At 41.8% G+C, this 72,089-nt stretch overlaps 1 protein-coding gene across 2 annotated transcripts; it reads right to left on the bottom strand.

Moving 5' to 3' along the window:
* Positions 1–33,555: 33,555 nt before the first annotated feature.
* On the bottom strand, positions 33,556–46,374 carry LOC147437844 (glyceraldehyde-3-phosphate dehydrogenase, cytosolic-like). Of its 2 annotated transcripts, none has more exons than XM_086487282.1 (12): positions 46,300–46,374; positions 46,188–46,223; positions 45,645–45,745; positions 45,087–45,202; positions 44,752–44,851; positions 44,403–44,549; positions 43,755–43,815; positions 39,581–39,678; positions 39,341–39,483; positions 36,986–37,069; positions 36,820–36,909; positions 33,556–33,724 (listed from the first exon to the last, which is right to left on the bottom strand). In XM_086487282.1, exons 1-12 carry the CDS (start codon positions 46,301–46,303, stop codon positions 33,604–33,606), a joined length of 1,101 nt encoding a protein of 366 aa, XP_086343408.1. In that variant the 5' UTR covers positions 46,304–46,374; the 3' UTR covers positions 33,556–33,603. The 2 variants fall into 2 exon arrangements, with proteins under 2 accessions (XP_086343408.1, XP_086343409.1); XM_086487283.1 differs by lacking the exon at positions 33,556–33,724 and adding an exon at positions 35,939–36,449.
* Between the last annotated feature and the right edge of the window lie 25,715 nt (positions 46,375–72,089).

The following is a 72,089-nucleotide window of genomic DNA, read 5'->3' as shown; positions in this document are numbered from 1 at the left end:
ACAAAAAGGCATAGATATTGCTAAAGCTCTATTGAAGGATGCAAGACTAAAGAATAAAGATAGGTTTGATAAAAGACATAGGCTTCAATCAAAGCCTAGTGAAGAGGGTGATTGGGTCCTAATTACGACAGTAGCCTTGACAACCAACACACCACACAAAGAAAACTTGCAAAAAGATGCTTTGGTCCCTATGTTGTCAAACATGTGCATGGAAATGCTACATATATTTTGAGGGAGCTCGATGGAGCAGAGCTTAAAATTCCCATAGCGGGCAAAAGAATCAAGATGTTCAAGAGGAGACATGATAATGATCCTTTTGATTCACAACAACATGACAATGAAGAACCTAATGACATGGCTACAGATGAGGATGAAGAAGCAGAGGATGATTTTCCAAATTTTGCAAAAGATGAAAATGACATCCAAATATTTGTGGATCTTAATGAAGATTAAACCTATATAGGGAAAATGTTGGCACATGCCGGAGGATGTGCAGGTTCAGAGGGGGTGGATGTCGTGCCGTGGCACGTACATAGTGTGAAATAAAACCATTCACCTCACTTTTGACACTTCTTGATGCATGGAAAGAAAAACAATAATGTACATACCATGATATATGCTAAAATGGCTACTGCGGTCGCTATCATGTACATACCTATCCGGGGAATCGTGGCCCTGGATGTGGCTCATTTGCGCGCTTTTTCACTTGATAAGATGCTAAATTGGTTTGAAAATGTACATAGTCCAAGTGTTTCATGATGGCATACTCATCTCGCCTACAAAGACTGATGCGGGCAAAAACTGCCAAAAATAGCAGCTAACAGGCATCGTTGCAGAATTGCATGGAAAGTGACCCAAAATGGTATATGAATGAAAAATCATACTTATCTATGCTTTTTATTTTTATGTCAGTGATCCCAAAAATTTAGGGATTTTCCTGACTACGTTTGGGATTCTTGCATCAAAAATGATATTTTTTGGGTAAAAAATGAGCTGAAAATGGCCTAGTTTTGGTCCAAAGTGGCAAAATGGCCCAAAAAATGACACATCAGCTCATATTGATGTGGGGAAGAGAGAGAAGGGGGATTTTTACAGAAAAAACCAGCAATTTTTCTCTACTGTGTAATTGCTTCCATGGTTGCCCAATCTATGTGTGCTACAGTCCCGCCTCTTCGCAATCTTGTATCTAAGCTTGTGAGGGAGTGAATTAGGGTTTCCCCTTATCAAAATGGTGTGTGGGCTTCAATTAAGACGCTCTTAAATCTCTGCAAACTCACCGTGAAGGTTGAAGCTTGTGTATTCATTTCAATTGTTTGATCATACGACTATGCAATTGGGGGCGAGGCTACATGATACCACGAAAGAGGTTTGGGTTTTGATTGAGATTTTTTCTTGTATGAGCATCCAGGTTTCATGGCTGAAACTTTGGTGTTTTTAAATGGTCTTTTTAAGTGAAATTGTATGTGGTTTGGTGATCCTCTCATCGTAATCTCGACTATACGAAAACAAGCAATTTCCAAGCACGATAGGAAAGAGGGTTTGTGACTTTGCTGTCACGAACGCTCTTAGATTTTCTGTCACCCTTAGAAAGAGGGTTGCTGATTCTCCACAAATGATTTTTCACAAAGTTTTTGTGACTCTCATCACGAACTCTCACAGCCAGAGGTTTTGAACCTTCCCAGCTAGACCGCACACATCCCTACAGCGCGCCAGCGAGGAGCGTGTGGAAAATCGCCAGCAGCTCTAATAGATGACGTGGTAGGCGGCCACAATGTGGAGTCCGTGTCCGCGGCCGCAAGGCCTGATTTTTTGAGTTTAGAGGAAGGGAGAAATAGAGACCTCGCTATTGCCTCCCCCTCTCCAATGCATAATAGGGCAGGGTCCCACGGTAGGCGAACACTGGAGCAAGAGAGAGAGTGGAGAGAGAAAGGAGTACAAAGCCGGCCAAAGGGCCTATCCCGCCACAAGGTGGGTCAAGTGACAGAGAGAAAGAAAGAGGCCAGTGAAGTGGACCAAAGAGGGAGAGTTCAAGGAGGGCAAGTGCAAGTCTAGCCGGGCGGCCGAGTTAGGCGGACAATGGACAAATGGGTGCACCATGCAAGAGTTACCAAAGATAAACTATGCCAAGTGATAGCCATGCAATGGTAATTTCTAAAGGAAGCTCCAGTTAAGTTGTACAAGCAAGATGGCTCATGTTTTCTTCATTCTTGTCCTTAGCTAAGCTTGCCTTATAAAAGGAAAAGGGAGTGATTTTTCAAGGTCATTTTTGCTAGAGGTTGTGATTGAAGGTTGCAAGCCTGTGTAGTGCAAAGCTTGCCATTGGAGTTGCATATTCTACTGTACTAGCCCCTATGCAATAATACCAAGTGTTAGCACCTACATCTTGTGTTGGTTCTCCCCATCCCCCTTTTTTTCCCTTGCTCCTTGTGTATTTGCCGGTGTTTGGAGAGGGTTTGGGTGCAGTTTGAAGGGTGTCACTAGCAGGGTAAAATTGGGGTGTTTTGTGAGTCGAAAAGGGTGAGTTGAGCAGTGTGGGTGTGTTTATGTTGAAGGGTGTTTCTTGCAATGTGAGAGGTGGTAGTTCGGTGTGCTACAGTGGGATTGTTAGTGCAAATTAGCCAATTTGAAGGTGTTATTTGAGAGGTTAGGGGTGCTGTGGAATCCGTGGGCTATAGAGAGGCAAACATTTGGTGTGCTAGGTGTGTTCCCTATTCCCCCTCTCTTTCTTCTGGTGCCCCCACTGAGAAGAAGCTAGTTGCTCGTCGGTGTTGATCAAAGACAATTATTTCCATCAAGGAGAGATGGTAGCACATAGTTATGGACGATTTTTCACCGAAGAAGAAGATCCGAAAGAGTGGATGGCCGATTTTGAGCTGTATATGCTATCACTGCATATGCCAAATGAAGATAGCAAAATGCAAACGATTCAATTGTTGATGCGAGGAAAAGCAAAGACATGGTTCTATGCCTTGGAAGGAGAGCCAAGACTTATGTGGCCGGCGTTGCAGGCCCTCTTTCTACAAGATTTTTGAAAAGAGGTATGTCCTGTCGATTTGGATGCAAGATTGAAAAATTTGAAGCATGACGTGAACAAGGAATTTGGTGTCTTCCTCGCCCGCTTCAAAGAGTGTTGGAGGGACTTTGCAGTGGCCATGCAGTTGGTCAATGGTGGTGAGTACTTTAAATTGGAAAATTTTATGGCTTGTTTGCATTTCAAAGTTCGTGAAAAGGTGGATTTTGAGGGCCTGGAGAATTACAATGGGGCTCTTGCTATTGCACGGTCTAAGAGCCGGAAAATAAAGAAGAAGATTAAGCAAGGTGTGATGGGGTACAAGGCGATGGTTCCCAATCCAACTTCGAGTCCAAGAGAAGAATTTCAAACGGATAATTAGCCCAATCGAGGGGTAGAAACCGTTCCTCAACAATGGGTACGTACAATTCAATATTTGCCTAAGAAAATGCAAGAGTTGTGTTTAAGTGTTATGGACAGAGGTCAAGCAAGGACAAGAAGAGGCAGAGCTAGGCAATTGCCTAGCAGGTGTTACTATGGAACCTCCAACCAGTGCAACAGGATTGGCATCGTTTGTGCATAAGTTAAATTATTTATCCTGGTTCTTTTGGATGTTGTCTCAATATGTATAACCTCTTCAGAAAAGGGCTCAACATGTGCATGGATTTTGATGGGATGAGGAAGCTCAAGAGGCACTTGGCAAAGTGAAAGGTATTCTATAGCAATTGCCTCGAAGGGGTTACAATTGTGGAGAGGAAGGTCACTATGCTCCAGATTTTCCTCACCCACCAAGGGAAAGGGGTGGCATGTATCCTTTGTTTATTCAAGGTAGGGGTCAGGCACAGTTTAATGGCCAAAGAGAGCAGCAAGCAGTTGAAAACCAAGCACAAGCGGCTCCATCAGGTAGTGATGAAGTACAAAGAGTTAACATTATTAGCGTTGACAGGTAGGAGGTTGACATTATGGCCAACAAAAGAGCAGGAGGTGAAAGAGAGACTGAGACGGAGCGTGAAACTAGTGCAAAGAAGGGAAAAGAAAAGTTAAATGAAGGTAGAGAGAAGCCACAGCCAAACAGTAGAAGGCAAAGACGAAGAATTACCCAAAAGGATTTTGAGTTGGGACGCGGTAATCCGGAGTATGATTTGGTTAAGAGATGTTCAAAATCAAAATTCCAACATCACTTTTGGGCAGCTGCTTGCATTAAACCCTAAGTTAAGAAGGCAGTGGTCAACCAGTGTTAGTACGAGGCTTCCCTTGGTGGGAGGAGATGTGCATGCGATACAGAATCTAGCCTTAAGGGTGGGGAGTCCGATCGATGTGCTTCCGATGGTGGATGTTTTACTTGAGAAGAAGAAACATGTTCAAGCCTACATCAATGGTGGTGCCCATGTCTATGTGATTACTGAAGCTTCTATGAGGGATATTTGCATTAAAGTTGTTGCCAGGTCCAATGTGCGAATGAGGATGGCTAACCATTCCAAACCCCATTGTTTAGGAGTGGCACAAGATGTGAAGGTAAAGGTTATGGGAATTGAATGCTTAATCGGCTTTTTTGTCATGAAAGCAGGAGAAAATGCTTATCCAATTATATTGGGGAGGCCATGGTTGTTGGCAATTGGAGCCAAGCAAGATTGGGAGACAGGGGTGTTTACCTTGCCGGATCGGGAAAATAGAGGATAGAATGTGTTGGATCTAAAGACCAAGGAGAGCCATTTTCATCCATGAGCTGGTGGAGATAATCGAGATTTCAGTACTAGTTATGAGTATGAAATTGAGTCTACTTATGATGAAGGGTTGACTAGTGCGAAGAGGAGGAGAGTGACGAGGATTTATTGACACTAGATACAGATTTATTCGGAGTCACATTAGACTCTACCATTGCAAGGAGAGGTATGCAAGTTCCTGTTTGTAGTCTGCAGGCTAAAGAGGTGGAAGATATGCTACGTACAAATTTAACAAAGCAAGAGAAGGAAGGCGATATGAACCTATGTGCATCCTATCCTGACCTATTGCAATAGAGTATAAATATCTAAGGGGAGCTAAAGGAGTGGAGCATCGAATTCTACTTAAAAAAGGATACAAGCCAAAAACACAGAAGCTCAGGAGGTTGGGAGATATTCAAAAGGAGGTTCTATGGCAAGAGATCAACAAGCTGTTTGAGGTAGGTATTATATATCCAGTGATAGCCGTTTTTTTGGCTCTCTGTAATTGCCATAGTGAGTTATCTCACCCTATCAAATCACTCAAACATTGTGGTTACCCTCACCCTTTCACTGTATATAGGTGCCTGTGAGTTAGGGGACTTTTCCCATATCTCCTTACTGAAATAAAAAACCCTCAATTAGCTAGTCATTGGGCTAGTTGAGTCAAAAAAATAAAAAAATAAAAAAATAAAAGTATATTATGGCCCATGCGTATGTAAATATTTCTTTGTATATAGGGCCTAAATAAAATATTTTTTTCATAATTATTTTGGTATTTATTTAAATATTTCTACCTAGGTGTGTGTTATTTATGCTCTGTACATTGCCTCACCATTACCACAATTTTTCTTACCATTTTTCATACTCTTTATTCCATATAGAAATATTTTCATGTAAGCTTCTCTTATATTTGGTGTAACTCCACCCCAACAAAAATCCAAAAAAACTAGTTTTATTTATGTGTATATTTTTTCACTATTGTGATTTTTCCCTTCCTACATCTATTTTGTTTTTTTTCTAAAAAATTAGAACACCAAAAATATTTATCTTTTTATGGTAGCCTCATAATGAGAGAGATTTCTTTTGACCCCTTTATATTTTTTCCACTTATATTATTTATATTTGACATGTACATATTTTTTAGACCCCTCAATATTTGATTTTCTTAGTTGTACTATTCACTTATATCATGATCTCAACAATATCTTCAATTATAGACCTACCAAATAAGGTCAAGGGTAGGTGGCATGCATACATGCACTATGGAGGGCTCACTATAGGAGGGCTCACTCTTGGAGGTATTCAACAGAATCATCCAAAGAAGGACCCCACAAGGACCTTGTGCAGTGGAAAAATACGGTCGGTTTTGCTGAATTTTTAAAGTTCACTTGCTCTCCGAATTTGAAAAGGTGATACAAACAAAAGTTGTAGCTCGTGGGCTAAACTTTTGCCTCAAATTTTTTCATATTTTTTTGAGCTAGGAACTGTGAGCTATGATTTTATTAGTGGACCCCAGTTTTCCTATGCTATGCAGCCACACTCTCTCTTCCACTTTATCATTTTCCTCTTTCGCACACACTTCTCCACTCATCATCCCCACCTCTCTCACCACTCGTCTCTGCACCCTACTCACCTTCTCCTCAACCTTGAAGAATAAGAGAAACCATGGTGAACTCATACCTCCCACACACAATTCCATTTCAAAATTGACCACCTAGTCTCATTTTTCCTCCTCCAAATTACCCATATCTATCAAAAAAACCATAAAATTCAGTCTCTTCTCTTAAAATACAGCATCATGGTGGTTGATTACTCAGCTTCAATTACCTTGTCTCTCAAGGAAGGTCAAGAGTGGAGAAAAAATGTACCGTCAAAGCTAGTGGACCGTCAACAAGCGTCAAAATTGGCCCTACTCAAGACACTTGGAGCATCAACCTTGTAAGAAATCCACCTTTTCTTACCTCTTAAGATTTTTTCTTCCTTATTTGTATCCTACATGGATACTCCCATTGTAAATATCCAATTCCATTTGTAAATTAATACTAACTCTACTAACACTAACCCACTATGAAAAGTCCTATCACCTCCATTTCTCTCCTCTCTCTTTCCCCACCAACTTCTTGATAATTCCAAGCAAAAGAAATTAGATAAATTGCTGAAAATCTAACCCAACCATGGTTAGAGGAGTAACCCTAGCCTTCAAAATTGCTATAAAAGGAGGGTGTAGCTAGCACAAAAAGGGAGGGAGAAGAAAGAGCACTATGCTATAGCTTGAGAAGCCAAGCTCAACCTCTTGAGAAGGAGCTCTTGAGTGGAATCTCATTGGCATTAGGCATATGTATGTGTTGTATTAGGGGTGATTAGCAAGGAAACTCTATGCCATTGTAAGAGAGAGTGATCATTAAATTGAGAGTAGGAAATCTATCATTTCTCCTACTAGAGTAAGCCCAACATTTGCTGAATCAAGGAGGGTGAATTTGGACTAAGCATGGATACCTTGTCTCCCTTCCAACGTGAATTCATGGACAATAATGATGTGTAAGTGTCTTGGTGTTTTATTTAAGTTCTTGATAGCTTGTCTCCGGGTATTGTTATCAATTTAGCCATAAATCCCACATGCTGTAAGAGGGCGACAGGGTGGAGAGGACTCCCCTGGCCTTAAGACAGTGATTGGGGTGGCTTTTTTCTTGTGATGTGTTGTGGTGTAATTTACTGAGGCTATGTTGAACAAATACTAATCTCACTTTTATTGGTCATGACAGATTTGTAAGAAGGCATTAGTGCAACAAGCACCCCCTTCCCCCTTCTCTCTCTTTCTTACATATATATATTTATGTTTGCTTGATCATTAACGATACACTTCAAAGCAGCCCGAGCACCATCTCTCTCTCTCTCTCTCTCTCTCTCTCTCTCTCTCTCTCGTGTTTTAGTGTGTGAGAGTGTTGCATTGGTGTTAGGGTTAGTGTAAATTCCTTGCTTGTTTGTGGGTTGCTCTAATGATTCTCCTCTTTTGCGTCCTAGTTCGCTCTTAAACTAGGTGGTGCCCCTTGTGTAGTTGGGATTTGGCTGGGGGTTTGTTGTTTTGGTTTGTGTTGTGTTGTGCCCTATCCCCATTGAGCAGCACGGGAGCCTTGAAGGGTGTCTAGAGGTTGCTCTTCTTGTTGCCCGCCTCGGACTGCCTCAAATTGGTGCCCCCACGGAGGACAGGCTTGTGTATGTTTTGTGAAGACTCAACCTTTAGCATAATCAAGTAGCTTGCATGAATCACGAGAATTTGTATGATCCCTTCATTCCCATTGCAAGGCAAAAGGTACACATAATTGTTAGTACTAAGTTGCAATTTCAGCGAGTAATTCGTAGAATTTTAGGTCCTCTTAGGTTGGTAGAGATAAACGCATCAGTAAATCCTTTTATTTTGCCTCTCATTAGGTACGACCTTAGTTTGGACATCTATATTTTTGTTTTGTTTTAAGAATTAGGTCATGCATAGACCATGGATAATGGCCCAGGAATACAGTTTTTTCCCTTTCATTTCACTCCACACATTAGAGTAAACATTGCAATTAGTAGAAAAATCCATTTTCAACAACATATGGTATTCATGTTTGGTGCCCAAAGAGTAGGAGAAATTCTCGCGTCACCAAACCCTGTCATTCTACCTCTTATTGATTATCATAGGTCATTTGATGTGAATATTTTTATTTTGTTGTAGAATAGATTGCAATTTAGAAAATATTATTGTGTAAATCTTTTAAAGAAAGAAAAAAACAAAAACGCGTCACTTTGAAATCAATTCAATGGAGAACCAACGCCAAATGTCTGGATATCCTCTTTTCTTTGGAGAGCCTGGAGAGGATGCAGAATTATTTCTAGCGAATTTCAAGATGTCTTGCTGTATCAAGAGGATAGTAACTGATCAAGAACGTGTAGAAATGCTTGAGGTGGTCCTTAGGAAAGATGCTAGCACTTGGTTTGACTCTTTGCCTGAGGAAGTTAAAGGGAATTACACGGAAGTGTTGAATCGTTTCAAGAAATACTTCTTTGATCCCCAAAATACTCAGAAATTATGGCAAGACATTGTTTCTCATAAGCAAAAAGACTTAGATGACTACTACTTGTACAAGCAAGAGTTCCTACGTCTTTGGGCTCTATGGATACGAAATGTTGCTAACCCTGGTGATGGTGCAGAATTTCTAAAGAAGGAGAGGTTCATAGCCGGACTCTTTCCTGACCTTAAGGTAAAAGTTGAGACGGGTGCACCTGCTACCTTTGATGCAACTGAAACTAGGGCTTCTAAGAAATATAGGAAACTCAAGTGCTTAAGGGGGGAGGTTCCAATAGAAGGTCTTAGACCCAAAGGTAAGTCACAAGCATCAACATCTAGGGAGCTTCCTGAGGTAATGGCTAAAGTGATTGAGAAGTTAAATGAATCTTTAAGCAACCTATCAATTCACCTTGCACAAGCTGTAGGTCCAAAGGGACAAGCAAAGAAGTCAGAAGAGAGAGAGCCACGAACTAGGAGAGTCTTGCAATGTTGGAATTGCGGAGAGTCTGGACATGGGATGTATAATTGTCCTTGGCCCCGTGGAGAGCCAGGGATACCTAACTTGAATTACCCAGTGATGAATGCAGGAGAAGGAGCTGGTCAACAACCAAGGCTTCTACAAAGGCCAAATGGACCAAGAACACCTCCACAAGGAGTAGAAGGAGTTCCACCTTTTCCAGATCCAAATGTGCATGTGGTAGAGGTGACAAATTCAAATGAGGTTGACATGGAAGCCAATGGCATTAAGCGTGGCCGAGGAAAAGGTAAAGAGAAAGAAGGAGTCACATCACAGAGTGACCATGGACAAGGCAAGAAGGCAAAGGAAACCAAGAGGACTCGACGTCGTATCAACCTCCAAGACTTCCCTCTTGGACATGGTATGGCTCCGTACAACTTGTTGGAAGACATGAGAGGTAAGGGTCCTGATATTTCATGGCCTCAATTTCTTGCATTATGTCCACAAGTTAGGAGGGATTTAACAAGGGCAGTTAGCACTAGGAGAAAGGTAAAAGAGAGTGTGCCTGTTGTAAAAATTGCACAAGCTGAAATGAATGAGGACATTACACAGGTGCTAGACTGTTACATCAAAGGAAGATTGGTTAGGAAAGGTCTAGTGGATGGGGGTGCACAAATTTTCATCATGACAGAGGGACTCATGCAAAGACTAGGCATGCACATCCAGGAGACACCTGAAATCAAAGTCAAGATGGCAAACAATAGCAAGGCTAGGTGTGTAGGCATTTGTAAAAATGTCTTTGTAGAGGCCTTTGGCATTAAGAAAGCGGTGGATTTTTATGTTATGTCGACCAAGGGAAGTGGTTATCCATTTATCCTAGGAAGACCATGGCTAATGAAAATGCGAGATTTGCAGGATTGGGAGAGTGGGAAATTAATTTGCAGGAATGACAATCATAAGAAGGTTGTCTTTGACATGAAGGAGCAACGCCAAGAGGAGCTCCATGAAGAATCATCTCAAAGTGAGACGGAAGAAGGTTGGACCGATAGCACTTCAGAAGAAGAAAGTAGCGGCAGCATTACTGAAGCGGAGTCTTCCATCGAAGTCATGGGGGTAAGGTTTAAGCCAAGCAACCAAGAGACCTCTTGTCAAGGCTTGGAGGAGGTAGGTCCTCAAGAGAACGAAGGTGTTCAAGATGAAGGGATGTTGGAAGGTATGCTATCAACAACACTTACAAAGGATGAAAGAGAGGAGTTCAAATGTGTGTTAAGGAAGTTTCCTAGGCTTTTTGCTAAAGACTACACCGACATGCGTGGGGTAGATGTTGTTCAACACAAGATTGAGTTAAAGCCTGAGGCCACACCTAAAGCTCAGAAGCTACGAAGGCTAGGAGTTATAAAGGAACAGGCTCTACTCAAGGAGGTAAGAAAGCTTCTAGCAGCAGGTTTCATTTATCCAGTGGAGAATTCAAAGTGGGTCTCTCCTGTTGTTGTCACTCCTAAGAAAAATGGCAAGTGGAGGGTGTGTGTGGATTATCGTCCCCTCAATGACGCAACAAAAAGAGATCACTTTCCCCTCCCATTTCAGGATGAGATACTAAATGAGGTAGCTGGTCATGAGAAGTACACTGTGTGTGATGGCTACTCAGGCTACTTTCAAATAAGTATCGCATTGGAAGATCAATTGAAAACAACCTTTATCACTCCTTGGGGTTGTTATGCTTTTAGAGTCATGCCATTTGGTTTGACAAATGCTCCTACAACATTCCAACGTTTCATGAACATGGTGTTTCAAGCATTCTTTGGAAAGTCAATTAGGGTGCTCATTGATGATTTCTGCATTTATAGCTCAAAATCATTGCATCTACAAAGGGTAGAAGAAGGTTTAAATAAGCTCTACGACATGGGAAGTCAACTCAACCCCGACAAATGCCACATAGGTGAGGATGAAGTGATCTTTCTCGGTCACAAGGTTTCCTATAAAGGCATTGAGGTGGATCCTTCAAAGGCAAAGGCTCTTATTGAGCTCCCATCACCGAAGAGTCTTAAGGAGGTCATCTCTTTCATTCAGAAGGTGAAGTATATGTCACACTTCATTCACTTAGCCTCGGAGTTGCTTCATCCTTTGCAAAAGTTGACACAACAAGTAGAATTTGCATGGTCTGATGAGCTTGAAGAGTATTTTTGTAACATTAAAGTCATTTTGTCAGAGCTACCAACACTCATGCCTCCTTGTTGGGAGTACACATTCTTTGTTAGCTCTAGTGTTGGAACGGAAACAATTGGTGATGTGTTGCTACAACAAGATCCCCACAGTACAAGGATGAGACCCATCTACTTTGCTAGTAGGGTCATGAATGCTTTGGAGAGAGACTACAAAGAAGCAGAACTCATGATGCTTTCTCTCATGTTTGCGGTGAGAAAGTTTAGATCCTACCTGCTACCAAAACCTTTTGTAATTCTCACTGAAGAAAATTTTTTCCCTTGGGTGTCATCTCAAATGAATCTTAGTACTAGGATCTCAAAGTGGATTATGGAGTTGCAAGAGTTCCAATACTCTTTCAAGGTAGAAGATAGTGTGTGTGCACAATTGGCAGGGATTCTCACTTATAGGGTACATGAGAAGGAAATTAAGGTGCCTCAAGTAAATACCTTACCATTGCCACCACCAAAACGTATTCCCAATGCTTTTACCTTGTTCTTTGATGGAGGGCTAGTGTTGCTCAACCCAAGTGGAGAGGTGGTCATGAAAGAGAAGGTCAATCTACCATGTTCAACTAGCAACAATGAAGCAGAATACGACACACTACTTCATGGTTTGAAGATGTGCATTGGCCAAGGGATAAAACGTCTCATGGTAAAGGGAGATGCACTTCTCATTGTTAAACAAATTTTAGGCATTTGGGCATGCAAGAATGAAAGCTTAAGGACAAAAGTTCATTCCATTCGTAGGATGTTTAATCAGTTTGAATAAGTGCAACTATATCATATTCCGAGGAAACAAAATGAAGATGCCGATTTACTTGCACAACAAGCAGTTACATTTGTTGAGAGAGAAGTGCAGGTCATCATGGTGGCAGCAGCTGTCAAGCAACCGAGATACCAGGGATTGGAGTCATTGGCTCCCATTATTGGCTACATTTTGGAGCGTGAGTTTCCACAAGACTTCACGAAGGCTCAGAAGAGGAGACTCATGAAGAAGGCAAGTTTCTATCTCTTCCTAGAAGGCTCCCTCTAACAAAGAGGGAAGGATAAAGTGTGCAGAAGAATACCAACTATCGCGGAAATTCCAGCCATTCTAAAAGGTTTGCATGAAGAGGCATGTGGTGGTCATTTTTCCCAAGAATTAACTGTGAAGAAGATTTTGCTTGCGGGGTATGTTTGGCCAAGTCTACATGTGGATGTCCAACATTGGTGTAAAAGTTGTCACAATTGTCAGGTAAATGGGAATAGAAGATTGATTTATGGTCCAAGGCAAATCGTGCTTGCAAATGGACCCTTTGAAAAGTGGGGCATTGATGCTATGGGTCCTCTGCCTAGGACAAAAAATGGTAAACTCTACATTCTAGTGGCTGTAGACTATATGACTAGGTGGGTGGAAGCACAAAGTGTGGCAAAGGTAAATGAGAGGACAGTGAGCAAATTCGTCTACACTCACATTTGTTGTAGATTTGGCACACCTTTGGAGATTGTTTCTGATAATGGTCCAGGGTTTAGAAAGGGATTGCTCACAGAAGTCTGTGAAGAACTTCGCATTCTACATCGTCACAGTATACCCTACTATCCCCAATCAAATGGTTTGGTAGAAAAAGCTAATGGTGTCATTGCAGGCATCATTAGAAACATGGTGAAAAACAAGACAAAGTTGTGGGATGATTTCTTGGATGGTGCCTTGTGGGCGTATCGAACCACATATAGGGAAGCCACGGAGTTCACACCATTTCACTTGGTCTATGGTCAAGAGGCTTTAGAGCCAATTGAGCTAAACATTCCAACAATGCGACTTCATGACAAATCAGCACAAGATGATCGAGAAGCATGGATGGATCGACTTCTTACCTTAGCTGAGCTTGAGTGGAAAAGAGAAGCAGCATACGAGTGCTATAAGAGGAAAGCCACACAGACAAAGGAGAAGCTTGACAAGAAACTGAAGGACAAAGGCATCAATGAAGGAGATCTTGTGCTAAGGTATGACAATCGACTCGATAATTGTTTTGATGCCAAATTTGAAACAAGATGGCAGGGGCCATACATAGTCAAGAAGGCTTTCAATTCAAGTTACTATCAACTTATGGACTTGAATGGGAAAGAGCACTCCAATAAGGTAAACGGATATCGCTTGAAGCCTTACTTGAGTCGCCTTCTACCAAAGGATCTACCAGAGCAAAAGGCAACTATCTCATGTAAGTATTGTTCCATGAAGCATGAGTGTAACACAAACCAAAATTCCAAGGGGCCAAACAATGAAGATCTTGTCAAGGACTCTGAAGCACTCTCTTTGGAAAAGATTCTTTATGATGGTACATGAATATACCATCATCCTGGGGGAGGGCTAATGATAGCCGTTTTTTCGGCTCTCTGTAATTGCCATAGTGAGTTATCTCACCCTATCCAATCACTCAAACACGGTGGTTACCCTCACCCTTTCACTGTATATAGGTGCCTGTGAGTTAGGGGACTTTTCCCATATCTCCTTACTGAAATAAAAAACCCTCAATTAGCTAGTCATTGGGCTAGTTGAGTCAAAAAAATAAAAAAATATAAAAAATATAAGTATATTATGGTCCATGCGTATGTAAATATTTCTTTGTATATAGGGCCTAAATAAAATATTTTTTTCATAATTATTTTGGTATTTATTTAAATATTTCTACCTAGGTGTGTGTTATTTATGCTCTGTACATTGCCTCACCATTACCACAATTTTTCTTACCATTTTTCATACTCTTTATTCTATATAGAAATATTTTCATGTAAGCTTCTCTTATATTTGGTGTAACTCCACCCCAACAAAAATCCAAAAAAACTAGTTTTATTTATGTGTATATTTTTTCACTATTGTGATTTTTCCCTTCCTACATCTATTTTGTTTTTTTTCTAAAAAATTAGAACACCAAAAATATTTATCTTTTTATGGTAGCCTCATAATGAGAGAGATTTCTTTTGACCCCTTTATATTTTTTCCACTTATATTATTTATATTTGACATGTACATATTTTTTAGACCCCTCAATATTTGATTTTCTTAGTTGTACTATTCACTTATATCATGATCTCAACAATATCTTCAATTATAGACCTACCAAATAAGGTCAAGGGTAGGTGGCATGCATACATGCACTATGGAGGGCTCACTCTTGGAGGTATTCAAAAGAATCATCCAAAGAAGGACCCCATAGGGACCTTGTGCAGTGGAAAAAAGCGGTCGGTTTTGCTGAATTTTCAAAGTTCACTTGCTCTTCGAATTTGAAAGGGTGATACAAACAAAAGTTGTAGCTCGTGGGCTGAACTTTTCCCTCAAATTTTTTCATATTTTTTTGAGCTACGAGGTGTGAGCTATGATTTTATTAGTGGACCCCAGTTTTCCCATGCTATGCAGCCACACTCTCTCTTCCACTTTATCATTTTTCTCTTTCACACACACTTCTCCACTCATCATCCCCACCTCTCTCACCACTCCTCTCTGCACCCTACTCACCTTCTCCTCAACCTTGAAGAATAAGAGAAACCATGGTGAACTCATACCTCCCACACACAATTCCATTCCAAAATTGACTACATAGTCTCATTTTTCCTCCTCCAAATTACCCATATCTTTGAAAAAAAACACAAAATTCAGCCTCTTCTCTTAAAAGACAGCATCATGGTGGTTGATTACTCAGCTTCAATTACCTTGTCTCTCAAGGAAGGTCAAGAGTGGAGAAAAAATGTACCGTCAAAGCTAGTGGACCGTCAACAAGCGTCAAAATTGGCCCTACTCAAGACACTTGGAGCATCAACCTTGTAAGAAATCCACCTTTTCTTACCTCTTAAGAGTTTTTCTTCCTTATTTTTATCCTACATGGATACTCCCATTGTAAATATCCAATTCCATTTGTAAATTAATACTAACTCTACTAACACTAACCCACTATGAAAAGTCATATCACCTCCATTTCTCTCCTCTCTCTTTCCCCACCAACTTCTTGATAATTCCAAGCAAAAGAAACTAGATAAATTGCTGAAAATCTAACCCAACCATGGTTAGAGGAGTAACCCTAGCCTTCAAAATTGCTATAAAAGGAGGGTGTAGCTAGCACAAAAAGGGAGGGAGAAGAAAGAGCACTATGCTATAGCTTGAGAAGCCAAGCTCAACCTCTTGAGAAGGAGCTCTTGAGTGGAATCTCATTGGCATTAGGCATATGTATGTGTTGTATTAGGGATGATTAGCAAGGGAACTCTATGCCATTCTAAGAGAGAGTGATCATTAAATTGAGAGTAGGAAATCTATCATTTCTCCTACTAGAGTAAGCCCAACATTTGCTGAATCAAGGAGGGTGAATTTGGACTAAGCATGTATACCTTGTCTCCCTTCCAACGTGAAGTCATGGAAAATAATGATGTGTAAGTGTCTTGGTGTTTTATTTAAGTTCTTGATAGCTTGTCTTCGGGTATTGTTATCAATTTAGCCATAAATCCCACATGCTGTAAGAGGGCGACAGGGTGGAGAGGACTCCCCTGGCCTTAAGACAGTGATTGGGGTGGCTTTTTTCTTGTGATGTGTTGTGGTGTAATTTACTCAGGCTATGTTGAACAAATACTAATCTCACTTTGATTGGTCATGACAGATTTGTAAGAGGGCATTAGTGCAACAAGCACCCCCTTCCCCCTTCTCTCTCTTTCTTACATATATATATTTATGTTTGCTTGATCATTAACGATACACTTTAAAGCAGCCCGAGCACCATCTCTCTCTCTCTCTCTCTCTCTCTCTCTCTCTCTCTCTCTCTCTCTCTCCCTCTCCCTCTCTCTCTCTCTCGTGTTTTAGTGTGTGAGAGTGTTCCATTGGTGTTAGGGTTAGTGTAAATTCCTTGCTTGTTTGTGGGTTGCTCTAACGATTCTCCTCTTCTGCGTCCTAGTTGGCTCTTAAACTAGGTGGTGCCCCTTGTGTAGTTGGGATTTGGTTGGGGGTTTGTTGTTTTGGTTTGTGTTGTGTTGTGCCCCAGCCCCATTGAGCAGCACGGGAGCCTTGAAGGGTGTCTAGAGGTTGCTCTTCTTGTTGCCCGCCCCGGACCGCCTCACCAGTAAAAGATTATGAGTGGGTCTCTCTTGTTGTCATTAACCCGAAGAAAAATGGAAAATGGTGAGTATGTGTAGACTATAAGCCTTTGCATGCTACGACCAAGCTGAATCATTACCCCCTGCCATTTCAAGATGAGATTTGAAACCAGGTTGCCAGACATGAACGCTATTCCATTATGCATGGTTTTTCAAGATATTTTCAGATTGCTATTGCTTTGGAGGACCAGTTAAAGACTACCTTCATTTCTCCATGGGGTTGCTTTGCCTACCACAAGATGCCTTTTCGACTGGTGAATGCGTATGCGACATTTCAAGATTGGATGAACAAGGTGTTCGGGCCATACTTGGGTAAGTCCATTAGAGTGTTTATGGATGATATTGGTTGCTATAGTTCCAGGGCAAAACATTTGTCCAAGTTAAGGCTATGTTTTCAAAGGCTAGATGAAGAAGAAGGTCAATTGAATCCGAAGAAGTGAAAGCTAGCACAACCAAGGGTTCAGTTGTTGCTGGGTCATGTGGTATCACAGAATGGAATTGAAGCAGACCCAGAGAGGTGAAAGCATTGGTTCTTATGGATCCTCCAACCAGTGCAACGGGATTGACATCATTCATGCATGAGTTAAAGTATTTGATTTGACAATGTAGACTTTAGAAAAGGGGTTTGGATTGCAAAGGCAACACCCAAGGTTACATGTGCAATACTACTTGAATTTCACTAATTTTCAATTCGTGTTCCTATGCCTTTACAAGCGGGAAATTTGGACAGGTGCCTTTGACTACAGGTAAATGAACTCTATGTTCAATGTCCAGGTACGCATTTGATTTGGTTTTTTTCGTTTTGGAATATGATTTTGTTTACTTGTCCAAGTAGGATGTACTTTTATGTTCTTATCCGTTTTTCTCTTTAAGAGACATGACAAGGTCATGTAGGAGCAAATTATTTTGGATCGTAGTGTCCAAATTTTTTATATTATGCAGTTATGGACCCACTTGTAGAATTTAATTTGGCACATATTGTTGAATGTGATACAACATGGTCTACGAACTCAAGGGGTTTGTCTTATCTAGTTTGGAGAAAGATTAATGAGGGTCCCTCTCATGCATGTCGCAGCATGTCTACGTTTACCTCCACACAAAAGTACATCTCTGCTTGAAGGATGCTCTCTTTTAGACATCCTTACTTGATACATAGACAACATGTAAAGAAAATGAGTCTCTAGGACTGACACTATTGCTTGCTATTCAATTTATGTGTTGCAATAAAGTCCCTAAGTGCTGGTTGAATCCATTTTGTAGACCCTTCTTAGCACATTGTATCACAAACAATTGTAAATGTTCAAAAATTATTGGATGCTATGAACGAGTTGTTAAGGTTACAAGTGCAATTTAACAATATAGATGTATGGTTGTTTATGCATATAACAAGGCTATGTTTTGTTAATGAAAAAGTTTCAATGTTGGTACCTAGGAGTGACTTGTTTCACTTTCTATTATGGTTCAAACATTTCAGCAAGGCTTGCAAATGATTGTAGTAGAAAGTAATTAGTTTCTTTTCAAAATTATTTACACTCCTCTTTAATGTGTTCTAGGAGCATCACATTCACCATATGTATTGGCAAGTTGCACATAGATGTGCAATCTATTTTTGCTAAACACATGCATACTGGGTGTTATGGGCCCTAGTGTGGATGATGTGGCCCCACCTCGAGCCCCGTGTGATGCCTACATGTGAATCTAAAGTACTTTCCTCTTCTCCTCCCTTCTCACAAAATCTACCCTGCTCTCCTCTTCTCCACTCTTCTCATAGAAGCTGCCTTGCTCCCCTCTTCTCCACCCTTCTTAGAGAAGCTAACCTGCTTTTCCATCACTCAATATAGAGATGAGCACTCCCACCCCCTAGAAGACCACACCCTCAGGAAGTGCAAGGACCCATTTCAAGTTTCAGTTCTATTAAGTAGACCCCATCATACACGCTAGAACTGGAGCATGCTTCTTCATCTAAATGTGGCTCCACAACAACAAAGTTTTCTTGGAAAGGTGCTATGGTAGTCTTTTCTTGTTTGATAAATACATGCATCTCATTATTGGCAACAAAACTAACTTCTCCTAATCTTATTGGCAACATCGTTGGCTTTTCATTGGGAGTAAGTGTAAGCTGCCCAAGGAGATCACGGAAGATGGCCTACCACCTTATGAATGGCTCACTATCTTCAAGGTGCCGGAGAAGACAAAGACCAAGGTCTTCCTCTACATAGTGCATGACCACCTCTATGATTCATGTTACCTTATTTATCAGAAGATGTGCCAGTATTCCCCCTCCACAATGGTGAGGTAATGACCAGGTTTGCAAGGGGCTTTGTTTATAAAAATTGTGCAGCAGGCTGCGGCCAAAGAAAAACTTGAAAGCCATAGAATTGTATGGGCATTGGTTGGTGGCATGGTCTTGGAGAATATCAACTCACAAAAGGGGGATTTGAATAGGAAAGTGATGAAGTTCATGACGTATTACAGCGTGCGTGTTTTACCAGGGCATAAGGATTTTCTTGTGGACTCCTACGGCCCTACTCCGTCCAATCTCCCTTCTGAGACTGCAACCGAGTCCTTGTACAAAGAGGGGGTGGATCAAATTGCATATGAATTTGATCTCCATGCCCATAAAGCTAAAGATAAGGTCGCTTTTGCTAAATCTTTCTTAGAAAAAAAGCATGATTTATGGTTGTGCAATGAAGGCGGCTACTCAACTTGTGCTCCAATTATCACATAATGAAGTTCTTATTGTCCAAAACTTAAAAGGAAGTTGAGATTGGAGTGTTGTTGAGGGTACTTTCAATTGGTGGTGGCTTGTTGACCAATGTTGCAAATATGAATGAGGAGGTGTCTGTAATGCAGGTACTTAACTCTTACAATTCTAAATTGTTGTGAACTTTTAGGTGCTTAGACCACTTCAAAGTTCCTAGAAATCACTTGAGAGATCAGAGTGCTTGAAAGTGATTAGAGTACTCTAAAGTGCTAGGACCACTACCAAGTGCATGAGAAGTGATAAATCCTATAAAAGTTTGAGACACTTTATACCACTTAAAAGTTCTCAAAAATGCTTGTAAGTACTTGTTAGTTTTTAAAAGTGCTTCTAAGTACCTGATAGTGCTTCTAAGTACCTGATAGTGCTTAAAAGTGTTTCAAAGTGCCTCAAAGTACTTAGAGTGTAACATCAAAGTACTCTAAAGTAATACAATGTGCTTCAAAGTACTTGATAGTGATTCAATGTACTTGGAGTGCTCTCTACACCACTTTGAAGTGCTTCAAGTACTCTAAAGTTCTTCAAAATGCTTCCAAGTGCTTAAGATTACTTAAAAATTCATCTTGCTCAAAGCATCTTCAAGCACTTGAAACCACTTTGAAGTATTGGAAAGCATTCCCAGTTGAGATGCCAATCTCAACAAGAACGGCTTCTGGATGACTATCATTGACACTCATAATCACTAGCATGTCTTGGTTGATACGTATATCATCACCAGTGATACTAAAACTAGACTACACTGAGCTGGTCAACCTACTGGAGTGATGGCACACTTATCTACTACCTCACTCACTAGACCATTGGTACTATTTTCTCTTTTATGTTGTATTTTTTCCCTTATGTTTTGTAGACCTCTTATCTTGAGTTTGAGAAGAAGAAGAAGTATAGTCTTTTACCTCAATTCTTGTATGTGTGATTGCAAGAGCTCAAGCTCTCTCCTTCTCCATCTCTTGACATTCCTTCCCACTTTGAAACACTCTGAAGTGCTTGAAAGTTGCTAAAAGTGCTTCATTGTATTTTTTCCCTTATGTTTTGTAGACCTCTTATCTTGCATTTGAGAAGAAGAAGAAGAAGAAGTACAGTCTTTTACCTCAATCCTTGTGTGTGTGTGTGTGTGTGTGTGTGTGTGTGTGTGTGTGTGTGTGTGTGTGTGTGTGTGTGAGATTTCAAGAGCTCAAGCTCTCTCCTTCTCTATCTCTTGATATTCCTTGCCACTTTGAAACACTCTGAAGTGCTTGAAAGTTTCTAAAAGTGCTTCATTGTGCTTCCAAGTGCTCTAATTAGTGCTTGTAAGTGATAATGCATGATAAACCTTCAAGATTCATGGTTGATTGTGTAATTTTTTATTTTCTTTTGTTTTTAATTCCATATAGACAACAGTTCACGATATGGAGAGGATGCTACCTGAGGCTAGAAGAAGGCAAGCCTCCTTCATGAAGGAGTCCTGCAAATTCCTAAAGAGAGAGGGAACGGCCCTTCTAGTGCCTACTCCACCTTTCAAATCTGCTTCAAGTGTTGAAATTGTTATAATTGGTGGAAATTGTGTGGCTCGTGGACAAGGGCATTGGGGCAAACATGTCATTGGGTTTTTTTACCTGCAATGTGTCCACAAGTACCATCCCTTCTACTTTTATATTGTTTATGCGGTTGAGCCCAAGTGCGTTGTACTAGACTGCCAATGGGAGATACCTGTTATAGCAAGAGGTTGGGCCCTTGGGAATGTGTATGAGGAGCCTGTATAGGTAAGCTCAAAATTTCATAGAATAGGAATCATGCTACTTTTTATGTATATTAAACATGTTCTATTGTAAGGACATGGGTCCTATGGGCAAGGACACCTGCACGACCGGGGGGAAGCTATAAGATAGCAAGAGGTCGTTAGGTTTTTTTATCTGCAATGTGTCCACAAGTACCTATGTGGCTGAGCCCAAGTGCGTTGTACTAGATTTCCAATGAGAGATACCTGTTATAGCAAGAGGTTGGGCCCTTGGGAATGTGTATGAGGAGCCTGTAGATAAGCTCAAAATTTCATAAAATAGGAATCATGCTACTTTGTTATGTATATTAAATGTGTGCTATTGTAAGGACATGGATCCTATGGGCAAGGCCACGTGTACGGCTGGACACTGTGTACGCTAGGGGGAGGCTATAAGATAGCATGGTTGAGTGGAGACGAGCACACGCATTACCACCGCCCTTTCACTGGTATCTGAGCTATTTTTGGGAGGAGGCTAAAAGAGGCTTGCATGTGCGTGCGACGCTCTGCTTCTCTCCCACATTCCGCAAACAGTGACATCTCCCCTGTGCAACAAAAAGAAGGCAGAGATAGTTTTTTGTGCGAGCAGCGTATAGACAAACAGTGAAAGCCGACCGTGGCCGCCCCACCTACGCCCTCCTAAGGCAGGTGACCAAGGAAAACTCAATTGACAACTCGACAGCACCAAGGCTCCGAAGGCGTCCGTTTGGCGTTGTTGGCTAAGCGCATAGGAAGGCCTGTTTAACCCTTGCATGAAGGAGGGTTGAACCCACCCCATGAGGGTAAGAGGCCAACACTTTACCATCAATCTATTGGCCCTTGTTGTGTATAACAAGGAAAGATAGTCTACTTGTCTTGAAAGGAAAACTACAAGGAAAGGGAAAGCTTCAAACTTCAAGGAAGTAGCTTCACCCTTCCTTTTCACTTCTTGGAGGAAGGCAAGTTTTCCTCCAAAAACTCTTTTTTCCTCAATGAGGTAGCTTCAAAGTGAAGAAAAGCCTTCACAAATACGACGCATTTTTGTGAAGAATCATCAAAGGTGTTCATACAACGAACGACAAGTGAAGCGCTCAGATTCCCGTAAGGCAAGGTTCGCATGCAACACAAATTGCGGAGCATACAAAACACAAAGACTTCAAATTATCAAGGTACAAGTTGTCATTTTTTTTCTCTCTTTGCATTAGTGTGTGTTTACCATGGCCAGTGAGGATATCCCACCTACACACACGTTTGATTTTGAGCACGTAGATCAAAATCAGGGCACCACGGGTGCTGTTGACGCTCATATGCATGATGATGATGATCTAGGAGATCATGGGCTTGTAGATATGGCTTCTTTCAAGACTTTGGAACATCACCAAAGCATTATTGAAAGCAACCTCTCTGTACTCAATGCAAATGTTACCAATCTTACGGAGTTACTTGTGAAATTTATGAATTCACAAACGACTCAAGGAGCCACAAGTGGCACGATTCAAGGGAACCAAGCTCGCACGACACAAGGAGTCCAAGAGACAAGTGTTGCAGAAGATGCAGAAGGTAGCAATGCATTACTTAAGAATATCACCATTCTTGAGTTTCATGGGGAAGAGCGTGATCGCAACAAGGATACGGTCAATACGTTCTTACACAAATGGAGTGATATTCATGGATTGAGACACACCCCGGATATAAAGATGGTTGTGGAATCAAGCATATCTCTTAAAGTCAAGGCCTATAAGTGGTGGATGACATTTCCAATAGATGCTCGTTCTCCATCTTGGGCTTCGTTTCAAGCTTCTTTCTCCAAAGAGTTTTTGGAATTCAATGAAGAAGATAAAAATTGGTTAGCATGGGATACATGCCGCATGTCTGGCCTCTCTCTCACGCAGTACCTTTCGAAGTATCCGGAAATCATATTAAAACTAGAAGGTCTAGATGAACTCCAAAAGATACGGGGTTTTAATAGGGGTCTTGACAAAGACTATCCTCTTCATGTCAAGACCCAACATCCAAAAACTTTGGAAGAAGCCATCAGTCATGCGCAAAGATATGATGATGACCAAGAGAGGAAAGGAAATGTTTCCTACTCTAAGAATACTTTTGCTAAGAGCCAATGGCGAGGTAGATCTCCCACACGTTCCAAGAGGAATAAGAGACAATCTACCTCTCCACGCCCACAAGAGGCTAAGAAGCCTAAGCACTCATGAGATACTCCACGTGAGCATGCAAAGAAACACAATTTGTGTTTTAGATGTCTTTTGGACCAACATAGCAAGAAATATTGTCCTCTTTTGCAAGTCAAAGAAAAGGCCATGCACACGGTGCAATGCCTCATATTAGATTCATCTCCTAAATATTGTGTTATAGAGATTCTTCATATGGAAGAAAAGCACAAGTGCCTCCTTCAATGTGGCAGCCCACCTTTGGCCCCCCATGATTTGATTCGCATGCATGGCACTATTAATGGACAACGTGTTCGTATTTTAGTGGATGATGGTGCAACTCATAACTTCCTGAACTATAAGCTTGTCAATAAATTGAAGCTTACACAAACTCCCTGCTCTCACAAGTATGTGGTGGAGTAGATGTCTGGGAATGATAAAGAAGTATGGGACACGGTAGTTCAAGGGGTTGAGCTTATTGTTCAAGATCATATGATGATCCTTGAAAAAGTTATGAACATGGACCGTGCTGATGTAGTTTTAGGACAGGAGTGGCTGCATGGTTTAGGAAACACATTGCACACTAGTTATGAACACAACTCCTTATCATTTATGGCCAATAGTAAACATGTGCTTTTGCTTGGTGAGAAAAACATACCATCTGCACCTCTTATATGTACAACCGAGCTTTCTATTTTGCAGAAAGAAAATTTAATAGATGAAGTCTTTTGTGTTATTGTTTGTCACCAAGTCTTGTGAATTCTCAAGAGCAAAGTGCTGCGAATTCTAGTAATGATATGCAAAATGTAATGAATTCTAAAGGTATGCAAAGTGAAATGAATTCTACTGATGAACAATGTGTTAACAAAATTAACGAGCAAAGTGCTCTCAATTTTAATTCTATAGAGCAACGTGCAACTGTTGTAAAAAAAACATTACAGGAATTACAAGATTCTCCATCCCAGCATAACTCTAGTTTACTTTCTCCTTTGCACGGCAAAATCTAACTCACTTACTCACGGAGTATAGTGATGTGTTCTCAAGTGATTTACCACCGGGTTTATCCCCTACACGTGATGTGCAGCATGGCATATATGTCTTGCCAGGCACTAAACCGATGAGTAAACCACCTTATCGTATGAGTGCTAAAGAATCCAAGGACGTTGAGAGTCAGTTGACTGACTACCTCGCTCGTGGTTTGATTAGACCTAGCACTTATCCTTGGGCATCACCAATTCTATTCGTAAAAAAAGAAAGATGGTACTATGTGTATGTGTGTAAATTATCACAGATTAAACGCAATAACCATCAAGAACAAGTGTCCTCTACCAAGAGTAGATGAGTTGATTGATCAAATCCATGGGGCAAGATACTATACAAAGATAGATCTTCGTTCAGGATACCACCAGGTACGTATCCTACTACAAGATATCTCCAAAACTGCCTTAAGAACACGGTTTGGGCATTTTGAATTTTTGGTTATGCCTTTTGGTCTAACCAATGCTCCAGCTACATTTATGACACTCATGGATAGTGTCTTACATCCCTATCTTGGAAAATTTGTTGTGGTTTTCCTTGATGACATTCTCATTTATAGTAAGACTGAAGATGAACACATAGAACACTTATGATTAGTGTTTGAATAGCTACCAGCTCATGCGCTGTATGCTAAGCAAAGCAAGTGCAATTCTTTAAAACAAAGTACATTACCTCAATCATGTGATCTCTCATTCTGGCATCAAGATGGACACTTACAAGGTTGCTGCCATTCTTCGATGGCACATCCCAACACGGTTGAGGAGATTCAAATATTTTTAGGCGTGGCAGAATTTTATCAACAGTATATCCGTGAATATGCCAAAATCATTGTTCCTATGACGGATCAACTTAAAGCAAAAGGTAAGACCTTCTCTTGGGAAGAAGCCCAAAAACACAGTTTTGAACAGCTCAAGGTATCTATAGCCACTGCTCCCATCCTAGCAATCTTTGACCCACTTAAGCCGTTTGTGGTAGAGATTGATGCTAGTGATAAAGTAATTGGTGTGGTAATTCTACAGGAGTAAAGACCTATAGCCTTTGAAAGTAAAGAGTTAGATGGAGCTCAACAAAAGTATTATGTCTATGAGACAGAGCCCTATGCCATAATTCATGCTTTAAGAAAGTGGCAACACTATTTATATGGTGCCAAGTTTGAAGTAGTTTTTGACCATGAGAGTATCAAATGGCTTACTACTCAAACAGACTTGAAGGGACATAAAGCTAGATGGGCATAAATCCTTCAAGATTATGATTGTAAGCTACGATATCGCAAGGGGTGGCATAATGTAGTAGCGGATGCACTAAGTCGGATGCCTCAGCTTAATTCACTTGCTTTCATGGAACTAAAGAGTGGATTTTTAGAGTCATTAAGTGGCAAGTGTGCACAAGATCAATCATATGCTAAAGTGTGGAAAGCAGTTTTAAAAAGGGATCCCTCACACTCACATGTCTCTGAATAGCTAGATCAACATGTCTCTTCACGTGCAGATAAAAACTCCAACACACAGAGCTCCACCCCTACTTAGGATTAAAAAAAGAAAACCCTCACACTCACATGTCTCTGAATAGGTAGATCAACATGTCTCTGCACGCGCAGATAGAAACTCCAACACACAGAGCTCCACCCCTACTCAGGAAGAGCTTAAGTGATGGAAGAATTTTTCCATTGATAATGGCTACTTACTCCACAAAGGTAGAGTTTGTGTGCCAAAGGACTCAGACACTAGGTGCCAAATCTTATTTGAGTGTCACGATAGTCCAAGTGCTGGTCATCTAGGTATTCGTAAGATGTATGCCTTAGTTCGATGGAAATTCTATTGGCCGGGCTTACATTATGATTATAAAGCCTAGGGTAACTGAACATGCTAATCTCCACCCAGCCATGCCCTAAATAGTCCCTTGGCCTGCTAAATATAGGGACCCCCTTGACTGCATGTCCATCCTAGCCCTTGGCCGTGACTGGTCCTACCCTTGACCTGACATTACTCCCCCCTTGGAGAAGCGTTTTCGTTCGCGAAAACACAAGTGATGGTATCTTCATAAGAACACTAATGTCTTCTACTGTAACATCCCTCATGGATCCCACGGTTCATTTGAGCGAAACCCGCCGGTTCAATAGGAGGTTCAATGAAACCAAGAGTAACATCTTGATTTTCTACATTGGTTGTCCATTAGTAACCATCTGATGGTACTGGTTCCTATCCAAACATGGTGTGTAGACTCCATTTAGAACGCTCATGAGCATGGTAAACGAGTTTATCACAACAAAGATGTACCAAAAAGAGTACCTCTTGTCACTTTCCATGAAAGTAACTTACTGACATAACTAATCAGCCAAGTCCTTTACTTGTTCCCAATTTTCATCATCAGTAAACAACCCCACCCTAACGAGTGTTCAAGGTTGAGACCCTGACTTATACATGAAGAGACTACCTAGTCGCAACATGCGTTAACTGATAGTAAGTAAACTCCAAGAACAACAATAAATGCTTATTAATTGGATTGCTTGGTGCTAATGTACGCACTTTGCATATCCTTTTAGCCCAAGTTTACACTTTGTAATCTGCCAATCCCCTTGGATACTGACAGTACTGAGGTGTGTTTCCCCCACGGTTTACAGACAGTCTTCCCAGACGACTGGTAAATGGGGAATCACAATAGCGTATAACATTGTCGAGGAATCAACAATGTCCAGAATGACCGTCGTGGTTAACTTGAAAAATCCACAAACACCCAAACCGAGCCATGACCTCTATTGGTGATTAGTAGACCCAAAAGTAATCTCATAGAGATAGTGTACATAGAGTACAAAATGCTTCATAAGCAACAACCTGAGGAATATGCATGTCGTTCCAAATCAGCCTTTGCTAAACACTAGGGCCCATAACACCTGGTGTGCATGCATTTAGAAAGAAACAGATCCGAACGTGTATATCCATGGTGATCTTTGCCAATACTTATGGCAAATGTGATGCGTGTAGCACACATTAAAAACAAATGTAAATAGTTCTGAAAAGAAACTAAATACTTTCAGTTGCAATCTTTTGCAAGCCTTGTTGAAACTTCTGAATGGCAATAGAAGGTGAAACATTGATCACTTCTAGGTACACACAATGAAACTTTTTCATTAACCACTTATAGCCTTGCTATATGTATAAACAACCATCTGTAATGTTTTTTAGCAATACTTGTAGCTGAACAAGTCATTCTAAGTATCCGACAATTTTTGGCCACTGAAATTGCTTCTGATACGTCGTGCTGAAAATGGTCTAGAAAACAGATGTGACCAGCACCTAGGGACTTTGTCGTGACACATATTTGAAATAGGGGGCGCCAGTGTCAGTCCCAGAGATTCATATTCGCCACATGTGGAATATGTCTCAAAGGAGGATGGTCGAAACAGCGACATCCATCAAGTACAAGATGTACCTGTGTGTGGAGGAATTGCAAAACACTCCGTGACAAGAGTGAGAGGGACTGTCATTAGCTTGCTCCACACTGGCTAAACCGAACTCCTTGAGTTCCTAGACCATGTTGTATCCCATGTGAAAACATGTGCCAAATTGAACCCTACAAGTAGGTTCGTAACAGCATAAGACAGAAAGATAGATTGGACACTTGGCCCAAAATACTTTGTGCTGACATGCCCTTGGCATGGCTCTATAACATTCAAGCGTACTTAGACGTCTTGAAAAACCAAGCAAAGCATACTAAAAATGGAATAACACCAAATCAATAGATGCGTACCTGGAGATTTGAACGTAATGTACATTTACCGGTATTCAATGTAGAGGCACACGTTGTCCACATGTGAAAAAAAAAGCAACATTGCACTAGAAACCCTGGGTGTTTCCTTCGCAATCCAAACCCGTTGGGTAGAAGCTACGTAGTCAAACGCCCTGGTAAGATCCTTTGTAGAACTGCGCAACTAGCAGGTAACGGTAACCAACATAGTCAACCATGTACAGAATGATTGGAATCAACTTGAAAAGTGTGTCTGTCCGCTACTGCGTTTGGTAGATTGCGGAATTCTTTCCTTGAAAGTATAACTGGGAGAGATCAACTGTGATCCTCAATGCAGATCAAAATGTGATCCTTAATGCCTATGGGTGATGTAACAATCACCCGCCGGGTCTTACCCCAAAACAGTATCTCCATAGACACTCCGTAGTGCTATAGAGAGAGCAGGAGACCCACACTTGTGAACTGTCGATCTCTTATGGACAGCCATGCTGTCACAACTGATTGCTGCATCTATACTCCGTGGTAGAGATCAAGTGGTGTGAGCTTAAGATTATCAAAAACTCACTTGAGCGTCGCACTAAAAACATGTAGTGCAAAAATGACACCCTAAACATCCGTAATGACAAGACGCTTGCTTGTCAATTAACGTCAATGGGTACTCTACTAGGTAGAGCTATTCGATCTTGAGAACAATCATCCAAGGAATACCAACAAGTGGATCTTACCCTAGATTTAACAATGGCTCTTAGCCAGCGTGTGTGGCTCATAGCCCTCATGGCAATTAGTGTTCAATCGTCGAACCGATGAAGACTAATGTGGATGGCATCTTGCCCAATTACTAGCTGAGAGTTAGAGCATCTTGGCTCAGGAGGACTCACTAGTGAAACATGTAGCAAAAACTTCTTAAAAAGTATGCAGTATTCTTCGAGAGAAATACGAAAGAGAGATAAGAAGAGCATGCTAGGTTGAGGAATTTCCTTAAATTTCTAGTGTGTGTGTGTGCCCAGAATGTGTGCTCTTAGACATCTTATGCCAGACTCGCAGCTTACCCTATAAGCATGCTCTGTCTGTATAACACTCTCATCGAGAGAGGGAATAGAAAAAACAATCCATAGCTTGCCCCACTTACCATGTATGGGGTCGTGACTTTAGGACGACGTAGCATTGGCACTTTTCCCGTACAATAAGTCCTTGATTTCGTTCCGGTTAGTGTTGGTGTGTGTTGATAGCAACCAACAAGCATAGTAAACAATCCATCCTTAGTCTATCCTTGATAGAGTTGCGAGTGTGATAGCGGAGGCGTAATGCATGAAACGGTAGAATGAAATCCACCTTACTAGCATGCCTTGCATGCGGAATTGTAAGCCCTTGTGGAGAGTGATGGCCTCAAACGTGAGGACCAAAACCATAAATTCTTGGCACAATTTAGACTGGTAGGGATTCCCTGTGCTGATATTCCTTATTTTGTCGATTCCCCAAATCCGTGCTTCTTCTAAAATTGCCAAAGCACTTTGCTTTGCACAATGACAGTAATTGCCAAGTGTAAACAGGGAAAAACAAGAAAAACTTAAACTTGGCTAACCTGGTTGTTGTTGCTGCAACCAGTTGTCATGAAATTTGGAAGGAAAAACTCATTCCAAAATGGATTATAGCCATACTTGCACAGACGCCGTCGTATATCCTATACACCGGTCTGGTACATAATGAAATAACCTGCAATATGAAATAACCTACAAACACATTTCCTATTCCTTCCCAATTTTGGATACTTAAAGTAGATGCCAAACGGGAGAAGCGGCAATGCAAGATCCCTAAATTGAAGCCTTGATTCACCAAAATCTGTTAGTTCTAATAGCCAACTGATGCGGTTATTGACATACAAAGAGCATGAGAAAAAGAATCGACCTTGTCGAGCAATTTCAATTGGAATGAACTAATACTATGTGGCAAACATCAACTAGCAGCTGCTGGAAATAGTGACAAGGAGTCATCCATGCCGAGCAACTTGCCCCCTCATTAAGTACACCTGTTGACAAATCTCCCCGACTCGAAAGTCGAATGTGGTACCGAGGAGAAATTGCAAATATTATGAAATCAGTAACACAACCTTGGACTACACAAGCCTTGCTCATTAACACCCTTGTACGGAGCCTTGCTCCCTTAGAATACAAGCCGCATGCACCCGTATCTGGCCTTTATTATCAATCTGCATAAACGATGACTGAAAGAAACAGATGAAAAAATAAAAGAAGTTAACTGGATTCCATGCTTGCTGGAGCTTGGTACTTGCCCCAACTTTTCTAAAGTTTCTCGGACTAGCCTTGCAGTCATACCCCAATCTATTGATTTGTCCAGAGATGTCCTATTTCCACAAAGCTTCCAAATTTCCATGCTTCTGCTGCAGAGATGTCCTTCTTCCACAAAGCTTGCAAATTTTCCATGCTTCTACCTTGAACACCTTGGAGCTTTCACTTCAACCGTCAGCACATGCACCTTGCATGCCATGCCATGCATGCATGCCATCGGTGATTGCTTGTTGAGTACCAACTCCAATCAGCTCGAGGCTTGCAAGCGTGTTGAAAACAGTGTCGACTGGAGCCGTGGGCCAAAGCCCTTAATTGGGGGATGCCCAAAAAGTGCTTTGGAGTTTTCGTTTACGACTGTCTTTAACTATTGTAGCTCGCAATACTCGAGCCTGCTGATCCTTGGCTCTATGGGAGCGGCCTTCGTGTGTAGAGTAGCTTGCTGTCTACAAAACCAAACTCCATGGGAACTGGCTCTTGTCCAAGAAAACCTAAGGTCACTTAAGTGACCTTGTGTGAACACCTTGCAGCCACCATGGCGGACTGCACGCATCACGTAGAGGGGGAGGAGTGATGAACCGTCACGCCTACTCTCCAGCGCGTCCAATGAGCTCCTTAGCGACCGTTTTCATGCAGGTCGCAATTTTCGTGCAGATCAACACCCAGGCGCCCCCGCCTAGCAAGGGATTATGCACACGCTCGGCTCTCTCAATTCCGCCTTGGTCGATGCTCGACCCTCCCCCCTTGTAAGCGGGCCTACACACGCTCTTCCTCTCTGGAACTTCACCCGCCTCCTATGCTAAGCCCTTTTGCCCACGGTTTCTGCTATTCGTGTTGACCTTCCTCCTCTTTGGTTTATCTCTTGAAGGGGCCATGCCCACGCAGCTTCTCCCTTGGGCTTGCCCACGACCAGAGAGAGAGAGAGAGAGAGAGAGAGAGAGAGAGAGAGAGAGAGAGAGAGAGAGAGAGAGAGAGAGAGAGAGAGAGAGAGAGAGAGAGAGAGATCATGCAACCAAGCGTGCAAGGATTTCTCCTCCTCCGCAATGCTTCCTTCTCCTCAATAACTCCTCCCTCCCCTTGAGCTCTAATACCAATATAAGGCCTAGGGTAATTGAACATGCTAATCTCCACCCAGCCATGCCCTATATAGGCCCTTGGCCTGCTAAATATAGGGACCCCCTTAACTGCATGTCCATCCTAGCCCTTGGTTGTGAGACAGGTCCTACCCTTGTCCTGACAATGATGTTCAAGAGTACGTACTAAACTGCCAACAGTGCCAAGTTTATAAGGCAGAGCGCCTCAAGGTAGGTGGCCATTTACATCCTTTAGAGATTCCACAAGGTAAGTGGGAGAGTATCTCTATGGATTTTGTAGTAGGACTACCTACTACAAATCGTGGCCATGATGCCATTTGGGTAATAGTAGGCCTTATCACAAAGATGGGTCAATTCATTCCCACTAAGACTATGGTTAAGACAATGGGATTAGCATGGCTATTTGTAGAGCATATGTATAAAATATACGGTCTTCCAGCTAGTATCATTAGTGACAAATATTGAAAGTTCCATAATCACTTTTGGAGAGCTGTGTTCCAAGAGTTGGAAACTAAACTTAATCTAAGTACGGTTGATCATCCAAAAACGGATGGTCAAAGAGAAAGAGTTGATCAAGTGCTAGAGGATATGCTATGAGCATACGTTAGCAAGAAGCAAAACAATTGGGAAGACTACTTACCTATATTGGATTTGCTTATAATAGTTAAAAGCATATGACTAGAGGGTTTAGTCCATTTATTCTTTTGTATGGATCTCAACCTAGATCACCCATTACGGTGGGGTTGGCTAAGGAGAAGACACAACAAGCAAAGGATTTTCTCCAAGACCACTTTGACATGCATCGAGTTGCTCGACAAAATGTTAAGCAAGCTCAAGATCGATATAAGAAGTATGTACATGAGCATCGACGTCTTGCTACTTTTGAAAAAGGAGACAAGGTTTTCCTCAAAGTTCTGGAGCATTCAAAAATTCTGAAGACGGAAAAAGTTGCTAAACTTTCACCACGCTATTGCGGACCGTTACCATTCTCAAACGTATAGGTCAAGTGGCCTATAAGTTAGCTCTTCCAGAGAACTCACAAGTTCATCCTGTTTTTTATGTTACCCGTTCATGAAAACAGCTAGGACAGAATGATAATGTCATTGACATAGGTGTGTTGGTTGACTTTATTGCACCGCCAAGCATTCCTCATGAGCCTAAAAAGATTTTGGATTCTCATGAGCTTTGCACCAGACATTGTGTCAAACGACAGGTGTTGGTAAAATGGCTAGATAGACTTGAAGAAGGTTCTACATGGGAGAATGTCTCCGTACTTAAAAACATTTTCCTACATTCATTTTCGAGGAAGAAAATGATTCTCCAAGGGGGGGTAATGTAAGTACATGGGTCCTATGGCCAAGGCCACCTACACGGCAGGACAGTGTGTACGCTGGGGGGAGGCTATAAGATAGCACGGTTGGGTGGAGACTAGCTCACACATTACCACCGCCCTTTCAGCTATGCTCCAGGTGAGCCAATGGTGGCTAACAAGGGATGTGACCCAGGCGCTTCTACATTGTTCACGGACGATATGGATGAGCTCTTTGACCTAGATGCCATGGTGAGGAAGTACAAGAACTTTGACAAAGAGATGCTCAAGGAGAAAACTTGTTCTGCAAGCAATGAAGGTAATGTTGGTTTTGTCTACTTGTTATCCTCCTATCTCTGATTCATGGTTAGAGTGTTCATTACCTTATTATTGCAAACCCAAGTACTGATATTGGTAAGGATGACCAAGATGTTGAGTTGTTGGATCCACAAATGAACGCAAAAGAAATCAAAAAAGCAGGTGGAGGATGGGTTGGCCCGCAACCTCAAAAAAAAGTATTACCATACTTCCCCCCAAAACCAGAGCATGCAAGAAGCTTTAGCTTCTTGCAGCTTTGTATTTTTTTTCATGCTATCATACTGTTTCCCAAAATTATAATATATCAGTCTTTTACTGAGAATTTTGTCATGTGTTCTATACGTAAAATTCATAACGTTGGCTCAAAATTCCCACCACCCACTAATGAGGTACAACACATTGATCGCAAAGCACCTCCTTGCATCATCACTCGCTTCAATGTCAATAGGGATTTGGCAGTCATTCTTGACTTCAACAATGTAATTGCATACGTGAATAATAAGTGCACAACAATGTTAGCATATGATGTATCAATATTGTACTTTGCCAAAATAACACGAGATGAGAACATTACCCACTTCTTACGGCAGGACACATAGATTTTCCTACTTGCATTGAGTCGGGTAGTAAAGGTATTCTTGTGGACCTCTCGTACTCAATGAAAGTTGGGAACATGATATTAGCAAGTGCCTTGACTCAAGCCAAGTGTTGCTTGAGTGATTGGATCTGCCAGAATAGCTGCCATGTTAGCAATTGGTTTTTTTAAAACCCTTTGAAGCTAATGTTCTTCAAAAAGCTATAAAATTCTTGTTATCTTTTCCTTAAGTTCAATAAGTCAAACACAATAGTTTTAGATGACTCCTTGTATAAGATGTACTTCAATGATCCTTCTTGCTATGTGATTCTTCCTGGGTTGGAGCAGCAAAGTGAGAGGTAGTGGGAACTATTCTAAAACAGGATTTAGCCAAATTTGTGTTACAATGGGCTGAGAGTGCTGATAGAGAAAAACTCGTTAGTGAGTGTCCATTTGATGCCAAGAAGGAGGCTCTTGCACAAATTCACCTCAGATAATGTATGACAAATGTTAGAGAAAATGACTCTCGATTGTTTTTTATGTGGGTTGCAATACTAAGAATGTTGGATAACGGAGGTGTTACTATAGAATCATCTTTTGAAGACCCCCAAAAAGCTCGTTTGAGTACCCTAACACTTAGCAATTGTCCTATAGATTTTCTTTGCCTCTCGCTCATCAATGTCATTATCCTCACGCGTTCATGTCATCCTCTTCTGCATGCTTCTTTGTTCTCGTTTCTTTGAAACCCAGTAGTTCCGTCAACACGGAAAAAGTTCCCTTCGGGTGTGTTGTGTAATAGACAATGGAGTAAGATATAGGGTGCCATTGTGGACATCATGTGATTCCATGTGGAACGAGTAACGAGGCTAATGATACATCAAAGAATACCATCAAAACACAGCCATAGTACTCATGGAGACACACACACACACACTCTCTCTCTCTCTCTCTCTCACACACACACACACATAGAGATGCTACGTTGCTGAGATATTGTAGCGGCCAGACAATGAGAAAGCTAGCGGCTGTTGAATATGGGGTGTCTTGAAGCAGCTTTAGAGGCAATGAAGGAGAGAGATGGAGTTCACTCTGAGCCCTAAACCAGAAGACAAGCACAACTAAGGAGCCCAAGGCCAGAGACAATGGAGGAGGGAGGGAGAGAAGGAGAGAGAGAGACCAAGAGATGGCACAAGAACAGTTCTAGGGAGGGAGGGACCCATTGAGTGAGTGATGTAGAGTGCAGAAGTAGTGGCAGCAGCGAGAGAATATTCAATAGCACTCAATGGTCCGTCAGTTTTCTATATGTTTAAACATTCCAAGACCGCCCACCTTATTCCCTCCTGTTTTATACTTTTACTTATAGATTAAACAACCCCCACCCCACTCTCTCTCCTTCTAAAGGAGTCTCCAAGACACTCCTTTTTGGTACCACCTAAACATGCCTTCACCCATTACAAAAATTTGTATATGAAATATTCTTCAAGGCTCCGTTATTGACCAAATATCTTAGCCAACTATTTCATATACTTAATACTTAAACATCATTATATATAAATGCACATATAGATTATCTGCTAACACAACCCCGCCCCCCCCCGCCCCGCCCCCCCCTCTCTCTCTCTCTCTCTCTCTCTCTCTTCTCCTTCGACTTATGGGGAGTTTCTCTTGGGCTACGGGGTCTATGGGATACCCAAGGTTTGTGTGGATGGCGCTGGCCATTAGAGGATCGAGGTGCAAGTTGATGTGGACAAGTGGCAACCAGTGTGGAGATTTTCACCTCCTAAATTTCTACAAAACCTTTCACGTAGATGTGGTAGCGAGAGTTTTTCTCATGTGGCTACATGCATTTTCATACACATGGAGCATAAACTTGTCTTATTAATATAGATATAAGATGTCATAGAGATAAGGTATGCACGTCATCGCACATGGACGAAGAAGATTTTTCAAGCACTTGATAATTTAACTACCTATGTGTTGGGACTCGTCATCAAATTTTGATAAGCTTTGGGCTACAAAAATTGCATGGTTAAATTTAATTAGGTGCTTAGCATTAGTCTTCCTTTCCATCTAATTAGCTACCACAAAGTATTTTATTCCCTACTTAAAGATAGTATCATCCTTTAGATTCTTTCTAGTGTTGGTCCTACTAGCAAGACCCTAAAGATAATACTCATTGTTTAGGTTCTTGCTAGTGTTGGTTCCACTAGCAAGACCCTGCATGGCATCTACTGTTGCCCCCCCACCCCCAAAAAACCCAAAAAACACACAAAAAAAAACAAACACCCCCCCCCCCCACACACACACACACACAAAAAAGAAAACCATCTTTTCCCCGTTCCCTATTCTTATTATCATTAATGTTGTCAGTTGTTGATAAAGCTCAAATAAAAGTTGCTCGAAGGTTGCCTTATTTTTTAGATTTATCACTATTCAATGACATGTGGCTGCTTGAAGCTCACATTTCCTTATTAGACAGTTTGTTCTTCATGCCAATTGATTATTCAACTACTCCCAATACCAAAGCAAGCTCAAAGAAAACCGGTCACCCCATCTCTGGCTTAGGCCTACTTTGTGCATCTCTATGAAAATCCATCGAGTGAAAGGGATCCAAGGGCCACCCATTTGTGGAGGTTGGTTGCAAATCCGATGAATCAAGAAAAAGCTCCTTCTAGGGATCCTCACCCCATCACATGGATATGAATATAAAGTCCTCGATGCATATATGTCCATGCTTTGAAAAGGCTTCACTAAAAGAAAGTTAGAGACATGGATATAAACAACAGTAGTGAATCTACAACCCAAGCTCCATGCTACATATTCTTCTAATTGCCAATTGTGGATTCCATGTGTTTGATCAAGTCCACAACACGATTACTACATGTTCAAACATGAGCTCAAATTAGGTACAAAATTAAAGTGCAAAAAAAACCATCCTTCAAACCATGCAAAACTCTTGTCTAAACTTTTTCAAATAGCAAATTTAAGGATACTTGCGCTATTTCTTTTCAGTTGTCACTAAATTTTTATATATTTTAGGCGGAATGATTTTCGCCCCTTTGGCTCCTAACTAGCATTGATTTTTAAAGCAGCATGATTGTAAGCTAAGGCATGCTTTTCTCAAAGCCCACAAAAGTAGTTTGCTGGGATTAAACAATTTGGTATAAATGCTCTTATACGACATGCATGAATGCATATCACTATTATGTTTGATAGAAACTTGAAATTTGAATCTAGTTTATAGTACCTGTATCCCCATTCATTGTCATACCATGCTACTAGCTTGACAAAATGATCATTCAAAGCGATTCCAGCCTTTGCATCAAATATACTTGACCTGAACAAAGTCTAAGCTACTTAAAGTCCAATGGTAGGTCAAAATTGCAAAGTAAACTTATGTACACAGAAGTTACCGATCATCTCCAATTAAATCCGATGAAACTAGATCATCTTCTGAATATCCAAGAATTTTTTGCAAGCGACCACTAGCCTCTTTTCTGTGTAGTTTAGAAAGAGAAACATGATCACTTGTACTTTTCACTCCTAATCCCTCTTATAATGTGGAGAATATGTTGTAAGAGATAGCATACAAACATAAAACTAGATAGAGATTTAAAAGCACTTCATGAATGCATCTGTGGATTTGCTAAAGAGTCTAGGAAGAGACTATGTCAGCATCAAGTAACATCTACGGATAAGTCCATACGTAGTTTAGCTCACCAATATAGGATGTCTATCTGAACATGCTCTCATCTTTGGTTCAAAGATGTGAAATCTATAAGACCTGCTTTGAATGATTTTAGACCTTGTGCAATGGTTGTGGATCGAGGCCATGACCCATTGTAACAAAAGTCCACTTTTGCTTATTTACGTACTCACTACGTCATAGTCCATACCTTGAATTTGTCACTTGCATTGGTCTTGCTTTAGGTTTCCTCTTGTACATACAAGAATTTAATTTGTCTACCTCAGCAATGGTTTTTGGTCACCTAAAGGCCTTAGTGCATTATGGGTGAAGGTCGTTCAATTTTCATTGCTTGACAAGTGTCCCCAAGGAGGCTTAAAAGTCCCCAAGGAGACTTAAAAGTGTTGTGAATGAAAACAAATCATGTTCTTTTAAATGCTATTTTTCTGAACTTGCATGCACCTTTTTGAATTAAAAAGTGTATTAATAGGAGTTTGATCACATGATGAAGTATTGATAGAGGCTCCTTTGATTTAAGGACTTCATAAAGGTTTATTTCACTAATTTTTTTTTATTTTTATGTTTATTAAATTTATCTTTTCTTATGAAAAAAAAATATTAAAAAATAATCTTTTAATTTTTTATTCTATTGTTTATTTTTTTCCTTCTCATTTGATTTTGCCTCAAAATGTACATGTCCAATGTGCATCTTTCACATTATTTAAGTGGGGGCCCTCCATAATATACAAACCATTTGTGATTATATATGCATAATAAATAATAAATTTTATATTAAAACACAATAAATATTTCACGTGATTGTAAGCACGTATTTAAACTTACTTTCACTCGTGCCTCCTCACTATGTTAAATATGTTTTGTTAGTAGGGTAATTAAGATGTGTTAAAAGCATCAAAGATAGTTCAAAAGAAATTTTTGAAAATAGAGTTGGATCCATATAAAGCTTTAGTGTCGTTATTACCATAGCTTTATTCAAAAAAAAGATCCAAACTATATGCCCCCTAAAAACCAAACTATATGGCCCACCTTCTTTTTTGCTTTTCGTAGAGATTTATAAGATATGTTTCAATTGGGTGTGTTTCTTTGCTTGAGCTTCAAAATTTTTGGTGGTGCACTTTTGTTCTAAAATAGTGTGTAATGGCTATTAAAAGTCAAGCCTTTCCTTACCATTGGCGTTCTTACAAAAATTCAAAATTTCATTTTACAAGTATCACAAAGGATGGACAAAAATATATGACATTATACTAATTAGCAAGGGAGCAATATGCATCAGACTCATGATGAGCTTTGCACATAAAACTAGCCTATCTGACTTGTTGCATTTGAGAACGTATTCTGGAATTTACAAGGATGACACACAAACACATATATACATGTATCTATTACTTGTTTTTTATTTATGTTGCGAGTTTGTGTGCGCGCACACACACACACACACACACAACACAGAGAGATGAGATGAAAATGTACAAAAAGGAAGATGCAATGATGGAGGATTCTTAATAGTGGTAGCTGACTCTCCCCCTTTTGTAAAACCTCTGTATCACATGTGTTCAAGGGGTATTTAGAAAACCCCTAACCTATATATTTTTTTGGTAGCACTTTGTATAATAAAAGCGTCCTTTATGTATCAAAGTTTTTATTGTTTCAAATAAAAATCCCTTAATGTATGTATATTTTTTGTAGCTCTACAAAAAATAGTTAACTCCTATGTTGAACTCAGGTGCTATCAAGCATCTCTCTCACTCACACACACACACACACACACACACAACCCACCCCCCCCCCCCCCCCCCCCCCCCCCCCGCGGGCCCGCCCGGATGCAAGGTAAGGACTACTCTCACAATAAGGGAAGTTAATCTATGGATTGCGTATAATTGAATATCACTCTTGAAAATGTTTGAAATGAAGTATTAAAATATTATGCCTGCATTGGTATAGTCAGTTAGGCATACTCATCATACAACATAATAGTACTAATAGCATAACGATAGAGAGATAAGCTTGCAGGTTTTCAACAAGATGAATAGAAAATCAAAAAGGAAAATCTGAAGTTACATACTTGACAACAGCTTTGATCTCATCGTAAGAGGTGGCCTTCTCAAGCCTTACAGTGAGGTCGACTACAGAAACATTAGGTGTGGGTACTCGAAATGCCATCCCTGTGAGCTTTCCATTGAGGGAAGGAATCACTTTTCCAACAGCCTAAAAAGAGATAGATGACAACCTTTTGCCTTCACAATGTATTTATGGTGTATAAGGTTATTGATTGATGTGATAAGAAATGAGAGGAAAGTCATACCTTTGCGGCTCCCGTTGCGCTAGGAATTATGTTGAACCCAGCACCCCTACCACCTCTCCAGTCTTTTTTGGAGGGACCATCCACTGTCTTTTGACTTGCTATAGTATAAAAACAACTTTTTCTCCTCAAAACACTGACTATGTTTATAAATACACACTTGTTTGAAAACCACCCCATAATTAATCGTTTTTTCTTTATTTGTTAGACTAGAAAAGAGTTAATTATTCAAGTTAAATGTCTAAATCAATTCTCAAGGATGATGGAGAACTACAATAAACACCTTCATACTATTTTCTTATCAGACAATGTTTTAGAGCTAATTAGCATCTTGTACAAGTCTCTTAGTTTATGTGAACGGATTTTTATACTTTCAATGTTTGTCCTTGATTGAATTTGCTTCTCTAGAAGAATTAAGAGAAAAACTAGAGTGCATCGTTAGCCGTAGAGTCCGAGGGTAAGAGAAAACAAGAACCTCTAGAAGACAAAAACTTGAGAGGGGGGGAGAGAGAGAGAGAGAGAGAGAGAGAGAGAGAGAGAGAGAGATGTATATTTTTTATTATCGTCCTGGATGGACAAGTATGACCTGTAGGACCAAAGGTACATGTGAGATGGTATGTGGGTTGCTTCTTGCTACTCCATGTGATAGCAGAACTCCCAAGTGAGAACATGAATCTGCTAGTAGACCTGCGATTTGCTTTTCGAAGTGCACCACATTCAGCATATGTATCGACCAAGGCATTGCTAAGCACAACAATTTTTTGAAACAACCCTTGCTGAAGTGTTCCACATTTGGCATGCATATCGACCAAGACAGTGCCAAGCATGCCATCTCTTTTCGAGAGAAATTTGCATAGATCCACGTGCCTACAAGATGCACACGTAGGTGATAGCATCTGGAGAAAGGTTGGAGAAGGGCCCTCGCTTTGCATCTACTAAAAAAGCCCAGACCTTCCTTGCCCGTTGTTGGGCATACCCTGCAATCAGTGCATTCCAAAACACATCTCACACAGGAGCACCACATCTTGCATACATATCGATTAAGGCATTGCCAAGCATGGCAATTGTTTGCAACAGCCCCTTACTAACAATATCAAAGTTTGCCAACCACAACAATTTTTTGCTGAAGTGTCCCATAGTTGGCGTACATTACTGCAATCATTGCACTCGAAAAGATGGCATTCGGGACATGAAACTACTCAAGAACTTGTTGTGCTTTGGAAAGTACACTACACTTGGCATACATGTCAACCAAAGCATTACCAAGCACGGCAGTTTAGTGCAACAACCCCCGACTAACAAGCTCATCATGAATTTGTTTTCCTGTGTCGATGTATTTCAAAGTGCCACATACCTTCAAAATGCAAACATAGGTGACTGCATCAGGAAAGAACCCCTCGCTCCGCATCTACTGGAAACATCGCAATGCTTCTTGGCCGTGCCCCTGTTGGGCATAACCTGCAATCAATGCATTCCAAGAGACCGCATCTCGATCAGGAAGCTCGTCAAGAACTTGTTGAGCTTTCAAAAGTACACCACACTCGGCATACATGTCAACCAAAGCATTGCCAAGCATGACAGTTCTTTTCAACAGCCCGTGATTGACAATCTCATCGTGAATTTGTTTGCCCATATCAATGCCTCGCATAATGCCACATGCCTTCAAAATGCAAGCATAGGTGGCTGCATCTGGAGAGAAACCCTCACTTCGCATACAATGGAAACAACTCAAAGATTCGTGGCCCTGGCCTTGTTGGGCATATCCTGCAATTAATGCAGTTCAAGAGATGACATCTCGGTTGGGAAGCTCGTCCAGAACTTGTTGTGCTTTCCAAAGTACACCACAATTAGCATACATGTATACTGACGGATTGCCAAGCACGACATTCTTCTCCAACAACCTCTGACTAACAATCTCGTCATGAATTTGTTTGCCCAGATCAACGTCTTGAAAAATACCGCATTCCTTGAAGGCACAAGCATAGGTGACCGCATCCGGAGAGAGGCCCTCGCTTCGCAAGCGACGAAAACAGCCCAGAGCCTCGTGACCCTACCCATGTTGGGCATATCCTGCAATAAGTGCAGTCCAACCGACGACATCCCGGACTCGAAGGTCATCAACAACTTGTTGTGCCCTGACAAGTGCACCGCACTTAACATACATACTGACCAACAAGCTTTGTAAGCATGTGTCCTTCTCAAGTAACCCACTAGCGCAAATCTTCGCATGTACCTTATTGCCTTGGCACAAATCCTTCTTCTTAGCACATGCTTTTAATGAGGTCATCCAAGGTAGTCTCATTATTTTCGAGTGTGTGTCATTGTCTTCCTCTCCATATTTCACTTATGTGATTTTGTGAGGGGATTGAGAGATTCTCAGTGAACGCGAAATCAGTGTGACTATGGGAACCTCCGAACTAAGATCGAATTGCTGTTGAGAGTTGGCAGTTGGCAGCTTTTGACGGCGTAGTTTTTTTTAGAGGTTTTCAGCGTTGGCTTAAAAGAGGAGCTACGTGGGCTAAGGACAGGCCAAGGATTTGGAATTGCCCACTACGCTAACGAAGTAAAAAGCATTCTTCAGTATCCATCCTATCACAATAAGTTTTGGACGAATTCTCACAATAATTCCCACATTGTGAATTACCTCAACATCATAAGCTTCTGTGAGGGAGGCACCACATACCTAGCTAGGTACGATTGGGGGTAGGGGACCGCCGGCCCGATGGGGGGGCCGGCTTTGACCGAGTAGGTAGTAGTTGGGTGATAGAAAGGTTGAGAGAGAGAGATTATCATTCTGCATGCATCTTTTAATGTGTGCACTATGATGATCTTTGTCACCTATTTAGAGGATTTAATGCCCATCCACCCTTCTTAAGGAATACTAGTACAGCCGGCCGCCTTCGACGGCCTCTCTCTCTCCCCATCTCTCCCTCTTTATCGTGTGCAACTGGGCTTTTTTTCTATTTGGACTTTAGCCTTTAGGTTGCCGATTGCGACACGTGTAAAGGGGAGCCCTTCCGCCATATTATGATAGTAGATTTTCCATCGTATGAGAGCCCGTGTTTTCGTGAGTCAATCCTTAGAAGTGCTTGTTTTAAATTACCAATCTATAGGAAAGGGAACTAAAAATAGGGAAGTGCATTAAGATACCCATCTAATTTAGAAAACTTGAAAGTCTCCTCTAGTCCTTTTGCAGTCTCAATGGAGATTTTTTTGACCTACATTAAGGCTTGTAAAAAGGAATTCTACCGAAAGTGTTCCCCAACCACATTGTATTCTTGCATTCTTCTCCTGATAATGTTCGCCAAACATCACAAGAAGATTTAGAAATTTTCTCATGTAGGAAAACGGAGTCTATCACAATGTTTTCATACAATGCACAACATCATGAGTTTCCGCTCGAGAGGCACCGCATACCTAGCTAGGTACGATTGGGGGCAGGGGATCGTCGGCCCCCCTCCTGGGCTGGCGATCCCTTGCCCCCAATCCTACCTAGCTAGGTATGCAGTGCCTCCCTCACCGAAGCTCATGATGTTGAGGTAAGTCATAATGTGGGAATTATTGTGACAATTTGTCCAAAACTTCTTGTGTGCATGTTGCTAAGTTACAAAAATGTGTGTGTATCTTTGTGATACTCCATCATTAGAAGGGCAATATGAAAAGGTTTGGATCATGCCAAGTGGTTATGTGTGCGCTCAAAGATCCAGAAGAGGACCTTTGGCTCACCAAGTAAATATGCCCCTCCGTAGAGAGGGATACTACTTCCCATTGCACGTCTTTTGAAAGAATAGGAAGCCTTTCAAATCCTAGAAGTGTTTGTTACTTGCATACTTAGACACAAAAGCGTGAAGGGAATCTATTCATGGTAAGCTTAATGAACTCGTGTTTAAGATTTTTTTGTTTTGTTTTTCGGCAGTTTGATTGCATCCACACATCCACGCCCGCATGTCAGAGAGGTTTAACCATAGCAAGCATGCTTAAAGCCCCTCGCCTTTATCGCTAGGCCAATTCCCCTTGACAGTGTCTAAGCACTACTTAGCATGTAAAGTTTTGATTCTTTAGGCTTGCATGCTAAAAGATATAAAAAGCATAGATAAGGTGTTCTTCAACAGATCATCTTTTTTGGCTGTGCTCAATTTGCTTGAGAAATCACTCAAAACAAAAATCATATTCGCACCTGTAAGTGAATGAACTGTGGTCATCAAACCTTCTACGATGCCAAAGTTTTCGTGAATCACCTGCAAAAGAAACAACAAGAGAAGTTATGCAGGCTACTAATGTTTTCCTAAATATGCTAACATTAGTCTCCATATTTGCCCAAGGTTCACATCAAAATTGCCATTATGCCTAGTTTAATGCTTAAACTGTGCAAAAACAAAGCTTATTTTTGTTGTGAAAATCACCTTTTTTAATACAATTACAATCTTGAAATTATAATAGGACAATTTCGTGAGATACTAATAAAGGCCTTAGGGATGTGTGCGCACGTGCATGCATGTGTTAGTCTATTTAAAGTTGAGTTAATTTTCTAATAAGGCCTTACAAATCAAATTAAGGGTAAGTAATTATTTCAGCCTTTAAGCTACAATTTTGATGAAAGTATCTATAACAAAAGGGTGCTTCAAAAAAGCCAGGTTTAGTATAATCCCACCTACAAATCTTGAAATTTACAACTCTAAATTCTAAACTTCAAAGGTGAGAAAAGCTATAAAACTTAGATATAGTTTGGATAAAAACCTTTGAATATTGTCAATTTGCCTCTAAAATCTTTCATATGTAGGCTTTTTTTTCAAGTTTTTTTTTTAAAAATCAGCTTGAGCAGTACCTTAGCAAGTGGAGCCAAACCATTTGTGGTACAACTTGCATTTGAGACAACAAGAAGCTCCTCCTTGTAGTCTTGCTCATTAACCCCCATGACAAACATTGGAGCATCTTTACTCGGTGCCGTAATAACTACTCGCTTAGCTCCCCCCTGCACACACATTCAACAACATCATCTCTCTCTCTCTCTCGCTCTCTCTCTCTCTCTCTCTCTCTCTCTCGGAATAGTTTCCCACGACGTTAAAATACTCTTCTTCTTCTTCTCTCTACCCAAGAAGTTAGTGCCTCTATCTATGAAAGATGTCTTTAAGCATGAACATGCAATTATGTTCCTTTATTGCATGAAGAAGGACCTTAAGATGGCCGGATGCTTTCTCCTTGTCAGTAAAAGCACCACTAGACTCAACCACGTACTCAACATTCGTTTGGCTCCAAGGTATCTCTGATGGTTCCCTACAAAATGAAAGCTTGCAAAGTCAGCCAGGGGATTGATTTTTATCAACTAATTATGCTAGCTATAAAGATTTTGAATCTAGTACAGAAAGGTGGGTGATTTTTATTTCCTAGCCCAAAGGTGGTAGAGGCTAAGTGATCAACTCAAAAAATGTGTGTGCATTGAAAAGAGAGAGAGAGAGAGAGAGAGTTTCTAGTAAGTAGGCCTAAACTTAGATTGTATGCTTGGCATTACCTAAACCCATAAGTTGAGATCGTATGCGCACCAAGTCGAAGGGTCGTGTTATCTTGCACCTCTACTTCTCCATCTTTTAGCTTGCCATGTACACTATCATACTTGCACATGTATGCCTGAACAAAACCAAAAACAATTACAAACAAAACAGAACAAAATACAATTTAATGGGTGGTACATTTATGGGCCAGACAACCAACAACTACTCCACGATTTAATGTGAATATGACCAATGTGTCTTAGCCATACAACCGACAACTACTCCACGACAGCTTGGGAGGAATTGCAATGGGAGTGAGTTATATTCAAGCAAACAAAATTACAAGCCACAGTCCAAAGAAATTAGAACAAACTCTGAAAAGCATTTGATCTAGACATAGTCACCATGGCAATATCTGTTTATTGCTAAGGTGGACTCTAGTGTGGATCCTAATTAAGATGACTAGAATGCTTTACACAGAAGAATGAGGGTATGAAAAATACCCATCTATACACAGTAATTCTCTGCCCTTTTCTAATATAATTCACCGAGGTTCAAAAAGGAAAGAATAAGAGTACCATGTGGGCAGTGGTGAGGAAGGGGTCGTTGATGGCAAGGAGCTCAATGTCATCTCTCTGCAATATAACACGAGCAACCAGGCGCCCAATTCTTCCAAAGCCTGATAGTAAACATAAGGTAAGATGAATGCGTTAATGTGGGCATGCATAGTGAGGTGTGTGTGTGTGTGTGTGTGTGTGTGTGTGTGTGTCTCACAAGAAAATTTAGAAATTTTCTCATGTAGGAAAACGGAGTCTTTTTCAGTGTTTTTCACAAAATGCATAACATCATGAGCTTCTGCTCGAGAGGCACCGAACACCTACCTAAGTACAATTGGGCGCAGAGGACCCCCGCCCCCCCCCCCCCCCCACCCACCACTGGGCCGACGGTCCCCTACCTCCAATCGTACCTAGCTAGGTATGTGGTGCCTCCCTCACAGAAGCTCATGATGTTGAGGTAAGTCATAATGTGCGAGAATTATTCCAAAACTTCTTGTGCATGTGTGTGTGTTTGTGTGTGTGTGTGTGTGTGAGAGAGAGAGAGAGAGGCTTCAGAGCACTTACCGTTGATGCCAACCTTGATTTTGCGGGTGGATGGATCTGCAAGAAAATAGAAAGCATGGCTTGAGAGAAAGAGAAGAATACGTATTCAGTGCATGGTTTTGTTAAAACGTACCCATGTGCACCGGCTATGTGAGATTGTGTCGCGTGTGTGTGTGTGAGAGAGAGAGACAGAGAGAGAGAGAGAGAGGGGGAGAGAGTATATGTAAGGGTGGACTCTTGAGCGGGGGCAATATTCGAATCTCTTCAAGGGCCAAGCTTCAAAGGGTCGCATCTTCGCTGTCGCGAGAATGGTCAACTCTAATCTATGTATTGCTGCTGTTCCTACTATAAACTACTCGCGGTCGTGCTCATACGTGCATCATTTATGTTTTTCATGCAACTCTACCTAAAGAGAAAATCTTCCAACTAACACAATCCTTAGAGAACAAGTGATAAAATCACAAGGCCTTCCATTTAGAGGGAATCATTAAAGTCCCAAGCCCTACTCATTTTTTTAATTAGGTAGAAAATAAGGATGTTCATAATAATGACTTTATATGTATTCAAGCATCAAGCTACTCATAGATGAAGAAAAAGGGACACAAAATCTACTAGCATTGACACACTCTGCGGCGTTTTTGGGTTGCTTTTCAATCAACACTTCGAATAAGTTCTAGTATGCAGCTTGAAATGCAATAAATACTATTTTTATGGAGAACGCTTACACGAAATGTATAAAAGGTATCTTTTTGTCTTTTTTTTTTATATAATCAACCAAGGAGAAATGATTGATAATAAAAATATGTGCTCTATAGAATGTATTAGTCTAATATACCAATAGTGACAAACAAGTGTCTCTAAAGCTTAAGCTGTTTCTGGAAACATAAGAAAGAGCCACCAGTATTAAAACATCCAGTCCATTGTGCTGCAACAAGTTGACTCATTTCGAGTTAAAAGACTTGCAAAGAACTTTTCCAAGAGGAAGGCAAGTAACCATTTGCACATGGAAAAATGGTTATTACTTAAGAGGAAAATTTCCTAGATTGGAAGTTTAATGAAAACGTTATTCACAAGTAGCAATGAATTGCATCATAGCATACAAAATGCATGTTCATTAAAACCCTTGTACTCCACGTTGACCACAACTTTTGGTCAATCGGTCACTCCCCATCTTGCTTGACTGGCTGGGAACTGCCCACGTTTGTGGCAAGCAGCTCGATATCTAACCAAATCCATGTTTATCTTCTTCTATCTAACCCAGAGATAATGGAAGCATGCTTGTTGTACCTCCCAACTTGGTATTTCTCTTGTACCTATAGTAGTTTGAACAACATGACTACGCTCATTGCCATCAAGAAGAATAACCAAGTCTAGTGGGATCTTTTGCAGTTGCATCTTGCATTAGTAACATGAATGTTGAGAGGAACGTGCAAGCACTACAAGAGGTTGTGTGCACTTGTGACACTGTTAGCAATGGAAATACATTGGGTTTTTATACTCCTCGGCGTCGCTAAGACTGTCGCTAACAGCGTCGATATGGGAACGTCCCTATAACGACCGCTATATGCGTCGCTATAATGGCTGCTATATTCGTCGCTATATAACGACGCCTATAACGACGATCATAGCGACGTTTACAGGCCATCTATAGCAACGTTTATAGCGACGCTGCAGAGCCTTATATAGCGACGCCCAAGAGAAATTTTTTCGGTGCCCTGCCACCCATCAACCATATTGAATGTTTCATTAATTGATTCACCTTTGAAAAAAAGTGCAAGCTTAGATATAGACCCAAAGTAGTCACCCACAAGACAATATAACCATTATCTCCATCATCCATAGTATTCTTAGCAGAATAAAGATACAAAACTCACAAAAGTAAATTGATGAAAGTAAATCAATGACAATTGTACACATCATAGGCAAAATCACTTGATTGTTAAACTTTGTAAATGTAATAGTTACAACACCATTGTCATTTATTGAAAAAATATACATGGTTTTCAAAAAGTCGTATGAAAGTCGTCTCATGATACGTATGCTATGACAAAAGGAAACTAATGCTATCTAACTACGGCTAGACTGACGTCGTCTAATCAGCCGTCTCATTGTGTCCAAGCGGGATATCTGTCGCATTTTGCAAAGAAAAATAAGACAGCTTTTTGTAAGTATAAACATATAGCGACGTTTATAAAACAATACAAAAAATAGAAAACAGTAAACCTTAATACTAACCATGCCACCGCGAGAACTCAGAATGTCCATCAGAGCGTTTAAGACCTTCCTGCCTGCGTTCTCGCACTCATATGGTGTGGGGTCACGTCCTGTAATCGACCACTGTCAAAACATACAAAGAATTCATTATGTTAGAATTTAAAAACCCCTAAACCCTAAACTATCAAACCTAAAGAGCAATGCAAAAACACTTACAAAATCGACCTCAAATGATGGCCACCCGTCGCTCCCCAAGTGGTGCGAGCTCCCTGCCTCTACTCGCGCTCTGGCTGCCTCCTTTTGTTGCTTCCACTTGTCGAGATTCTCACGTGTTGCTTTCTTCGCATTCTTTCAATCTTCTTTGGCCATCCAATCTGGTACGTTCCACCCATGCTTGATTGCTTTTTGCACTTCGGAACGCTTGTGCTTGCAGTATTCGCGCATTGGAACCTTCATCAAGTCTTCATTGAAGCGGTCATCCCGTGTTGGAACGGGAAACTCGTCATGAAGCATGTTGATGACTCTCTCTTTTAAATCACTTGGTACTTCACTCCAGGTGTTTAGTATGTAGTGTCTAAACACCTGAGAGCAAAGACCGTGCATGCGCGATATCCGATCACCTTCTTGCCTTCATCATCCAAGATGATGCCACCGCTGAAGTCGATGGAGTAAGGCAAGCCCTCTCGCCGGTGACGCATGAACCTGGGTGTCCCGGTAGGGGTCTCTAGCAGCATGTCGACGGGGGTACGGACGTCAGGTGTCTCCACTGGAGTTTGGGCCCCGAAGCGAGGAGTGTCGACTGGAGTGACTCCTGGAGGAGTAGCTAGTGGTGTGTAGCCGCTAGGAACAGCCGTCAGCCGTGCAAAACCTGGTGTAGATGGCGATGCCGGGGCTGGTGTCGGGGTGGCAAAGAAGGGAAGGGTAAAGAGCCTCGTTGAACACGAGGCGGTGTCGAGGCATGGACGGCGGCATCCCCGTAACAACCATCGCCGCCACCACTAGAGCGTTGGTGCCTAGACAAGTGTGAAGATCGTCTCGGCGACACCGAAGCTTCGGAGCTCGCTGAATGCTCTAAAACAGAGGGAGACGCGGCTGGAGTAGGAACGCGCGATGGTGCACCAGAGCGATGACGCTCCACGTACCATTGTCTCTGCTCGGGTGACAAAGAAGAAAGAAACTGCTCATCATCCATACCTGCATTAAACACACGAACATTTAAACTTAATATTGAATGAATGAAGAAGAAAACATGGACAAGTAGAGAGAGAGAGAGAGAGAGAGAGAGGACTCATAAAGGGGGAGGGATTCCTGTGTAGAGAGATTTTGTTGAATTTCTGTGAATTTGTAAAAGCACTGCGCTGCATCGCGAAGGTTTGCTCATAGAAGTTTCTTGCTCCACCACTAAATCTAATTGATCGGGTGAAAGGACGCTGAGAAGTAGTAGTAGTGCTTCTTAGTGTCTCTTTCACCCGATCAGCTAGATCTAGTGGTGGGACGAGCAGCATCTATATTGAGCAAACCAGCTTAGCGATTGCAGCTTCAATATCCATCGCACTCAGAGCGCAGTGCTCATCGTCTCTACTTGTGAGAACATACTTATAGCATACGTACCTGGAGTGGATACAAAGACCATTAAATACAATGACGCAATGACGCATGTAGATAAAAATGGACAAAAAGCCACGTGAATACAATATACATTTTAAAACGGAGCTAGATTGTTCAAATATAATATTTATGGCTTTAAGAGGGCTCTCTCTCATCCTCGCAAAGCTCAACATAACTTCCTATATCTATATAGAGCTATCCGTTTAAACAGATGTCCTCGTTTTCATTTTGAAGATCCTCTGCATGCACCCCACAGAGAGTAGCAGCTTGATGCTCGCCTGGCACCACCTCAGCGGCTTCTGATCACTGAGTATCTTCTTCGATATTCTCCATTGATGCCGCTGTGATTGGCACATGGTAGCCTTCATATGTTTGTGCACTACGAGCTAGGGGCTACCTCTATGACATACCACCAGTTTGATGCAGACTTTGTAGGATGAAATATCACCTGCCAGAGCCACATAACTTACACGAGAGCTTCCAAGCACATAACTTTTAAAAGTGGATGTTAACTATTTACATACTTACTTGTTCACAATGCTCGGGTAGTACAAAAGTGTCTCTTAGGTCATTCCATTTCTTAGTTGAATCCACCTCAAGAAAACCAAACTCTCCTCTACGCACAGTAGCGTTGGGACCCTCCATGATTATCTTGAACCATTGCACGTCGAACAAGTTGAAAAAAAATCCTCTATAATCGATCCTCAAAATCTCTTGTAGCGTGACGAAGTAAGTGAGTTCCGCCACCACAGGACCTGCGTCAAAGGACCGTCGTCGACTAGACTGTTCAAATTTTTCCATGATTTCACAATCTTGAGTAAAACACTTTTTGTCGATCCGTTCCACCCTAAAATGTCGACCTTTACACCATGTTGCTGTGTATGACTTATACTACAACTAAGAAAGATTATGAGTGGCCGTTCAAACATCTAGAAATTCACTAGTCGATCATTGCAAACTTACCTTGGTCGCGCAACCCCGAGAGTACTCCCACTCCTCCTCAATCACTTCTTCACCGCACTGTTGTGCTCTTTTCAATTGGTTGTGCAACCATCTTAAGCTTGTGAATGTTGGTAGGCTCTCTAGACCCGTCGGATAATGCATCGGTGGTCGTCTTCCCCGTCTCCACTCGATTCATGTCCTTTGTCGCTCTTGCTTTGCATCCTCATATTATGAAATCCACTTTTGCATCACTGGATTATGAAGCATGCAAAATCGGTTTATTTTAGCCTCTAGATCTTCCATCATCTTCTTCTCAACACCGAGATTGCACATGACAATCCCAGATATGCGCTCATCATCTATGGTTCGCCATAGCGTGTCCCGGGCTTTATCAAATCCGTCTAGCCACTCTCCAATGTACACTACAAACTCTGATACCAGCCAACCTTCTGCCATGCTACCCTCAGGACGTGCCTTCTGATGCACATATCTCTTGAGCGTTTTCATGAAACGTTCTAAAAAGAACATCCATCTGGAATGTACTGTGCCAGCTATTTCCATCTCATCAACTATGTGAACAAGAAGATGCAGGTAGTAGGAAAGTGTTTCTCAAACATGCACACAACCTCCACAGTGTTTAGTTTGGCGAATGGTATGGAGTCTACGTTAATCTCCTTTTGTGAGATCCATTACACCAACTTTGCAAGTTTGTAGATTGTGTTACGGACGTCAAGAGACAAACATCCCTCAATGGCCACCGGTAAAATAAACTGCAAAACACGTGCAACAATAATATTAAAGTCCACACACGAACACAATTTCCACTATGATATATTCCACTATGAACATACCTGAAGATGGTCCCATAGTAGATTACCCACATTCTTGAATATGTGCATTGGATCAAGCAAGTGATTGACCATGAGTCGGGGCCAATATGGTAACTCGTACCATAGAGAGATATGGTAACTCGTACCATAGAGAGAGTCTCTTCATCCCTGGGGGCAAACTGTCATCACACATCTTCTTCTTCTCTAACCATGCTTGTGCAGACGTCCTCGGTGGCTCTCTTCCCAAAAAGCAGTCGCGTAACACATGATTCTCTGGAAGATACGCTTGATGACCTTCGTAGATTTGCTTCTTCAATGAGGGCGCCCAACGTGCATTCAGTCTAGGTCCACATGTGACACATGCTCTGTATCCGCTTTTTTGAATCCCTGGATGTATACACATGATAATAGATAAGCTTGACAAAAACCAAGATTTACAGTGTTTGAGTTTAAGCGTAAATCACCTGAGCATTCTGTTAGTCCGGGATAGTCATGCATGGTCCACATTAGAATTCCTCTGATCAAAGCATTCCGTCAACTTGTGTGTCGGCTCATATCCACCACTTCTATACCAATCCACAATTGTTGTAGCTCTTCCAATAGTGGATGAAGATACACATCCATATTCTTCACTTTATACCGCCCCGGGACAATCAAACTTAGCCATAGGTGCCCCTTCTTCGTAGTCAACCACGGGGGAATGTTGTACTTGATGATGACAACGGGCCATACACTGTAAGATGTTGATATTTGACAAAATGGATTTATGCCATCCATAGCCAGGCCTAGGCACAAATTTTGAGCTTCCTTGGCAAAATCTGACCATGTTTCATCTATATGTTTCCAGGCTGCGCAATCTGTAGGAATCCGTAGCACACCATCCGAAGATTTATTCTCCTCGGCCATGGACTTACATTCGAAGAAATACTTGATGCGAGGAAGCAGAGGAAAATGTCGCAAAACCTTTTGTGGAATTTTTATTTCGTGGAGATCTACTCGATGTCTCTCGGAATCACATTTCGGACACTTCTCCATGTCTATGTATTCCCCTCTGAAAAGAATGAAGTCGTTAGGACAAGCGTGGGTTGAATTGTAATCCATCCCTAAGTTTTGCAAAATCTTTCTTGCTTCCTCTCTAGAATCTGGCATCACATTATCAGCTGCTGCCAGTATGTGCTCTTTGAGCAATCTACACAACGAAAAAAATACGGTACAATTGTGTAAAAATCTATTCGATCATTATACTGTTGGGGTATAAAGCCCAATGTGGTCGCCCAGGTAAGTGGGCAGGCCGCCAGGTATGTACACATATTCTTTTGTAAAAACCTAATAAGAACTCACTATGCTCTACACATTACAGTAGAGTGAGTTCACCATATCGTCGTGCTCTTCTTCTCGCACTCTCTCTCGCGTCGCACTTCCGCTCGTACTCCTTCAACTGGTATCAGAGCTCAGATCGAGGCTCGAGGCAGCATTTGCAGGTAGCCAGAGTCACCTGCTCAAATTGGAGTGAGATTCGACAGGCGAAGACACGGCCCCAATTCCTGTGGAAAGACCCGAAGGACTTGGTGTTCTCAGAATTTCATTCTGAGGTCATCTCGGCCACCGTTCGGCTTCGACAAAGTTCTGCGCAGGCCATTTTCGACTACGTGGTCCCGGCGGGTGTAGATCCGACTCTGCAAATTTGGGGTTTCGGCCTACGTCTGCAGGTCCTGAGGATATCGGCACTCCCAGAGTGCTGATTTGTGGCTGTCTACACATCGAAGGACGGCTCACAGTTCTTGGAGACGTATCACATACGACACGGGCGCATCTACACACAGATTGTAGGAGACATCCACTAGTTCATCAGGTAGCTTGTGTTTGCTGCTTGATATTCCAGATTTCATCGTGACATTGCAGGTACTTCCACATGGGATGTATTTTCAGAGATGATGTATGTCTATTGAGGGTTTACTGGCTGTGAGTTACGCAGCAAACAACCATCGCAGCGGTTACAGCATACAGTGGGAAATTTGTGGATGTATGACTTTGTGGGATGTCTATGTACTGTCAGATTTATTTCAGCCTTTGTTGAGGGTCGAGTGAGGTTTTATTGAGCTAGGGGATTCTCGAATGTTGAGATCCTTTCGGTGATACAGGTCTTGGAGCGATCCCTCGAGCACCCTTAGATAGGCAGCTAGGATGTATTGACTGTGAGTTAGACAGTTGGGATTGCGTCTTTGCTTTACTTCTGTTGAGGCATTGTCGCAGTCTATGCTTACAGGACAGTGAGAGACAGTACAGGTGCAGGACATGTTTACCCACAGCTTACAGTGTTAGAGAGATAGTGGTTTTTTGAGCTGTTTTTGGTCTGTTTTTTAGTACACCAGAGCCATTTTACAAAGGAGACTCTGCCGAAATTTCTGTAGAATCTGAAGCTTTCTTGGTTCATTTGACAGGTTGATATTGGTTCAGAGGTCAGTTTACAGGGGAAACTCTGCCGAATTTTTCCGAGGAAAGTAAACTACTGTGAAGCGTAGCTATGGCTGGATCACAGGACACTGCTCTTTACAATATCAAGAAGCTGGATGGAACCAATTTCCCATTGTGGAAGAAGCAGATTTGGCACGTGTTGGTACAAAAGAAGCAGATAAAACCTATAAAGCTCAAGGGGATAAAACCAGAAGATATGGACGAAGATGAATGGAGCGAAATGGATGAATTGGCACTTTCTACCCAATGTAGCAGACGAGATGTCGGCTTATGAAGCATGGACAAAGCTGAGTGATCTTTATGAGAAGCAGAGTGCAGCTTCACAGGTATACTGGCTTAAGAAGCTTGTTGACTTGAAGATGAAAGAAGCTTGTTGACTTGTTGACTTGAAGATGAAAGAAGGGACACCTATGTCCAATCATCTGAATGAATTCAACACCATCTACAGTCAGTTGTCAGCTCAAGGTGTCAAGTTTGATGAACCTGTTAGAGCTATGTTCCTGTTGATCACATTGTCGGAAAGTTGGGACACTTTCCGCACAGCTTTGAGTAATTCTGCACCTCCAGATGGTTTGACCATAACAGGTGTAGAAGGCAGTCTGCTTACTGAAGAAACCAACAGAAAGACAATGGACAAAGGCAAAGGAACAGCCTTAGTTGTCAGGGGAAGGACCAAAGAAAAGTACAAAGGTGGAAAGAGGAATCAGTCTCGTAGCAAGTCCCGCAATGCTAAAGGCAAGAGTGACATAGAATGCTACCATTGTGGCAAGAAGGGTCACATGAAAAGAGACTGCAGAGAATGGAAAGCAGAAAAAGGCAAAGAGAAAGCTGAAGACCATGGTGAGACGAACAAGTCCTCAGTGAAGATTCAAGAAATAAATGTGACATCCACTGTTGCAGAGGATGACAGTCTAGTGTCAGGAGACATCTACTTCTTGAAGAGTACAATGGACTCATCTCTTCTTACAGCATCTGATGGAAATGCACTGAGTGAATGGATTATAGACTCAGGGGCATCACTTCATGTGTCTCCAAACAAAGAGTGGTTTACCTCTTATGTGACCACTAAAGATCATGTTCGGCTAGGCAATGGGCAGACATGTGAGATCTTAGGTGTTGGAGATGTTCAATTGAAGTTTCAGAATGGCTCTTCTTTCACGCTGAAGAATGTGAGACATGTTCCCGCAATTACAAAGAGCTTGATCAACACAGGTTTACTTGATGATGCTGGCTACGTCACCACTTTTGGACAGAACATGTGGAAGATATCCAAGGGTTCTATGACAGTAGCACATGGAGTAAAGTCTGGCGGACTTTACATGATTTATGTATCAAATGTCTCTAAAAATGTAATCAATGTAACCGAGCAGCCAAACGTTTCTTTGTGGCATAGCCGGTTAGGACATATGTCCAAGAAGGGAATGGAAATCTTGTCTCGTTCTGGTTATTTGCCTGGCTTGTCATTTAATGATTTTGAATTCTGTGAACATTGTCTGTATGGTAAGAAAACACAACAGCGACATAAGCATAGAAGCAGTAGAAGAGATGCACAGTTGGCACTTGTTCATAGTGATTTGTGTGGACCTATGCCTAATCTATCTCTAGGGGGAGCTTCTTACTTTATGACATTTATAGATGATTACTCGAGGAAAGTATGGGTTTACTTTCTCCAGCACAAGGATGAAGCGTTTAGTGTTTTCAAAACGTTTGTGACACTTGTGGAGAATCAGAGTGGCAAGAAGCTTAAATGCTTACGCACTGACAATGGTGGAGAGTATGTTTCAAAGGCCTTTCAGGACTTTTGTGAGTCAAAAGGTATAAAACGTGAACTTACTCCTCCTTACAATCCTCCTCAAAATGGTGTTGCTGAGAGGATGAATAGGACCATACAAGAGAAGGTCAAAAGTATGTTGTCTAATGCACAACTGCCAAATGGGTTTTGGGCTGAAGCTGTATCAACAGTTGTTCATCATAAATAGATCTCCTAGCAAGGTTTTGTAGAAGGATTTAGTGGCAGAGATGGTATGGTCAGGCAAGGTGCCCTCATACAAGCATCTCAGAGTCTTTGGCTGTGAGGCATATACTTATGTTGCAAAGGAATTTAGGAACAAACTTGAGCCAAAGAGTAGAAAGTGCATCTTTCTAGGCTATGGTAATTCTGGTGAGATGGGGTATAGACTTTGGGATCCTGAATCCAGAAAAGTTATCCGCAGCAATGATGTTCACTTTAATGAAGCCAAATATCATTCTAAACCAGAGAGGGTTGAGGAGATTAGAAGAGTTGTCTTCCAAGAAGATGGACCTGCACGTGCAAGACAAAATGTCAGGGCTCAAGAGGAGCAAGGACAGGATAGAGTGGAACCACAGGTTGTGGCTGAGCCTGAGCCACCTATTGTGCGTAGATCTAGATGTATCACGTAACCTCTTGATAGGTTTGTTCCATCTATGAACTATGTCATGTTCACTGATTGCAATGACCCTTCATGTTACAAGGAAGCAGAGATGACAGCTCTGCATAAAAACCAAACATGGAAGCTAGTTAAATTACCACAGGGCAAAAAGGCTCTACCTTGTAAATGGGTTTACAGGAATAAGATCACCACTCATGATAGTCAACCAAAGTACAAAGCAAGGCTTGTTGCCAAGGGCTTTAAGCAAGAACAAGGCATTGACTTTGATGAAGCCTTCTCTCCGGTGGTCAAGATGACTACATTGAGATGCTTTCTTGCATTGGTTGCCATATTAGATTTGGTGTTGCACCAAATGGATGTCAAGATAGCGTTCTTGCATGGTGATTTAGATGTGGAAATTTACATGCAGCAGCTAGAAGGGTTTGTTGAGAAAGGCAAGGAAGATTTGGTATGCTAGTTGTTGTTAAAGAGTCTTTATGGCTTAAAACAATCACCGAGGGCATGGTACCATAAGTTCCACAAGTTTATGCTTTCTCAAGGCTACAAACATAGTGAGTTCGATCACTGTCTATATACAAAGAAGGCTAAGGATGGCAGTTGGCTGATCCTTATTTTGTATGTGGATGACATGTTGATTGCTGGCAAGCACTTGGAAGAAATTTCAGCTTTGAAGTCAAAGATGGAAAAATCGTTTGACATGAAAGACATGGGTGAGGCAAGTCATATACTTGGTATGCGCATTGAGAGAGACAGATCAAAGAAGTTGATTTGGTTATCTCAAACAGAGTATATTGACAAGGTTTTGCAACGTTTCAATATGGAGAAGGAAAAGGCATTGAGTGTTCCATTGCCACCATATGCGAAACTTAGCAAACAAGATTGTCCTGTGTCTGAGGAAGAACAGGCTGAAATGGATAAGATTCCATATGCGTCTGCAGTGGGTAGTTTGATGTATGCAATGATTGCTACTCGCCCAGACATTGCATTTGCAGTGGGAGTAGTAAGTCGATACATGTCAAACCCAAGCAAGAAACATTGGGAGGCAGTGAAAGGAATATTGAGATACCTGAAAGCTACAAAGAGTATGCGTATATGCTATGGGAGTCAGGAGCTAAGTGTAAAGTGTTTTACAGACTCAGATTATGCAGGTGACTTAGACAACCGAAGGTCTACGTCAGCGTATTTCTTTACATTGGCTGGTGGAGCAGTATCATGGCGTTCTAGATTACAAGATTGTGTTACTCAGTCTACTACAGAGGCTGAATATGTTGCAACATCAGAGGCATGCAAAGAATCAATTTGGCTTAATCGACTAGTAACAGATTTGGGAATCAAAGAAGAGATGCCTGTGTTATATTGTGATAGTCAAAGTGCTATACAATTGGCTCGCAATCCAGTTTATCACTCAAAGACAAAGCATGTGGATGTGAAGTATCATTTCATCAGGGAAATGCTCGAGGATAAGCAACTTCAGCTTGTAAAAGTTCACACCACAGAAAATCCTGCTGATCTACTTACAAAAGGACTTCCCTCAGAGAGCTTTGCGCATTTTCGCAAGCAGTTAGGTGTAGGGTAGTACATCACTTCTCTACATCTCTTGTATATTAGCTTGTATAGTAGCTTCTCTCACACTTAAAGTACCACATTGGACTTTAAGTGGGAGGTTGTTGGGGTATAAAGCCCAATGTGGTCGTCCAGGTAAGTGGGCGGGCCGCCAGGTATGTACACATATTCTTTTGTAAAAACCTAATAAGAACTCACTATGCTCTACACATTACAGTAGAGCGAGTTCACCATATCGTCATGCTCTTCTTCTCGCACTCTCTCTCGTGTCGCACTTCCGCTCGTACTCCTTCATATACATCTAGAGTTTTTTATTAAAGTAAACACATTGTAATAAATCACCTGAAAACTAGTGTCACTCCATCCAAACTTTGTCTGCATGTTAAGAAGATCCGGGAGCGCCTTCAATCTAGACACACGTGCTCCATCATACAATGACGTATCGGCTTCATTTTTCATATCATCATAGATAAGCCTTTCTGAATCCATGATCGTGTCGATCATTTCATCGATCTCGGGCTCAAACATTGCCTCATTGGGAATGTGGTCTGCATGATCATCCCCCGAGCTGTCAGAGGCTACATCTTGTGGCCTCACATTTGTTGCTTGACCAAAGCATCTGCGAACACATCTATTGGGTTGCAAGATTGCTGCATGTTGGCTAGCGTCAGAGTCCGACGAGTTATAATTGGCAACAGCTCGATCTATAATAGATGGATTGAACTCTCCAAATTCGAGAACGTGCTACAAAGAAATGCGTCTTGTCCGTCGCACAGCATGCTTGCATTGATTCAAGGACATAAGATCCTCGTTGAGAGATAGGTGTTTCGGTTGGACAGCCCCACATCCTCGTCACTACTCATAATGAGGGTAGAAACCTTAGAACATGGACAAAAAATTTAATCTTCTATTGGCATTCTTCGTCTTTTATCTCTCTCTCTCTCTCTCTCTCTCTCTCTCTCTCTCTCTCTCTCTTTGTTCACACTGTAAACTATCTCACAATCTCTAGTCATGTCCAATCGCTGCACACCTCGGTCTAGATGCACGAAGATTAGAACCACCGGGTTATAATCTTGTCTTTATTGGTGAATGCCTATATTTGTGGGTACAAGAAATCTACACACCCACGTCTACATGATAGAGCATGTAGTGGAAAAAAACCCTTTGCCTCTTCTCTAGTTGTAGAATTTCACAGCATCTTAACATCTTTTCACAATAGATCTTTTCACCGTTCGTCTAACTCTAATTTTTTTACCGTAATCTCAAAGGTAGACTCTAATATAAAAACTCAATCCAAAATCTAATCTTAAATCTAACCTAATTGAACATGTGGTGATTCGCTCGATTGAAGGATAAAAGACATACCAATAGGGCTACTAGCTACGTAGATGTGAATGGGCCTCACATATACATGCATCTATGCATCTGACCTCTGATGCTTCATGTAGTCGCGCATGCGTCTCCTCATCCAAGCATCGTCAAATGTATTCTCCAGAGAGGGAACTGGAAACTCCCGATGCAGCATAGCAATAAGATAATCATTGGAGGCTTTATCCTGAGCCCTCCAAGAGACATGACAAACTACAGTGTGTCAGAAAACCTGTCTACACAACTGTCGTATGAAGCCCATCACCTGCTTCTCCTCAGGGGTCATAATGATCTCATCGGACATACGATTGATGAGGTAGGGGTATCCCTTTGGCATGTCTCTCTCGTGAACTATAGCAACCTTGTTCTATGAATGCTCATCGTCCAGGCCTCTAGGCGACCCCGATGCAGTGTTCGGGTCACTCCTCAGCATCTCCGACGCAGTGGCCGGGACACCACTCTCAAACGCGCAGGCCGTATAATCCTTCGGTGTAGTCTGAGCAGTCTCACAAGCAGGGACACTCCTCGGTGTGTCCTAGGGACTCTACAACACATGAGCTTCAGAAACGACGTGCTCCTCCCCACAACAACCACCACCGGTAGACTGTCGTGGAATTGCTGGTCCGCATGGTCCATCGAACATAAATGTAGATCTAATTTAATCTTAAACTCAAAATAAATCTAAATTTAATCTAATCTAACGTAAATGTAAATCTAACGCGCGTAAATAAACCTAAACTGATCTAACGTAAATCGAACTCAAAATACACCTAAATCTAATCTAATCTAACCTAAATAAACTTAAATCTAATCTAACATTGTGAGCGGGAGAAAAACACACACAACGCCTCTATAATGACCGACACACACTCTTGGAATGATACACACACACACACTATGGGTCACCACTCGGCTTACACAACACACCTGGCCGAGACAGGGAACACACCTATGGAGTGAGAGGAGAGAGACTATCCGTTTACCCACTCCACACCGAGAGATACGCACACACTGACACACCCAAAAAACTCAGCTCAAAAGGGAAGAATTTTTGATGTTTAGATACAAATGAGCTTGGGCCAACACCAATGGGGCAAATAGCTCACACAATATGGGTAAAATAAGCGAGATACAATCACAAACTGGAGTAGAAGCTTCGCTCATAGGAGAAACTTACACAACCAAAACAGCAAAAAAAGAGGGAGGAATTTGGCAAAATGGACAGCGTCATCGCGTCCGGAACGGCCTAAAACCCCAGTTTACAATGTCAAAGTGCTCAAATCCGACCTCGGATGAGCAGTTTACGGCCAAAACAGGCTCCAAAAACCCCAAAAACACACCTGCGGCTGTTCCTCCTCTCTTCTCCACGTTTTTTCTGGTCTTCTCTCTGTTTTTTCAGTTCCCACACTTCACTTCATTATTTGGGCACCCTTGGCCTTTTAGATGACCTCAAACGGACCTCGAACAAGCCAAAAACTGACATCGCAGTGCATAGTTGTCACCTTTTTGCATCATCCGCACACCTGGCACTCAGCTTTTTCCAATAATGAGTCTCGTCACCACATGAAGTGGCCCCAAAATATGGTCCTCATGATGACCTTTTTGCATAATTATCACAAGAAAACACCCACGTTGTGTCCGTACTTCTCCACGTGCAAGTATTGACCCTGTTCGACCTCCTGACGCCACTAGATGCCATCTGACGCACCTGCTTACCTCATGTCGTCGGCCCGTGGATAGCTTCCTCGAGAAGTTTTACGCACTAACAACTCCTCCTTATTGTAGAAAAAACACACTGGTACTGATAATAGTGAAAATCGATGCACTATGTACATGTTGTCCTACATGTACACACATGGGCCCCACGTAACCACCTGGCTATGGAAATTGGGTAATCCTTTATTCGATGCACCATGCATGTGTATGTACATATGCGCAATCCCTTGCTCCAAAAAACTCCTGACATAATTTGCCCATCCCCTAGCCTGCTAGAGCATTCATGCTCAGCAGCAACAACACTAGTAGATACTCATTCCACCAGGATCCCACACAAAAACACTTGGCATTCCTTGCATCAAAAGCTTAATCAAGGTTCCACCAGGTTCCCAAGGAAAATTTGTAGAGATGCCATATATCAACCTTGCATCAAGAAAACAATCAATTATTCTGGCATAGACCTGCATGTGTAAATATATCTCCTTCTCCATAGTTGAGAGGTCTCCACTGATCATTTGTGTCATCAATTCTTGCTTCTTTGACAACTCAACCTTGGTTTGCATCAGCCCTTCAATCACTTCATAAGGCCCTTCACTTTCATCTTCAACTTCATTCGCAAATGCAACTAAACCAGACTCCTGGATTCCTTTGTTCATCAAAAGAAATGCAACATCAGCATTCTCATCACTGCTTATAGTGCTATCACTGTCCTCATCAGTCACTGTGGAATAGTCTCCATCACTAGACTCATCCTCATCTTCATAAAGCTCTTCTAATCGTTTCCTTGTGTCCATATTATAAAGCTTCTTGGCACCTGTCTTTCCATAGAGGCTAATCGTACCATGTCGCCAATCTTGAACAGCTCCCACTGCACGTAACCATGGTCTGCCCAGTATAATAGGATATGCTCCCAACCCTGCTGGCATCACATGAAAATCAACCACTGCCTTTGCATCATATGCCTCCACTTCTAAGCTCTTTACAACACCCAAGCATTTTACTTTTTGATGGTTTGCCAATCTGATCCGAAACCCTGACACCCCAGTCCTCACTGTAAGACCCATCTTCTCAACGCATGAGTGTGTTATCACACATATTTGGGCCCCGCCATCAACATAACCTTGTCCCAGATTTTTTCTTTTGTGCCACACATCTACTATTGGGCAAATGTCTGGTAGCTCATCCATTGCCAACACCTTCACTGAACCTCTCTCTGGCTCTTTCTCCATTGGGTTAACCATCCTCTCCCACTGTCGCTTTAGTTTAGGCACCATCTCTATAAGCTGCCCAAAAGTAACATCTGCCTTCTAGCTTGTCAGATCCTCCTTCAAGTCATAGCTTAATTGCCCATCCCCTAGTGGAAAATCTGACACATGAAACTTGCGACGAGCCCTCCTTTTTCTCTTAGCCTTGACATCCTCGCCTTCATGACTCTTTCCCTTCTTCTTGGTAGGACCTGGGGCACTTCTTCCTTCCTTGTCCTCTGTGGTCCTCTTCCCAATAGGCATCACTAATGTATCCTCTAGCTTTGATGCCTTCTCCATGGTGACTACACTTAGCACTTTTGTCTTTCCCTTTTCCTCCTGGGTTAATCCACTGGTTCCTTCATCTCCCTTAATTTCGATGCCATAACCATTTGACCTAGCTAACACCTGTCTTGGCAATGGATACATGTCTCCTCCCATCCTTGGTGTCTTATCACATTGCGGGCTGATGTGACCCAACTCTCCACAATTGTAACATGTGGGCGTCTGCCTCCAGAACCTACCATTGCTTTGTCCAACACCATTCCTAGGCCTTTCTTTACCTCTTGGCTGATTTGCAAACCTCCCTCGACCTCGATTATTTCCCACTTGACCTAGCATGTTTAGGCTGAGATTCTTCATCAAATCTACCACTTGCCTCATGTCTTGCCTTAGCCCATCATCTTGCACCGATGTAGTGACCACTGCTGGCATAACCTGAGTAGTAACAGGAACCACTGGTTCGTGATGAACCCCTGGCATGCGACCTTGTAAAGACTCTATAGGCTGAAATTCAGACCTCATGGGCAAAGACTCCACCCCTAACTGGCTCATTTTCCTCAACTTCCACTCTTTGTTCCTTGCTACCTCTAGTGCATCTTCATATGTCCTAGGATTCTTTAGCTCCACTCTCCAACGTATATTCTCCCAAAGACTAGCCAAGAACCTGTCCTTCTTCATCATGTCAGGCGGGGGTACCTGTGGTGCTAAGGCCTTGCACATCCGCTCCCATGCCAATGAGAACTTACGTATGTACGCATCTACTGTCTCACCTTCCTTTTGCACCAAACCTTGTACTTCTTGCCACACTTTGTGAGGATCTTCTATCTTCACAAACTCCACTTCCAACCCATGCCTTAGATTGTCCCAACTCAATCTTACAGGTGGATCCGCTGCACGCAACTCCTCTTTAAATGTTTTGGACCAGACTCGTGCATCACTCTTCAAACAAATTTGGAGAAGACATAACATCTGCGCAGGGTCATGAATCTGGTTGCTAATGAAGGCAACCTCCATCTTTTCCAAAAAATCTTCCACATCTTCATCACTTCTTCCATGAAACTCCGGATAAGAGAAAGCCATGGCTACCCAAGTTACGATGCTTTGAGAACCCCTTTGAACACACGTGCAAGAACCCAAAACTTTTGACTGACTCAATTCCCAGAAACTTCAATGGAGCTCAACTTCAGATAAGAACAAACACATGCACATCAAATGAGTTTTCGTAGTTGATCATTGGAATTACAACAGGTAAAGGACATTCCAGGATCTCTCTTAATCTTCTTGGCCCGAACATAAAGACTATGCGCTGTTGAAAAAATATCTTCCTGGACACATGAACATTTATCTGGATTCTCTGAGTTAAATGAAAAGGTGTGAACTGAGGTTCATTTTGATAATCCATTAAAGCCAACCATGAAGCTCCCAAGAAAGCACACCTGTCTTATCCTCTGATTTTGCCAAAATTTCAGCAGCATAATAGCATAAATGGCTTAAAAGACCAAAAGACCAGCCATCATAACTTGGAAAAATTTTGACAGAGTTTCCCCAGAAGTAGAGCAGTGTGAACCCAAAATATAGACTGTATATGTATGCATAAACTGCCAACAATAGAACCCGAGCATCAAATAGGAATCACTAATACATAGCCTATGGCAAGGTCACGAAAAGGGTGCTCCAGCTACCTGTATCACCGAAAGGTCCACATTTGAGAATCCCCCAGCTCAATAAAACCTCACGCTATCGACCCTCACAGGAAGGCTAATGCAAATCGCGTATAGTCAAGTCTCAGAAATGACTATCTTCTAGACCAAGTCTCAGAAATGGCTGGGACTGCCAAATAAAACCAAATATGGCTCCACAAAGGCGTACAATGGCAGTTTCCACAAGTAACGTACAATCCAGCAGACAATGCGCTCAAACAGGCGCCAAGTGATGCATACCCACAACAACTGCAAGTGACATCACTGCTAGTATATCACTGTACTCCAGATATCTGTACCTGTGTGAATCACCTGTACCTGTACATGTCCCTGTAACCGGTAACCTGTAACCTGTAATCTGCAACCTGTAACCTGTAATCTGCAACCTGTAACCTGTAATCCCGAATCTTGAAGCAGAAGGTGCTCGAAGAAGATCCTCCGTGGGGGCGCCAAAAGAATGTGAGCGGGAGGAAAACACACACAGCGCCTCTATAATGACCCGACACACACTCTTGGAATGATACACACACACACTATGGGGCACCACTCGGCTTACACAACACACCTGGCCGAGACAGGGAACACACCTATGGAGTGAGAGGAGAGAGACTATCCGTTTACCCACTCCACACCGAGAGATACGCACACACTGACACACCCAAAAAACTCAGCTCAAAAGGGAAGAATTTTTGATGTTTAGATACAAATGAGCTTGGGCCAACACCAATGGGGCAAATAGCTCACACAATATGGGTAAAATAAGCCAGATACAATCACAAACTGGAGTAGAAGCTTCGCTCATAGGAGAAACTTACACAACCAAAACAGCAAAAAAAGAGGGAGTAATTTGGCAAAATGGACAGCGTCATCGCGTCCGGAACGGCCTAAAACCCCAGTTTACAATGTCAAAGTGCTCAAATCCGACCTCGGATGAGCAGTTTACGGCCAAAACAGGCTCCAAAAACCCCAAAAACACACCTGCGGCTGTTCCTCCTGTCTTCTCCATGTTTTTTCTGGTCTTCTCTCTGTTTTTTAAGTTCCCACAGTTCACTTCATTACTTGGGCACCCTTGGCCTTTTAGATGACCTCAAACGGACCTCGAACAGGCCAAAAACTGACATCGTAGTGCATAGTTGTCACCTTTTTGCATCATCCGCACACCTGGCACTCAGCTTTTTCCAATAATAAGTCTCTCCACCACATGAAGTGGCCCCAAAATATGGTCCTCATGATGACCTTTCTGCATAATTATCACAAGAAAACACCCACGTTGTGTCCGTACTTCTCCACGTGCAAGTATTGACCCTGTTCGACCTCCTGACGCCACTAGATGCCATCTGACGCACCTACTTACCTCATGTAGTCGGCCTGCGGATAGCTTCCTCGAGAAGTTTTACGCGCTAACAACTCCTCTTTATTGTAGAAAAAACACACTGGTATTGATAATAGTGAAAATCGATGCACTATGTACATGTTGTCCTACCTGTACACATGTGGGCCCCACGTAACCACCTGGCTATGGAAATGGGGTAATCCTTTATTTGATGCACCATGCATGTGTATGTACATATGCGCAATCCCTTGCTCCAAAAAACTCCTGACAACGTAAATCTAAATCCAACCTAATCTTAAACGATAAAAAGAGGAAAATGGTATAACCTTTCTATCACCCAAGTGTGGTAGATTGGTTATGCCATTTCCCTCTTGAATAACAGGTCTCGAGTTCCACTCCTCATCGGCTAGATCTTTAAGGTCTCTTGGGATAGTTTCCTACGACGTTAAACCTTATTTCTTTGGGGGTGTGTGTGTGTGCGTGTGCGTGTATGCCAATAAAAAGAGGAAAATGGTATAACCTTTCTATTACCCAAGTGTGGTAGATTGGTTATGCCATTTCGCACTTGAATAACAGGTCTTGAGTTCAACTCCTTGTCGGCTAGATCTTTAAGGTCTCTTGGGATAGTTTCCTACGACGTTAAAACTTTCTTCTTCTCGGGTGTGTGTGAATGTGTGCGTGCGCCAATAAAAAGAGGAAAATGGTATAACCTTTCTATCACCCAAGTGTGGTAGATTGGTTATGCCATTTCCCTCTTGAATAACATGTCTTGAGTTCAACTCCTTGTCGACTAAATCTTTAAGGTCTCTTGGGATAGTTTCCTACAACGTTAAAACTCTCTTCTTCTTCTTCTTCTCTCTTTCTCTCTCTCTCTCTCTCTCTCTCTCTCTCTCTCTCTTTTCCTCTCTCAATGTGCGTGTGTATGCATTCTTTGTTTATGCATGTGTGTGTGTGTGTGTGAGAGAGAGAGAGGGAGAGAGAGAAAGAGGGGAAGGGAACATGAGAGAGAGGAGAGGACAGGAGCATACTTGGCTCTCCTTACTCTCCTCGTGTATGTGTGTGTGTGTGCGTGTGTGGAGAAGAAAGAGAGAAAGAGGGAGAGTGTGGGTTACCTTTGCTTGCTTGAGCGCCGTAGACTCAGATCTGAGATCTGAGTTTTCGGATGCTCTCGGTTATTTTTTTACCCCTGTTGGCGTCGCTAAGTTACAAGTAAACTAGAGACGCCCATAGCGATGCCGTGGGCTTTTACTTTTGAGCGTCGCACTGCGAGCGTCGCTAATGTGAAGTACCTCTTGTAGTGAATTCATTGCAGTAAGACTCATTTAACATTTAAGAAGGGGGGTGGAAATGATGCTCTTCATAGTATGGAAACACTGGTAGTGGAAGAATGGTTAGTGGCAGCAGCGACATTAAAAAAGAGAGCATAGGAACTTGAGGAGTCCCCAATAAGCATGGTGCAGAATTCCTTTTCCTTATAGACCATGAAAAGTAAGCAGTTAAATTTGCTCAAATTGAGAAGTGATTATGTAAAACACACATCTACATTAATAGAATGACAAATGCAGGGAGGGGAAGTAGACAGAACATATAAGGAAAAACCGTCAAGGTGTATTGTTGAGGGCAATTATGCAATGTCGTAGCTAGCAATTGGCTATGATAATCTTGATGCCATAGGGCCTTGGGAGGAAAGTTTGTGCAACAACCATGATATTAATGCTGGGAAGATGCTATAGTATCCGAGCTTGGTAGCATGCCGGCAGTAGAGCAGAGCAGGCGACTTAGGCACAAATCAACAAGAGAGTGGAGGCACATTGGCAACTGGTAGAGTAGGGGCACAAATAAACAAGAGAGTAGGGTCCCATGAAGAAATTTAGTGTTGATGCCACCAGTTGAGGCCCTATCATCATAATGATGTAGAGGGTAGCAAAGTAGGTGAATATACAACGGCTAGACAGTGAAACTATCAAAAGGGGAGGGATGCAGTAAGGCTGGACAATTGCAAGCACAACACACTTTTAAATGCTCTACAAATATGGTCGCACATGCATTCTCATCAACTTCTTCTGGACCCTACCCTTCCTCTTCTCGATTTCTTGCTTTCCATCTTTGACACCACCTTCTGTAGAGCCCGACCACCCTTTTATCATACCACAAACACAACCAACACCGCAATAATCAAGGCTCAGAAGTGGAAACACTTGCTTCACTATATCATGACTCATAACCCCTTGACCTAGACCCGCTCCCTATTCAATATACTGATAGTTTTGATGCGGTTGACAAAGTGGAGAACAAAGGAGACACCTGCTAACAACAGTGGGAAAAGTAGCACGAATATCGCAAGGGTCACTTACCTGTTCCTGAGCATTGAGGTCCTTCAAGAGATACCCCACACAAGCCTTGATTTGCGTGCAAATCTAAACAGTTTACTGGCTAGCTCCAAAATTGATAAAAGTGAGTAGGAAAAGGAACAATTTCCCTCAAAAGAAATTGGCTCCAGCTCAAGTAGCCAAGCTGCTATTATAGGACGAAGGAGAGTAGTTGGAGCTACAACAGGACAAAGGAGGACAAGGCCATCTACCTGCGTAGGATGAAGGAGGGCTACGCATGAGGGAGGGCAAGCCCCATGCCTGGATGTTGTCCATGGTAGAGAGCTCCACAACTTGGAGCTAGATCCTGCTTGCAAAGGAAGCTGTGGACAACAGGTTTATGGAGCTGGTTGCACAAGTTGACTAGCTAGTTGTGCAGAAAGCGCCATTGAGCTTATTGGAGCTCAAATCCAATTTTTTCAATGCTTATTGGAGCTCAAATCCCATTGAGCTTATTGGAGCTCAAATCCAATTTTTTCAATGCTTGCATGCCAAACAATTCAATCCCCGAAAAATTTTGGATGTACAATCAAATCATGATGACCCTCAGTTTTGGATCTTTTGCGTGAAAAGGGGGCAAAGAGAAATCTATGTCTCTCCACCTGTGTGTGTTGTTCTAGAGGATGTCTCTGCCGTCAGTGGAAACATCTGCAATTGCGTAGAGTTCTGTGCAGAAGCTAGCATGGATGATAGAGAGATTGTGTGTGGCATGAGGGATAGAGGAAAATGAGACGCTTGCAGCGATGGTGAGGGGCGAAGTGTGGACAGAGGGCATGATGGAAAACATCATGGATGCGTTTTGCTTCGTTGCACAAATCTGGGACACACATATCATTGGTGTATATGAGGCCAATAAGGGAGAGAGAGGTGCATGTACCATGCCGGGAGAGAGGGTGATGGCAAACAAAGCTCTACCTGTAGCTATGGCAAGAGGCGAAGTGTGTACAGAGGGCACGATGGCGATTGCTCAATGCTCCCTTCCTTTCCTTCCGATTTCCAAAATTCCCTACGAATCATTGCAAGAGACGGCTCAAAACTCCAAGTCATGGTCACAAGTCCCATAACAATCTAAGTAAATGTCCAATATCTCTATCCACTGTCCAATAAAACAACAGACAAAGCTGTGCAATTTCTGAAAAATACACACCATTCATCTAAATGAGTGTCCACTATCTTATTTTGACCAATCAACATTTTTTACCTATAAAAAAATGCTTGAAAATACAACTTCATTTTTTTCTATTTTAGTCAGCAAAAAGAGAAAGCATCACTATAGCCTTTGCCCTTTGGGCAGGCCAAAAAGGGGGACCAAGGGGGGGACACTAAGTGGCACATAGGAGGGGTGATGTGATCAATCGTTAGACAGATGGTAATGAGAGCTATGCGAGCCGACAGCTAGTGAGCTATGACTACAATTCAACCCTATAATTCTCTTATAATTGAGTTGTATGATCTATCCACCTATGGATGTATGCGTCTTTGAAGAGCTAAGCCTTTTCACATCTATAGATAAAAAGTCAATCAAATTATGAATTGCTCAAGTTTACATGTATGCCAGATTTTACAAAATTAAGTTTTATCAACCTAGATCTATGCTATATCCCATGAATTAGCTAATCTATTTTTCCACTTTAGAAGAACTTGCTGGCATCAATGATTCCATATTCGTAAGCTGTGATGATTCAAAATCATTTTTGACTGTTGACCGCTGGGTCAACAACACAACATAACTCAAGTTTCGTACCAAAGTCTTATCTTTTGCGAGTTATGAAATGCTGCGGATTATGGCTATAAACGTCATTTGTAATGAGTAGTTATTCTAGTTTCAGAATCTGGGGTGCAATGGCACTTCTAGATTGTAAATACAAAGCCATTTGACCCTTTCAACCTCATTTTTGGTTAAACCTAAGGTAGCCTTAGTATATAAGGTACCTAGGTCATTTTGTAAAGAGGACTTTTTATCATAATCAAAACTTAGCGCTGGCGTCTATTGTGTGTGAGAGAGAAAGAGAGTGAGCGTGAGCTTCATCCTCTTGCTACGTCCAGCTCGCTCAATAGATTGGAGATCCGACTGCACCATTGTTGTAGGCTCGAGGAGAGCTACGCGACAACGCCAAGCATTCCACGCGAGACGAAGCGCACATGCCGACGCATCTAGGAGCTATTTGTGGTCGTAAGTGTATCAAACGATGTCTGTTTTCTGCGTGCTAGTAGTCTATAGAATCGTGGCGACGTAAGCTACGCATAGGTACTCATAAATTTCAGTTTCAGGCACTTTCAAAATTCTGTTCTGTCATCCTACGCGTTTTTCGCAGATGGGTTTAGAGTGAGGGTTTTGAGTGTAGAAGCTTAGGGACTGGTGTATCCTAGTGAGGGGATGGTGTTCCTTAAGTTTCGTATGAATTTGCCATGATTAGGTGGATTACCTTCCGTATGTGTGTATGTGGCTAGGTGGTGTAGTTGATAGTAGTGAGGTTCTTGATTGTGGTTTAGTTGGCCTTCCAGAGTGTTGTATGTGTAGGATGGTCTCAGCCTGACAAGCTAAAGAGATTTCCTCCGTGTGCCTATCGTGTCATCTGTGTCCTCGATTGACATTATGTTGATCTAGGTAGTGTTTGCATGCACTTCATGGGTGTGTGAGTCGCTCCCGTCCAACATTCGCGCCGTTGCCGGGGACACAAGGACCTAAGTAGGTTTCCTACTAACACTCGTGTGATGGTTGCTTTATTTAGTTTCGGATAAAGAAAGAGTTTCTCCTAAGTGGATCCGGAAGAGGATATTCCGCGATCAAGTGGATAGCCAGAAAGCGTGTGTCTTGTCGAGGGTCTGCGACTAGATAGGTTTAGTTAGGATCTATGGATTAAAGTAGTTGTTGGTGGTCGAGTGATTTGTGAGGTGATAAAAGCGTTTACTAGTCCGTGTGTGGCAGTGAAGCGTTTTTCTACTCATAGATGCAAAACCCCATATGATTTGTAGGAGTAGCTTTAGGTAAGTGATCTGATTCTGATCTAGAGCTATTGAGCACTGAATTATTTGCTAACGTGCTTGATTGCATTTGAAATCACGGAAAAGTGTTCTTTTGAGGGTAAAAATGCATTAAACAAGCTTTTGTGGGTATTTTTGTATGACTGACTGATGATGTGCATATAAAAGAGCATTTGCAAGGGTTCTGTGAAGAAAACCTGCAATTCTGTAAACATAGACATCATACGCGTAGTATGTCTCAAGGGGGTTATGGAGACCAAATTTGAAAATTCTGACTGCACCAGTGGGTTCAGAGGGTAGGTTTTACCCTAGTAACATATTGACTTGGATGTTTTTCCCTATTTTGTTGACTAAAAGCCAAAAGGCGGAGTCAAAAAACGTAAAATTTCAGCAAAGGCTTAAATTGAGAGATTTTTGCATGTTTTTGCAATTGTGAAGCATACTTGCACTTGCTAAGAGCATAAGGAAGTATCAGGGACACTTCAGTCTCAAAAAATCAGCAGTAGACATCCTACGCGTAGGATGTCTATAGGGTGATCTGGTGGAAATTTTGAAATTCTGAGTTGACCAGTGTGTTCAGAAGGTAGGCTTTACCCTATTTTCACCTGGAAAGTGGAAATTTGACCATATCTTGACAGGATAAGGTCAGATAGACTGAAATTGCCAGACATCCTACCCAATTTGTGCCAAAGTATTATTTTGAGACCAAAACCATAATATGGCTGCATGAACATGTCTTGAATGATATATTGAGTGACTGAAAGAGGTTTCACCTCATTTGGGTGAGAAAATTGGGTTCAAAGAGGACTTTAGCACTTCTGACTGAAAAAAGGCAAGAATAGCTAAAATTTGGGACTTTTGAAATCCAAACCAAATTCTAAGC

The sequence above is a fragment of the Adiantum capillus-veneris genome, chromosome 17 (assembly GCF_014529385.1).
Source record: "Adiantum capillus-veneris isolate H3 chromosome 17, ASM1452938v2, whole genome shotgun sequence".
In the NCBI taxonomy this organism is placed as follows: domain Eukaryota; kingdom Viridiplantae; phylum Streptophyta; class Polypodiopsida; order Polypodiales; family Pteridaceae; genus Adiantum; species Adiantum capillus-veneris.
This window is presented reverse-complemented; position numbering and strand designations above follow the sequence as displayed.

Bases quoted from the DNA above. Each gene is read 5' to 3' on its own strand.
- LOC147437844 (XM_086487282.1), bottom strand. The intron at 39,679-43,754 runs GTGCGAATATGA...TTTATACTATAG, and splicing joins CACAGTTCATTCACTTACAG to CAAGTCAAAAGACAGTGGAT. The intron at 39,484-39,580 runs GTATGACTTTCC...ATCTCTTTTTAG, and splicing joins GCGCAACGGGAGCCGCAAAG to GCTGTTGGAAAAGTGATTCC.